Here is a 72,089-nt window from a genome sequence, read left to right as displayed (position 1 = left end):
ACGGAGAGATGGCCACCAGTAGTGCCGAGAGATAAGAGACAGTGTCTTCTTGACTCCTACATGTCCTGCAATTTTGGAGGAGTGACCCCAACGTAAAACTTTCTCCTTGTCTTGATTAGCCACAAGAGTCTTGCCAGGAGGAGTAGGAATCACTCTTAGAGGAGCAAGAGTGACGATCCTCGCAGGATCAATGATGTGAGCCGGAGAATCCTCCATGTCCTGAGGTTGAAAGGATCTCAAAAGAGCATCTGCTTTGACATTCTTATTTCCAGGTCGGAAATGAAGTTCAAACTCAAATCGTCCGAAGAATAAAGACCATCTGGCTTGTCGTGGATTTAGTCTTTGGGCAGACTGAATATAGGCCAGATTCTTGTGGTCAGTGTAAATGATGAATGGATGAAGAGACCATTCTTCCAAGGCTAGCTTGATAGCCAATAGCTCCTTATCCCCTATAGAGTAGTTACGCTCAGGAGCGGAAAAAGTTTTAGAAAAGAAACCACAGGTCACCAAACGTCCGGACGAAGATCTTTGCAAAAGTACTGCTCCAGCTCCAATAGAAGATGCGTCGACCTCAAGGACAAACGGTCTATTAGCATCAGGACGATGAAGCACAGGGGCCGTAGCGAAACTTTGTTTAAGGGACAAAAAAGACTCTTCAGCCTCAGGGGTCCAAAGGCTGGAATTGACTCCCTTGCGAACTAGGGCAGAGATAGGCTTGGTCATGGAAGAAAAATGAGGAATAAATTGTCTATAGTAGTTGGCAAAGCCAAGAAAACGTTGGATTGCTTTTGTTCCAAGAGGACGAGGCCAATTCAGGACAGCAGAAACCTTCTCTGGATCCATCTCTAAGCCAGATCTTGAGACAATATACCCAAGGAAGGGAAGAGAGGACTGTTCAAAGATGCACTTTTCAATCTTAGCGAACAGATGATTCTCTCTTAGACTTTGCAGGACTCGGCGGACATCTCGCCTGTGAGTGGAGAGATCCGGAGAGAAGATGAGTATGTCGTCAAGGTAAACCACGACTGAGGAGTAGAGAAGATCCCGAAATACATCGTTCACAAATTCCTGGAAAACCGCGGGGGCGTTGCAGAGACCAAACGGCATAACCAAGTATTCGTAGTGACCGTCACGAGTATTGAAGGCGGTCTTCCACTCATCGCCTGCACGAATACAAACCAGATTGTATTCGCCACGTAGATCTAATTTGGTAAAGATTTGCGCACCCCAAAGACGGTCGAAGAGTTCCGGAATGAGTGGCAGAGGATATTTGTTCTTCACCGTGATGTTGTTTAGGCCTCGATAATCAATGCAGGGACGGAGGGAACCGTCTTTCTTCTTCACGAAAAAAAACTCTGCTCCGGCCGGAGAAGAAGACTTGCGGATGAAACCTTTAGCAAGATTTTCTTGAATGTACTCAGACATAGCTTGAGTCTCAGCAGGAGAGAGAGGATAGATTCTGCCCCTGGGCGGGTTAGTTCCAGGCACGAGATCTATGGGACAATCATAGAGACGGTTAGGCGGAAGCTCCTCAGCCTCCTTCTTGTTGAAGACATCAGAAAAAGCGCTGTAGACAGAGGGTAAGGCGGGAAAGGAAGAAGGAGAAGAATTAGAGGAATATCCCACAGGACGCACCGGCAGCAGACAACGTTCCCGACAAAGCTCACCCCAGCGCAAGATATTACCATTGCGCCAATCTAAAATGGGCTCGTGGCTCCGTAACCAAGGAAGACCTAAGAGCATAGGATGAGACAGACCCGCTAAAACATAAAATGCAATTCTCTCCTTGTGCAGAGCCCCAACCTGAAGTTCCACCTCAAGTGTCACTTGAGTAATGGTCTCCTGTAAAGGTTTACCATCCACAGATGCTAGAATCACAGGAGCCTCTAAGGTTCTGACTGGAACGGAGAATTTCAAAACCTCTTCCAACCTAATAAAATTCCCTGCAGCGCCCGAATCCACATACGCATCCAGAGAAACGCCCTTGCCCGCAATATGCAAAAGAACGGACAAAGTAAGGGGTTGAGAGGAATCACACACACCTAGGGAGGCCTCTCTTACCTGACCTAGGCGGAGGAGTTTTCCGGACGTTCAGGGCAAGAGCGCAATAAATGAGCAGCACTTCCGCAGTAAAAACATAACCCCTGAGTGCGCCTCTCTTTACGACGTTGTTCGGACATTTTAAGACGGTCCACTTGCATAGGTTCCGGTGCGGACGCCTGAGAGGAGGTTCTAGGCTGTGGACTGAGTGGCTTACGGGTGGCAGAAGAAGGACGAAGAGACCTCCGCTCGCGAGCGCGTTCTTGGAACCGAAGGTCAATACGGGTCGCTAAGGAAATTAATTCCTCCAAAACCGTAGGGGTGTCCCGACCAGCTAACTCATCCTTTATGCGCCCAGAGAGACCCCGCCAGAAAGCACCCACCAACGCCTCATTGTTCCAGCCCAAGTCAGAGGAGAGGGTGCGGAACTGAAAAGCGTACTGGCCTACGGATAACGATCCCTGATGGAGAGAGAATAGGGCTTCAGTTGTAGAGGCCAGTCGTCCAGGTTCGTCAAAGACAAGACGGAAAGTCTCCAAAAATTCAGACAACCGGGAGACTAGGGGATCGTCTCGCTCCCAGAGTGGATTAACCCATGCCAAGGCGTCACCCTCTAGATGGGAAATCAAAAACGCAACTTTGGACCGATCCGTCGGGTAATGCTGGGGCAGAAGCTCAAAGTGAAGACGGCATTGGTTTAGAAATCCTCGGCAGGACTTAGGATCCCCATTGTACCGAGGTGGTTTAGCCAAGCGGGGTGGAGGGTGGGAAGCAGGAGCAGACGTAGAAGCGGCTGTCTGGATGGAAAGCAGCCGATCGTCAATAGGAGACATATAACTAAGTATATGGGCCTGGGTGTCACGCTGCTGAGCTAACTCTTGCTGTAAGCCAATGAGTAGAGCGGCGTTGCCAGGATCGGAGGACTGGAGCGTGGACAAACGAGAATCGGACTGGCAGAATACAGCAGGAACACGGACAGGCAGGATACAGCAGGAACACGGACTGGCAGAATACAGCAGGAACACGGACTGGGAGGATACAGCAGGAACACGGACTGGCAGGATACAGCAGGAACACGGACTGGCAGGATACAACAGGAACACGGACTGGCAGGATACAGAGACAAAGCAAGGACTGGGCTGAGAAAAGACACTGGTACAGGGGAGCCTAGGGCATAGGAACACTGACGGCAGACAGTGCACCTACAAAGCAAAGGCGTCTTACCTAGGAAGACGCCGGGAAGAAATACCCGATGGGCGCCGCCATGTTGGGGCGGAGCCACCGGGTCGCGACCTCCCAGAAGGCTCAGCGACGGGGGAGACGCGACCGCGCATGCGCGAAGAGACCAGACGCCGAGAGCCGGCGAAGGAGGAGGCAGAGCGGCGCGGGACAGGATCGTGAGCGTGCCGAGGGATGGGAGAGGCCGGGTAAGTATGTGCGGGCGTGACACATCTCATTTCTTTGAGCTTCCACTTCCACTTCAGCCTCCCTTTTAGCAAAGGAGCTTTTTACTCTAGCTTCCTCTGCAGCTGCACGGATCTCTAGTAGCTTGTCGGACAATGTTGATTTCCTGGAGTGAGATGATCTGGAAGACCGAGCTGTGATTTTGGTCGATGTTGTGCGATGTGACCTAACCTCTTGGAGGTGAGCGATGCGGAGTTCTGCTTTATCCTGGGCATCTCGTACTAATGAGGTCTTTTCTTGGAGAAGAGTTTCCCTTTCAGTTACTTCTGCATGGGCATCTTCCATGTCACAGTTACTCAGGAATGTGATGTACTTTGCAGACAGTCTCTGGTAGCGATCATAGGCGGCAGATAAACTCTTCAATGTGGCGGTTAAACCTGCAGCGTCACTGTGATAGCGTGGAAGAGCTGCTAAATGGTGATCAACTCTGCCCCATAAATGTTCTAGGTTATCATGGAACTCGTCTCTAGTAGTCTCAAAGTTCTCTCTGGCCTTTTGTGTCGGCTTGGTTACACGTTTGGGTCGTACGTCCTGCTCTGCAGTAAGTGTGGGCTCTGCTCCTGCAGCATCTATGGTGTCGGGAACCTGATGTGCTTCACTTGCAGATGGGTCCACGGTGCCCTTTGTGGACATGTTTTAGCTAAGATGGCGGACGGTTAAGACTTGCTAGCAGACAATGCATATGCACACAGACACTGTAGACTTAGGTCTCTTGTTACTATTCTGCCACTGATATACGTGGATGAGATGTGTCTGAGGGATGTGATCACAAATCGCTATATAAACAATGGCAGGTAGCGTTACTCGCCAACCTGTGCCACCAGTCTCTATCAGCCGCGCGTGGTGATCCGGAAGGATGATGCAGTGATACATTCAACAGGTTTTATTTACAGTACCTTGGTGAGAGTGAGGACTGTAGGTTAGAGCTGTTACAGAATCACCAGACAGAGATAATAGAAGCTTCAGGTTAGAGGTAACAAGAGAATCCTTTCTCCAGCTCTGCAGCACATGTGGGATCCAAGATGGCACGGAGTACAAAACAGGAAGAGAAGGAAAAAGATAGGAGGAGCTAAAGACAGAAAGGTGTTGTGGGAGAATTCCATAACAAATATTACAGTGATATAGCAAACGGCCAGTAGATGGCAGCAAAGTATAACAAATGATAGAACCAGGCTTATTAGCACTACATAATGTCCGTGTATGGCTGAAAGTCTATCATAATAAACTGAGCAGCACAATAGTGAAGGAGTATCTAGACCTCAATATCGATGCAATCAGTGGAATTTGGACCCTTTTCCATTTTTGAATACCAAAATGCAAGAGTGGCCTAAGCTCACCTGTCATGCCATGGAGGTTTGTCTTGCCTGGCAGCCATCATTCTCTCAGAAAGTGTCTTCAGTCCTGCTAGTGGTGCCCTGACGGATAAGCGCATCCGGATGTCCCCTGAAAATGTAGACTGCCTGACTTTGGTCAAAATGAACAAGTCATGGATCTCCAATGACTTTTGCACCCCAGTCGCGGGCTGGGCACACTAGGCGATGGCGTCATTTTTTCATCTAATGCATTAATATCATATTATTGCAGTCTGTGACACCTTTGTTACGGCTTCTGTGCCTGCTGTGGCTACTGCTACTGATGTTACAAACATTTTTTGAAAATGTGGAGACTCAAAGCTGGGTCTCCAATCTCCATCTGATGGGTTGCCTATAGTGGAAGGTGTGTGGGAGGCCTATTATATTGTTTCTACTCTGTGGAAATTGATGCCACTTTAGTGTTGCGCTACAATAATTTTTTGAAATGTGGAGAATATAAGTTGGGTCTCCATCTGGTGGGTTGCCTGTAGAAATAGGGCTCTCAGACAGGCAGGTCTGCACTTGCTTTCACTCAACTACCTGTGTTACTTTCCTTACATTTGTGTACCGATATTACTGTATGAAACTGATGTTTGTGCCATCTGAATGTGGCTGGAATAAAAAAGAAAGAAATTGGAGGTGTTGCATTAGCTATCAGGTCTCCCAGCTAAGAAGGCTTACACCACTTCCTTAACCCCTTCATGACCCAGCCTATTTTGACCTTAATGACCTGGCCGTTTTTTGCAATTCTGACCAGTGTCCCTTTATGAGGTAATAACTCAGGAACGCTTCAACGGATCCTAGCGGTTCTGAGATTGTTTTTTCGTGACATATTGGGCTTCATGTTAGTGGTAAATTTAGGTCAATAAATTCTGCGTTTATTTGTGATAAAAATGGAAATTTGGCGAAAATTTTCCAATTTTCACATTTTGAATTTTTATTCTGTTAAACCAGAGAGTTATGTGACACAAAATAGTTAATAAATAACATTTCCCACATGTATACTTTACAACAGCACAATTTTGGAAACAAATATTTTTTTGCTAGGAAGTTATAAGGGTTAAAATTTGACCAGCGATTTCTCATTTTTACAACGAAATTTACAAAACCATTTTTTTTAGGGACCACCTCACATTTGAAGTCAGTTTGAGGGGTCTATATGGCTGAAAATACCCAAAAGTGACACCATTCTAAAAAAAATGCACCCCTCAAAGTGCACAAAACCACATTCCAGAAGTTTATTAACCCTTCAGGTGCTTCACAGCAGCAGAAGCAACATGGAAGGAAAAAATGAACATTTAACTTTTTAGTCACAAAAATTATCTTTTAGCAACATTTTTTTTATTTTCCCAATGGTAAAAGGAGAAACTGAACCACGAAAGTTGTTGTCCAATTTGTCTTGAGTACGTTGATACCTCATATATGGGGGTAAACCACTGTTTGGGCGCATGGCAGGGCTTGGAAGGGAAGGAGCGCCATTTGACTTTTTGAATGAAAAATTGGCTCCCCTCTTTAGCGGACACCATGTCACGTTTGGAGAGCCCCCGCGTGCCTAAAAATTGGAGCTCCCCCACAAGTGACCCCATTTTGGAAACTAGACGCCCCAAGGAACTTATCTAGATGCATATTGAGCACTTTAAACCCCCAGGTGCTTCACAGAAGTTTATAACGCAGAGCCATGAAAATAAAAAATAATTTTTCATTCCTCAAAAATGATTTTTTAGCCTGGAATTTCCTATTTTGCCAAGGGTAATAGGAGAAATTGGACCCCAAATGTTGTTGTCCAGTTTGTCCTGAGTATGCTGATACCCCATATGTGGGGGTAAACCACTGTTTGGGCGCACGGCAGGGCTCGGAAGGGAAGGAGCGCCATTTGGCTTTTTAAATGGAAAATTAGCTCCAATCATTAGCGGACACCATGTCACGTTTGGAGAGCCCCTGTGTGCCTAAACATTGGAGATCCCCCACAAATGACCCCATTTTGGAAACTAGACCCCCAAAGGAACTAATCTAGATGTGTGGTGAGGACTTTGAACCCCCAAGTGCTTCACAGAAGTTTATAACGCAGAACCATGAAAATAAAAAATAAAAATTATTTTCTCAAAAATGATCTTTTAGCCTGCAATTTTTTATTTTCCCAAGGGTAACAGGAGAAATTTGACCCCAAAAGTTGTTGTCCAGTTTCTCCGGAGTACGCTGATACCCCATATGTGGGGGTAAACTACTGTTTGGGCACATGCCGGGGCTCGGAATTGAAGTAGTGACGTTTTGAAATGCAGACTTTGATGGAATGCTCTGCGGGCGTCACGTTGCATTTGCAGAGCCCCTGGTGTGCCTAAACAGTAGAAACCCCCCACAAGTGACCCCATTTTGGAAACTAGACCCCCCAAGGAACTTGTCTAGATATGTGGTGAGCACTTTGAACCGCCAAGTGCTTCACAGACGTTTACAACGCAGAGCCGTGAAAATAAAAAATCATTTTTCTTTCCTCAAAAATGATGTTTTAGCAAGCATTTTTTTATTTTCACAAGGGTAACAGGAGAATTTGAACCCCAGTAATTGTTGCGCAGTTTGTCCTGAGTATGCTAGTACCCCATATGTGGGGGTAAACCACTGTTTGGGCGCACGTCGGGGCTCGGAAGTGAGGGAGCACCATTTGACTTTTTGAATACAAGATTGGCTGGAATCCATGGTGGCGCCATGTTGCGTTTGGAGACCCCTGATGTGCCTAAACAGTGGTAACCCCTCAATTCTACCTCCAACCCTAACCCCCCCACACCCCTAACCCTAATCCCAACTGTAGCCACAACCCTAATTCCAACCCTAATTCCAACCCTAACCCTAAGGCTATGTGCCCACGTTGCGGATTCGTGTGAGATTTTTCAGCATCATTTTTGAAAAATCCGCGGGTAAAAGGCACTGCGTTTTACCTGCGGATTTTCCGCGGATTTCCAGTATTTTTTGTGCGGATTTCACCTGCGGATTCCTATTGAGGAACAGGTGTAAAACGCTGTGGAATCCGCACAAAGAATTGACATGCTGCGGAAAATACAACGCAGCGTTTCCGCGCGGTATTTTCCGCACCATGGGCACAGCGGATTTGGTTTTCCATAGGTTTACATGGAACTGTAAACCTGATGGAACACTGCTGCGAATCCGCTGCGGATCCGCAGCCAAATCCGCACCGTGTGCACATAGCCTAATTCTAAAGGTATGTGCACACGCTGCGGAAAACGCTGCGGATCCGCAGCAGTTTCCCATGAGTTTACAGTTCAATGTAAACCTATGGGAAACAAAAATCGCTGTACACATGCTGCAGAAAAACTGCACGGAAACGCAGCGGTTTACATTCCGCAGCATGTCACTTCTTTCTGCGGATTCCGCAGCGGTTTTACAACTGCTCCAATAGAAAATCGCAGTTGTAAAACCGCAGTGAAATGCGCAGAAAAAACGCGGTAAATCCGCCATAAATCCGCAGCGGTTTAGCACTGCGGATTTATCAAATCCACAGCGGGAAAAATCCGCAGAGGACCAGAATACGTGTGCACATACCGAAACCCTACTCCTAACCCTAGCCCTAACTCTAGCCCTAACCCTACCCCTAACCCTAACCCTATTCTAACATTAGTGGAAAAAAAAATTCTTTATTTTTTTATTGTCCCTACCTATGGGGGTGACAAAGGGGGGGTCATTTGTTATTTTTTTTATTTTGATCACTGTGATAGATTATATCTCAGTGATCAAAATGCACTTTAGAATGAATCTGCCGGCCGGCAGATTCGGCGGGCGCACTGCGCATGCGCCCGCCATTTTGGAAGATGGCGGCGCCCAGGGAGAAGACGGACGGACCCCGGCAGGATCGGTAAGTATGATGGGGTGGGGATGGAGCATGGGGGGTGGATCGGAGCACGGGGGGTTGAACGGAGCACGGGGGGGTGGAACGGAGCACGGGGTGGTGGATCGGAGTGCAGGGGGGGGTGATTGGAGCACGGGGGGTGATTGGAGCACGGGGGGAGCGGACAAGAGCACGGGGGAGCGGAGCACAGGACGGAGGGGAGCCGGAGCAGTGTACCGGACAGATCGGAGGGCTGGGGGGGCGATCGGTGGGGTGGGGACACATTAGTGTTTCCAGCCATGGCCGATGATATTGCAGCATCGGCCATGGCTGGATTGTAATATTTCACCAGTTTTAATAGGTGAAATATTACAAATCGCTCTGATTGGCAGTTTCACTTTCAACAGCCAATCAGAGCGATCGTAGCCACGGGGGGGGGGGGGGGTGAAGCCACCCCCCTGGGCTAAACTACCACTCCCCCTGTCCCTGCAGATCGGGTGAAATGGGAGTTAACCCTTTCACCCGATCTGCAGGGACACGATCTTTCCATGACGCCACATAGGAGTCATGGGTCGGATTGGCACCGACTTTCATGACGCCTACGTGGCGTCATGGGTCGGGAGGGGGTTAACCATCAGGTCCTCATTGAAACTTCAATTCCAAGTTGTAAATGCAGGGCCAGTCCCTGATACATCGTGCATGGGCCATGGCTGACTGCTTCAGTGCCATTAGAAAAGGTACTACTGTGGGTCAATTGATCAGTCAACAACCTATGTCACTTTCTTTAAAAAGTTTCTGTATGAAATTGATGTTTGTTCTATCTGAGTGTGGCTGGTATATAAAAAAAAATTGGAGGTGTTGCATGAGGTATCAGGTCTCCCAGCTAAGAAGGTTTAGGCTATGTTCGCACGTTGGGGATTTGCTTTCAGAAATTTCTGTAAGGTTTCTCCATCTCTTGGCAGAAAATCGCAATGGAAAATGCGCTCATTTTTTATGTGTTTTTGATGCAATTTTTCATGCAGCTTTTCTTTCGTTTTTTTAGATCCCTTGAGCTAAATAAAGTTATATTAGTAAAAAAAAAGAATTGTGATGTCATTTCCTCAGCCAGATACCCTCATTAATATTAAATAAAGACACACACACACAGTCCCCAGCCTATGTAGGAGCATTAACATAATTAACCTACATATGCTGTAACAAAACAGCAACTGTGCGGCTACGTGCCAACGATCAGTAATTGGCAGCGCTTTGGACGCAACACATGTCTTCAGCGTCCAAAGTGCTGCCGGTTTTCGAACACAGGGGATTCCGCAAGTGTTCATTGAACTGTGAGGAATCACCCCATCCCAATACATTGGACGGTTGATATTTATCTTGTGGAGACTTAGCGTCTCCCTAAGATAAATTGACACGCTGTAGTCTGGAAAGACGTGTCGCGTGTCCGGCTCTGCAGCTAAGCTGCGGGTGCCGGTGCACGCATAGTGGAGATGGGATATCTTGAAATCTCATCCACTATGTTTTAACATCTGGCTGCTATGGGTTTGACTCTGCGGATGTACAGTGTCCAACCCGCAGCGTTTACTCACCGTGGGAACATACCCTCAGAAATCTGCGTGAAATGCAATTTCTGTTAATTTTTGAAAAAAAAATTTAAAAAATTTCGTGGGCTCCCGCATAATTTTCAAGACCAGCAGAGGGAACGCCAATGGCTGAGGGCTGATGTTAATATTCTGCGAGAAGTCAATAGCCAATGGTTCACAGGCTATTAATATCAGCTCACAGCAGTTTGCTTAGCCTTTACTGGCTAGTTTACCCCAGAATAAAATTTACATGGGGTCACCCTATAAAATTGAACCAGCAAAGGCTAGGCAGACAGCTGCAGGCTGATATTGACAGCTTGGGAAGGGGCCATGGATATTGGCACCCCCCAGGCTAAAAACATCAGCTTTCGGCTGCCCCAGAAATGGCGCATCTTATAGATACACCAATTCTGGCACTTAGCCTTGCTCTTCCCACTTGCCTTATAGTGGTGGCAAGTGTGGTTCATTTTTGTGGGGTTGATGTCACAATTGTATTGTCAGGTGACATCAAGCCCACAGGTTAGTAATGGAGAGGTGTCTATAAGACACCTATCCAAAACTAATCTTATAGTTACATGGTAAATAAAGACACAGCACAATAAAGTCCTTCATTTGAAATAATCACACAGACTCCTTTATTGAATCTAAATTTACCGTACTTACGGAACGCCTAATCCCTGATGCCCTCGTCTCCTGCAAACAATCAAAAAATAATAAACCAACATATAATAATATCCTGTCTGGCATAATCCATTTAATACCGAGTGTTCTGCGGCGATGTCACGTGTAGAACCGTCACATCAGGATATGTGACCATTCTACCCGGCCTCCGGCGATACACTGACAGGAGGTGATCGCTCCCGAAGTGTATCATTACTCCGGGGCTCTCACTTATGGCACTACTGCTGTGTGAGAACTTTCCCACACAGCGGTGCTGCATGTGAGAGCACCAGAGCTGATCAGCTGATGAACTCCAGTGAACTCTCACTGCGGCTCAGTGATACACTGCGGGAGCGATCACCTCCTGTCAGTGTATCACCGGCGGCCGGGTGAGATCGACGTGAGACACTCAGTATTAAATGGATTACAGCAGAAAGGTGAGTATATGTTTGTTTATTATTTTAGATTGTTTGCAGGACACGGGCATCGGGGATTAGGTGTTCCGTGAATATGTATGTAATTAAGTAAATGTTTTGACTTACAATTGAACGCAGGCAGCAATGATGAGGCTATTCTCCCATCATGCTGTCTCTGTCATGTGAGACAAAAGACGTAGCTAAATGGGAGTAGTAGTCCCATCAGATGACGCCTGGGTACACACTTTGCATGGGTACACACACGCACATATTATCCGCCCACACACAGAGACGCACGCACATGTTCTCTGGCCACACACACAGACACACGCACATATTCTCCGCTCACACACAGAGACACAAGCACATATTTTTCGCCCACACACAGAGGCACATGCACATATTCTCTGCCCACACACAGAGACAGACGAACATATTCTTCGCCCACACACAGAGACACTCATATTCTCCGCCCACACACTCTTTCTCCTTCTGATGTCATTTCCTTCTGACAATATGCAGCATTTTTGCAAGCAAATCTGCAGCAAATCTGCAAACCTTTTTACACCTGCATTTTTGACTGACTCAATAGAAGTCAATGGGTGCAGAAATGCTATGGAAAATATACATGGGCAGTACGGTGGCTCAGTGGTTAGCACTGCAGCCTTGCAGCGCTGGAGTCCTGGGTTCTAATCCCACCTTGGACAACATCTGCAAAGAGTTTGTATGTTCTCCCCGTGTTTGCGTGGGTTTTCTCCGGGTACTCCGGTTTCCTCCCACATTCCAAAGACATACTGATAGGGAATGTAGATTGTGAGCCCCATCTGGGACAGCAATGATAATGTGTGCAAAATGTAAAGCGCTGCGGAATATGTTAGCGCTATATAAAAAAAAAAAAAAAAAAAATAAAGAAGATAACCTTACACCGCTCCCTTAACCACCAGGTCCTCATTGAAACTTAAATTCCAAGTTGTAAATGCTAGGCCAGACCCTAATACTTCGTGCATGGCCCAATACTGCTGCCATTGCAAATTTCTATGGTGGGTCAATTGATGCCACTTTCATGTTATCAGCCCCTAATTTTATCTGTTTGGGAAGCTTTTTCTGTATACCTTTTGGTTTGGTCATTGAATTTGTTGGGCTTCGGGTACACACGTCGATCCGTTCTGTGAGCATGTTTGGTGAACTTCTAAATATTCGACAAATTGAACCAAACCGAACCTTGGATAGTTTGTTCATCTCTAATGGCAATGAGATGGCTGATGCCAAATAAATATTTTCCAGACTACTAGAAAACACACACACCAGTTTAGAAAAATTATTTTTTTAGCATAGAAATGACAATGAGATGGCTAATACTAATTATTTATTTCCCAGACTATTAGAAAAGACAGCTGTACAGAAAAGTTATTTTTTTGGCCCACAAATAAAACGAGATGGCTGAATTATTTATTTGTAGCAACATACATTATTAGAAAACACATAGCGGTCCTGAAAAATAATTAATTTGGCCTATAAATAGCAAGAAGATGGCTGATGCCAATTATTTATTTCCCAGACTACTAGAAAAAATATTTATTTGGCCTAGAAATGGCATTGAGATGGTTGATGCCAAGTATTGATTTCCCAGACTATTAGAAAACACACACCGGTTTAGAAAAATTTTTTTTTTGGCTTAGAAATAGCAAAGAGATGGGTGATGCCAATTATTTATTTCCTACACTACTAGAAAACACACACCGGTTTATAAAAATTATTTAATTGGCCTATAAATGGCAACAAAAAGTTATTTGTTTGGCCTCCAAATAAAACCAGATGGCTGATGACTATTATTTATTTCCCAAACTACAAGAAAAAGCACACCGGTTTAAAAGAATTATTGCCCAGAAATGGCAATAAGATGGCTGATGCCAATTATTTATTTGAAATACTACTAGAAAACACACAGCGATCCTGAAAAATGATTTTTTTTAGCCTAGAAAAGGCAATGAGATGGCTGATGCCAATTATTTTTTTCTCAAATTATCATCATGTGGTAAGATATACCTGGATAAGAGTGAAGTAATTAACCAGAGTCAGCATGGGTTTGTAACTAATAAGTCATGTCAGACTAATTTAATTTCCTTCTATGACAGAATCACTGGCTGGGTAGATCAGGGAAATGCTGTAGATATAGTATATCTTGACTTTAGCAAAGCATTTGACAAAGTATCTCACACCATCCTTATTGAAAAAATGACTAAGTATGGAATGGACAAGGCAACTATTAGGTGGATTCATAACTGGCTTAGTGATCAGACCCAAAGAGTGGTCGTAAATAGCTTCACATCCAGTTGGAAGAATGTCTCAAGTGGGGTACCACAGGGTTCCGTCATGGGCCCTGTATTGTTCAACATCTTTATCAATGATTTAGATGAAGGAATTGAGGGTACACTGATTAAATTTGCTGACGACATAAAGCTAGGAGGGATAGCTAATACTAGAGAAGAGAGAGAGGATTCAAAAGGATATAAATAAACTGGAGCAGTGGGCAGCAACTAACAGAATGGTTTTTAACAGGGAAAAATGAAAAGTACTACATTTGGGCAATAGAAATGAAAAAACCATATACAGAATGGGAAGAATAGGGCTAAGCAACAGCACATTTGAAAAAGACTTGGGTATACTAATAGATCATAAACTGAACATGAGTCAACAGTGTGATGCAGCAGCAAAAAAGGCAAATGCAATTCTGGGTTGTATTAACAGAAGCATACAGTCTAGATCACGTGAAGTCATTGTTGCCCTCTACTCTTCCTTGGTCAGACCTCATCTGGAATACTGTATCCAGTTTTGGGCACCACATTTTAAAAAAGACATCAACAAACTCAAGCAAGTTCAGAGAAGAACGACTAGAATGGTGAGCGGTCTGCAAACCATGTCCTATGAGGAATGGCTACAGGATTTGGGAATGTTTAGCTTGCAAAAAAGAAGACTGAGATGAGACTTAATAGCTGTCTACAAATATCTCAAGGGCTGTCACATTGTAGAAGGATCATCTTTATTCTCGTTTGCACAAGGAAAGACTAGAAGCAATGGGATGAAACTGAATGGGAAGAGACACAGATTAGATATTAGAAAACACTGTTTGACAGATAGGGTGATCAATGAGTGGAACAGGCTGCCACGAGAGCTGGTGAGTTCTCCTTCCATGGAAGTCTTCAGAGACTGGACAGACATCTGTCTAGGATGATTTGCTTTGAGCAGGGGGTTGGACCAGATGACCCAGGAGGTCCCTTCCAACTCTACCATTCTATGATTCTAAGAACCATGCAAGTCACGTGTGTGGGGTTGCCCAAACGTAGGGGCCACCACCACCAGATACCAGGTTCACACTATTATCACACATGGCCTTCCTTGGCTCCAGGTGTAGTGGAAACAACCATTGCTCAAACTCTGCCTGGATAGCTGTCCACAACTCTTGAGATAAGTGACTGTTATCTCCAAGGCATATTAATTTAAATAGTGCCTGATTGTGGTTAGCCCTGGCTGCGCAGTACGGAGGTGGGGGGATTCTCTCTGCACTCTTGGAAAGCATGTCTTGTTAAGGGAGCGGCTGAGGGTGCAGGTGCAGGAAGCAGATGCTGTGGAGGCTTTTCCTGAAAGCATTGGGGACTCCAAGATTTGTGGAGCAGCCCCTTGACCGCCTTCCCCCAAAGCCACCAGAGTCACCCAGTGCCCAGTAAGTAAGACGTAATGTCCCTGCCTAGTTTAGTTCGTCCAGGTCTCAGTGATGAAATGCACCCTGGCACACATATATTTTTGCAGGGTGAAGGTGATGTTGTCTACGACATACCTTTCTGCACACTGAGAAAATGGCGCCAGCAAAACAAAATGTCCACTTTTTATGTGGACAGGGACATGTGACTTTGGCAGCCAATCACAGAAGACCTTGTGTTGTGACATTGTGGTTAGTTTCTGCGCCCTGATTGGCTGCTAGAATGTACACACATTAAGTTATTAGAGAAAAAAAAATTACACTCCGCAGCTCCTCTGACCCAGACAGATCCTCTTCCCTCAATAAATATGGCCCCCTATCCCACCCTGCTAATCATACAGCACCACTATCCTAGCCAAAGTCATAACAAAAGCATTAGTGGAAACGCTATGATTTACCAAAATGTAAATGAAATTTGTTGACTTTGAGTAAAAATATTTTGGAGACTGAACACTAATCTGAATGTGCTACACTTATGCCGAATTTGAGATTGGCGAACGTTCTGTAATCTCTAGATCTGTTTCATGAAAACTGTGCCACTATTAGAATTCAGCAAACAATATTTCACACTATTTAAAAATTAGTATTTCTCTATATGTTGTCTCTCCACCTGTTTACAGGTGTTCATCCTTTCCCTTTTCTTTCCTTGCTTTTCCCATTCCTTTTCTCCCTCTCCTACCTCTTAAATGTTTTATATATAAGGTATTTTATATGTGTATGGTAACCCCTTGCCTTGCTTGTCCTGTACATAAGTCTTTTTAATTTTTTTCTATCCATTTAATTTTTTCTTTTTCCCCTTTTCACATTTTCCTTAATAAATCATATACCCCTTATTTTGCCTATATATTTCATCCATTTAAATTTAGCTTTTTTGCTTTTAAAAGGTTATTATTTGCATCTATATTACTATATTTATAATATGGCTTCCCCCTATTTCTTTACTCCATTTATGTAAAAAAAAATCCTTAATAAATGCTTCTTTAACAAAAAAAGGCGCCCACTGTGCACCCAAGGATGCCGATGAACTGTACGGATTTGGTGATTTTTTTTTTCTCCATTGTTTTCTCTCTTTATTAAGTGCAGAATCAAAGCTATTCTGTACTAGAAAAATCACATTAAAAACGCGGCTTCACATCTGCGCCAAAAAGCATCAAATAAGGGGGAGATGATTGTTATCGTGTAGTTTGGTGCGGATCCTCCTGAAAACAAAATGGATGCGGTGAAGAGGTCATGTGATTGCAGGAGAGTGGCAGTTATTGGTCACTTCCTGTTATCATTTGAATCTCAGGTGACAGTCGGGAGAGAGCGACGGTAGCGACTTGTCTACAAGGAGCATCGGGAGAGTTTATAGCCTCAAAGGCCCCGTGTTTTGCATTTTTTACCTTTCCTTCCCATTTGTAACCTCCCCCCTATTTTCCCTTTTCTCATTTTTTTCTGGGTTTACTGAATTACATTGTCCTTTACTGGTCATCCTGTGGCAAGTATCATTCTTTGTACACTTTGGACGAGCGGCTGCAGGTAGAGTGTAACCTTATTTTCTCCCTGCAGCCACTCTTCCAATTAGATTGCTGCACATGTTTGCAGAGGCGTAGCTAGAGCTTTTGCCGCCCGGGGCTGTTCCCGAGTTTGGCGCCCCCCCCCCCCCCGGCTCAATACACACAAAGGTTACCAAAAACGGTTTTCCTGTTTTGTAGAACTTAAACTGGGCCTAACGGTGTCACCCCCACATGCCACACCTGTGACTTAATACCACCACACCATGACCAGGCCACATAGTGACCGAATAATACTACATACAAGGGACAAATACCACAACACCATTTCCAGACCACATATTACCACCACATAGTGACTGAATACTACAATACTGATCAGTAATAAAAAAAAAACCCACAATACTATCACCATAAGTGCCAGTATTCACAGGAGATCTGTACTTAGTATGCAGTGTATGTGTAGAGGTAATACAGAGATCACTGGTGACATTATACACAGGACCTCTATATAGTATACAGTGTATAGTGTCAGTGTATAGGTAACACTGACTCACCAGTGACGTCTCTAGGTGAAGTCCTTCATCTTTCATCCAGCACAGACCGCCATCATTCCTTCCAGCCAGGACTCGTTTCTGCAGGAAATAACACAGTTATCTCGAGCTCCGCTTGCAGAACACATTACTTAATTTTTCACAACTTCTACATTACATCACATGAAGAAAAAAAGGTGATATAGTGTCACTCTGCACAGTAACAGGACCGCCCCCCCATTTAAAACAGTATACTCAAAAAATAAAATAAATACATCACTGCAGTAATAATATCCCTTAATTAGCCCCTATGGTAATAATATTCCCCACCCTGGCCCCGTTTCTCATTCCTGGCTCCAGCCATATGTTCTCGCATCCTGCCCTCATGAGTATCCATTCTACCCCATATGATCTCCACATCCTGCCCCACCAGCCTCCATCGTATCCGTCCTGCCCCATGATCCAATCCTGCCCCGTGTCTCCAATCATGCCCCGTATCTACATTCTGCCCATGCCTCAAGTCCTGCCCCCAGTGTGTCCAGCATATTACCCCCATGTTGTCCAGCAATCTGCCCCAGTGTGTCCAGCATATTACCCCCATGTTGTCCAGCAATCTGCCCCAGTGTGTCCAGCATATTACCCCCAGTGTGTCCAGCAATCTGCCCCAGTATGTCCAGCACTGCCCCCAGTGTGTCCAGCAATCTGCCCCAGTGTCCAGCCTTTCCCCAGTGTGTCCAGCAGTCTGCCCCAGTGTGTCCAGCATATTACCCCCAGTGTCCAGCATTGCCCCAGTGTGTCCAGCATATTACCCCCAGTGTGTCCAGCAATCTGCCCCAGTGTCCAGCATTGCCCCAGTGTGTCCAGAAGTCTGCCCCAGGGTCTCCAGCATTGCCTCAATGTGTCCAGAAATCTGCCCCAGGGTCTCCAGTATTGCCCCAGTGTGTCCAGAAATCTGCCCCATGGTCTCCTGTATTGCCCCAGTGTGTCCAGCATTCTGCCACATGGTCTCCTGTATTGCCCCAGTGTGTCCAGCAATCTGCCCCATGGTCTCCTGTATTGCCCCAGTGTGTCCAGCATTCTGCCACATGGTCTCCTGTATTGCCCCAGTGTGTCCAGCATTCTGCCACATGGTCTCCTGTATTGCCCCAGTGTGTCCAGCATTCTGCCCCATGGTCTCCAGTATTGCCCCAGTGTGTCCAGCAATCTGCCCCATGGTCTCCTGTATTGCCCCAGTGTGTCCAGCAATCTGCCCCATGGTCTCCTGTATTGCCCCAGTGTGTCCAGCATTCTGCCACATGGTCTCCTGTATTGCCCCAGTGTGTCCAGCAATCTGCCCCATGGTCTCCAGTATTGCCCCAGTGTGTCCAGCAATCTGCCACATGGTCTCCTGTATTGCCCCAGTGTGTCCAGCAATCTGCCCCATGGTCTCCTGTATTGCCCCAGTGTGTCCAGCAATCTGCCCCATGGTCTCCTGTATTGCCCCAGTGTGTCCAGCAATCTGCCCCATGGTCTCATGTATTGCCCCAGTGTGTCCAGCAATCTGCCCCATGGTCTCCTGTATTGCCCCAGTGTGTCCAGCATTCTGCCACATGGTCTCCTGTATTGCCCCAGTGTGTCCAGCAATCTGCCCCATGGTCTCCAGTATTGCCCCAGTGTGTCCAGCAATCTGCCCCATAGTCTCCTGTATTGCCCCAGTGTGTCCAGCAATCTGCCCCATGGTCTCATGTATTGCCCCAGTGTGTCCAGCAATCTGCCCCATGGTCTCATGTATTGCCCCAGTGTGTCCAGCAATCTGCCCCATGGTCTCCAGTATTGCCCCAGTGTGTCCAGCATTGCCCCAGCCCCAGACAGTCAGACATAAAGAAAAAAAAAAAAAAGTAAAATCCTCACCTCTCCCGTTCCTAGCGCAGGTCCGGTGCAGTCATTGTCTCTCCGGCTCTGCGACGCTCAGGATAGAGAGGCAGAGCGGCGCGCACAGTAGTGACGTCATCGCGCCCTCTGCTCTGAGATGTCGCAGAGTCAGAGGACGCTGCAGCTGCCGGCGCCGCAGGAACCAGGAGAGGCGAGTATAGAGCGGGGGGCGGGGTCCGGTGGTGGGGGGAGCTGGCCCTGGTCGTGGCGGCGGACGGCGCCGCCCGAAGATTTAAAGGGGCGTCTTTTTTTTTTTTTTTTTTCTTCTCCTGCAGCGCCGGCCGCCCCCTGCATTGTGCCGCCCGGGGCGGACCGCCCCCCCCGCACTCCCCTTCCTACGCCACTGCATGTTTGTAATAGTATTTATCTACAAATGACTCCTCTGCTGTCTGACCCATTACTTTTACAGCAGGTATACCCCTCATTTTTTACATTTCTTTGGGACCAGTAAGACAATATTCACATCACATATAGACATTTGTTAAGGTATACATTATTTGTTTTTATACTAAAAGAATGCGTCTGACTGGTGTATAATATTTCTATTAAAGTCATCTAATTTGCCTCCATTCCTAATTTTTTTTTAATGCATTCATTTTCTTTTGATATCTTTCTCCATCTTTTCCTATTTATTGGGGGTGTGAAAAATTATACATAAGTTTTGTAAAGTGCACATGTTTCTACAAATGTCATTTATAACCAATAAAATTACTATTAATAAACTTAAAAAAATGAAATATCTTAATTGTATACTATTTTTTGCAATGGATTCCCATGGTGACAGATGCCAGCGTTCATCATCCATCAGAGGAATCTGTGTAGCTTATATGTCCCAGCGTATACATTAACCCCTTAACCCCGGAGGTTTTTTTCGGTTTTGCATTTTCGTTTTTCTCTCCCTTCCTTCCCAGAGACATAACTTTTTTATTTTTCCATGAATATGGCCATGTGATAAAATACAATAAAAATAAATCCTTAATAGTCTATATTTAAAGATAGAAATATTTGTATTAGAGGGTATAAAATAATCCATGTAAAGGTGTGACAGGGCCTATCCGGACCTGACACTGCAGTGAACCAGGGATTAGCCGATCGCCAGTACTTGGGGTCTGGAAGGAATTTTTCCCCACACATAGGGTTGTTTTGCCTTCCTCTGGTTCACATCTTTTTATGCAGTATATCCTACAAATGGCACTGGATGATTACATTAAACTAAATTTTATAGTAGGTAAGAATAAAATGATTACACTCTATTCATTGTGTCTGTGTCTTCTATATTTGCTGTTCATTTTGCTGAAACTATTATTTTAAGATTGGACTGCTGCAGTGAATGTTACAAATAACAAGGAACTAAAGAGAATCTGTCATCCTTTTAAGCTTTTTGAGCTATGACTATAGGTATACAGGTTGTATACAGGTGAAATTAGTCATACTCTATGCCTCTTTGATGATGCCTTGTTAAGTAAAAATAATACCTTTGATCTTCCAGGCTATGGGATGTACTGTAGGCTGCCTGGAGGATAATAATGCTTCTGGTCAGACAGGATACAGTTCACACTAGACACGTGATGGCGAACCTATGACATGCGTGTCAGCACTGATACGAGTAGCCATTTTTGATGACCCGCGAGATATGGAGCTGCATGCTCAGAAGGATGTTTCATCCTTGGCTCTTGCAGGGTCAGGTGCAGTAGCCAAGGATAGAGATGGGTGAACTCGAACAGTAAAGTTCGGCATCCGTACCGAACACTGGGTGTTAGTCGCTCTGTCACGTGCTTGGCAGCGGGGCAAACACAGCTTCTGATAAGTGATGAAATCATCCCCACTGGTCAGAGAGCCATGGTTCCCACGCTGTCAATAGATAGCGTGAGCGCTCAGCTGTGATCGGAGGTGTAAAGTTTACCTCCGGTCACAGTTGACATTTGATGGAACTACTGATCCCATCATCCGACACCTGCAGCTGCTAATAACAGTGAGAGCAGGAGCTGTGGATGGGCGTATTCATCAGCTGCTCCTGAGCTGTAAATAAATAATAATTAAGAAACCTGCGTGGACTCCCCCAATTTTTTGATAACCAGCCAGGCAAAACTCACAGCTGGGAACCAGATTCACACCAGGTACTTACAATGAAGTAGCAAGTGTACAGAAAGATCACTGATGTTGTACAGAGACAACAAAATAGAGATAGGTGCTGATTCAGATACTGCAGGATTAAGGAGTAGGAATAGGGACAGACAGGGTAGGGAGAGATCCAGGCATGGATACAAATAGGTATGGGTCCTAATTCAGACATGGAGAGAATCAGGATTCAGGCTTGGGTATACGACCCCTAGGGTGGCAGAAACAGGGGGGAAAAATCAGAGACAGGACCTGGCAACTCAATAATTGCACACAGACTGAAAGCGAATCTTGCTCAGGCATCTTCCCATTGGTGGAGATTCCTTAAGTACCAGGTGCCTCTGAGCAATTGGCTGGGGACACATTAGGAATGCGCACACTGTTGGCTGGGGACACATTAGGAATGCGCACACTGTCTCTTTAAGAATCAGGAAGGGCAGGTGCAGCTTGTTGTGAATTCCGCTCTTGGGCTCCCTCCGGTGGTTGTAAGTGGCACTTTAGTGAGTTCTGCTCTTGGGCTCCCTCTTGTGGTTTCTAGTGGTATGGCTGCTCCTTGGAGTTAGCTGTCATCAGCTGCCTCCACTTATCGTCTCTTCTGCTCGGCTATTTACGTCTGGCTCTATCTTCAGCCAGTGCCACTTGTAAATGGTTCCTGTTGTGAATTCTGTGACTGAATTCACTCCTGTGGTCACAAGTGGTACTGCAGCTTCTGAGCTTCCTCCCTCAGGTGTTCTGGTGAGCTCGTTAACTGCTTCATTACTTAACTCCGCCTGATGCTGTTATCCTTGCTGCTTGTCAATGTTTCAGTGTTGGATCTGAGCTTCTCCTGATTGTTCCTGTGACCTGCTGCTCTGTATAGCTAAGTGCTTTTTGCTTTTTTGTTGCTTTTTTTTCTGTCCAGCTTGTCTTTTGTTTTGCTGGAAGCTCTGAGACGCAAAGGGTGTACCGCCGTGCCGTTAGTTCGGCACGGTGGGTTTTTTTTGCCCCCTTTGCGTGGTTTTGCTTTAGGGTTTTTTGTAGACTGCAAAGTTCGCTTTACTGTCCTCGCTCTGTCCTAGAATATCGGGCCCCACTTTGCTGAATCTATTTCATCCCTATGTTTTGTCTTTTCATCTTACTCACAGTCATTATATGTGGGGGGCTCCCTTTTCCTTTGGGGAATTTCTCTGGGGCAAGTCAGGCCTATTTTTCTATCTTCAGGCTAGCTAGTTTCTTAGGCTGTGCCGAGTTGCCTAGGTAGTTGTTAGGCGCAATCCACAGCCGCTTTTAGTTGTGTTTAGGATAGGATCAGGTGTGCAGTCTACAGAGTTTCCACGTCTCAGAGCTCGTTCTTGTATTTTTGGGTATTTGTCAGATCACTGTGTGCGCTCTGATCGCTAAGCACACTGTGTTTCTGGATTGCCTTCATAACACCTGTCATTAGCAAACATAACAGTACAAGGAGCCATAACTAATGATTCTCAATAGAGGGAAAGAAAAAGTTCTGACATCATTTTTTTTTTTTTTTCCCCTAGACATTTGGGTGATTCTGGACACAGGTGTGGACATGGATATTCAGGGTCTGTGCTCTTCAATGGATAATCTCGTTATAAATGTACAAAAAATTCAAGATACTATTGATCAGAAATCTATGTTAGAACCAAGAATTCCTATTCCTGATTTGTTTTTTGGAGATAGAACTAAGTTTCTAAGTTTCAAAAATAATTGTAAGCTATTTCTGGCCTTGAAACCTCATTCTTCTGGTAATCCTATTCAACAGGTTTTGATTATTATTTCTTTTTTGCGCGGCGACCCTCAAGACTGGGCATTTTCTCTTGCGCCAGGAGACCCTGCATTGAGTAGTGTCGATGCGTTTTTCCTGGCGCTCGGATTGCTGTACGATGAGCCTAATTCAGTGGATCAGGCTGAGAAAAATTTGCTGGCTTTGTGCCAGGGTCAGGATGATATAGAAGTATATTGTCAGAAATTTAGGAAATGGTCAGTACTCACTCAGTGGAATGAATCTGCGCTGGCAGCTTTGTTCAGAAAGGGTCTCTCTGAGGCTCTTAAGGATGTCATGGTGGGATTTCCTATGCCTGCTGGTTTGAATGAGTCTTTGTCTTTGGCCATTCAGATCGGTCGACGCTTGCGCGAGCGTAAATCTGTGCACCATTTGGCGGTACTGCCTGAGGTTAAACCTGAGCCTATGCAGTGCGATAGGACTATGACTAGAGTTGAACGGCAGGAATACAGACGTCTGAATGGTCTGTGTTTCTACTGTGGTGATTCCACTCATGCTATTTCTGATTGTCCTAAGCGCACTAAGCGGTCCGCTAGGTCTGCCGTCATTGGTACTGTACAGTCCAAATTCCTTCTGTCCATTACCTTGATATGCTCTTTGTCGTCGTTTTCTGTCATGGCGTTTGTGGATTCGGGCGCTGCCCTGAATCTGATGGATTTGGATTATGCTAAACGTTGTGGGTTTTTCTTGGAGCCTTTGCGGTGTCCTATTCCATTAAGAGGAATTGATGCTACACCTTTGGCCAAGAATAAACCTCAATACTGGGCCCAGCTGACCATGTGCATGGCTCCTGCACATCAGGAAGTTATTCGCTTTCTGGTGTTGCATAATCTGCATGATGTGGTCGTGTTGGGGTTGCCATGGCTACAAACCCATAATCCAGTATTGGATTGGAATTCCATGTCAGTATCCAGCTGGGGTTGTCAGGGGGTACATGGTGATGTTCCATTTTTGTCGATTTCGTCATCCACCCCTTCTGAGGTCCCAGAGTTCTTGTCTGATTATCAGGATGTATTTGAAGAGCCCAAGTCCGATGCTCTACCTCCGCATAGGGATTGTGATTGTGCTATCAATTTGATTCCTGGTAGTAAATTCCCTAAAGGTCGATTATTTAATTTATCCGTGCCCGAACACGCCGCTATGCGCAGTTATGTGAAGGAATCCCTGGAGAAGGGACATATTCGCCCATCGTCATCACCACTGGGAGCAGGGTTCTTCTTTGTAGCCAAGAAGGATGGTTCGCTGAGACCGTGTATTGATTACCGCCTTCTTAATAAGATCACTGTTAAATTTCAGTATCCCTTGCCATTGTTATCTGACTTGTTTGCTCGGATTAAGGGGGCTAGTTGGTTCACTAAGATAGATCTTCGTGGTGCGTATAATCTGGTGAGAATCAGGCAAGGAGATGAATGGAAAACTGCATTCAATACGCCCGAGGGTCATTTTGAGTATCTAGTGATGCCGTTCGGACTTGCCAATGCTCCATCTGTGTTTCAGTCTTTTATGCATGACATCTTCCGTGAGTATCTGGATAAATTCCTGATTGTTTACTTGGATGACATTTTGATCTTCTCAGATGATTGGGAGTCTCATGTGAAGCAGGTCAGAATGGTTTTTCAGGTCCTGCGTGCTAACTCTTTGTTTGTGAAGGGATCAAAGTGTCTCTACGGTGTGCAGAAAGTTTCATTTTTGGGGTTCATCTTTACCCCTTCTACTATCGAGATGGATCCAGTTAAGGTCCAAGCCATCCAGGATTGGATTCAGCCGACATCTCTGAAAAGTCTGCAAAAGTTCCTGGGCTTTGCTAATTTTTATCGTCGCTTCATCTGTAATTTTTCTAGCATTGCCAAACCATTGACCGATTTGACCAAGAAGGGTGCTGATTTGGTTAATTGGTCTTCTGCTGCTGTGGAAGCTTTTCAGGAGTTGAAGCGTCGTTTTTGTTCTGCCCCTGTGTTGTGTCAGCCAGATGTTTCTCTTCCGTTCCAGGTCGAGGTTGATGCTTCTGAGATTGGAGCAGGGGCGGTTTTGTCACAGAGAGGTTCTGATTGCTCAGTGATGAAACCATGTGCTTTCTTTTCCAGGAAGTTTTCGCCCGCTGAGCGTAATTATGATGTGGGCAATCGAGAGTTGCTGGCCATGAAGTGGGCATTCGAGGAGTGGCGTCATTGGCTTGAAGGAGCTAAGCATCGCGTGGTGGTATTGACTGATCATAAGAACTTGACTTATCTCGAGTCTGCCAAGCGCTTGAATCCTAGACAGGCCCGTTGGTCGTTATTTTTTGCCCGCTTCGACTTTGTGATTTCGTACCTTCCGGGCTCTAAAAATGTGAAGGCGGATGCTCTGTCTAGGAGTTTTGTGGCCGACTCTCCGGGTTTATCTGAGCCAGCGGGTATCCTCAAGGAAGGAGTCATTGTGTCTGCCATCTCCCCTGATTTGCGGCGGGTGCTGCAAAAATTTCAGGCGAATAAACCTGATCGTTGTCCAGCAGAGAAACTGTTCGTCCCTGATAGGTGGACTAATAAACTTATCTCTGAACTTCATTGTTCGGTGTTGGCTGGTCATCCTGGAATCTTTGGTACCAGAGAGTTAGTGGCTAGATCCTTCTGGTGGCCATCTCTGTCACGGGATGTACGTACTTTTGTGCAGTCCTGTGGGATTTGTGCTAGGGCTAAGCCCTGCTGTTCTCGTGCCAGTGGGTTGCTTTTGCCCTTGCCGGTCCCAAAGAGGCCTTGGACACATATTTCGATGGATTTCATTTCTGACCTTCCCGTTTCTCAAAAGATGTCAGTCATTTGGGTGGTCTGTGATCGCTTTTCTAAAATGATCCATCTGGTGCCCTTGGCTAAATTGCCTTCCTCCTCTGATTTGGTACCTTTGTTCTTTCAGCATGTGGTTCGGTTGCATGGCATTCCTGAGAATATTGTTTCTGACAGAGGTTCCCAGTTTGTTTCAAGGTTTTGGCGAGCCTTTTGTGGTAGGATGGGCATTGACCTATCCTTTTCCTCGGCTTTCCATCCTCAGACTAATGGCCAGACCGAACGAACCAATCAGACCTTGGAAACATATCTGAGATGTTTTGTTTCTGCAGACCAGGATGATTGGGTGTCCTTTTTGCCGTTGGCTGAGTTCGCCCTTAATAATCGGGCCAGCTCGGCTACCTTGGTTTCTCCTTTTTTTTGCAATTCTGGGTTCCATCCTCGTTTCTCTTCAGGACAGGTTGAGTCTTCGGACTGTCCTGGTGTGGATTCTGTGGTGGATAGGTTGCAGCAGATCTGGACTCAGGTAGTGGACAATTTGATCTTGTCCCAGGAAAAAGCTCAACTTTTCGCTAATCGCAGACGCCGTGTGGGTCCCCGACTTCGTGTTGGGGATCTGGTTTGGTTATCTTCTCGTCATATTCCTATGAAGGTTTCCTCTCCTAAATTTAAACCTCGTTTTATTGGTCCGTATAGGATTTCTGAGGTTCTCAATCCTGTGTCTTTTCGTTTGACCCTCCCAGACTCCTTTTCCATACATAATGTATTCCATAGGTCGTTGTTGCGGAGATACGTGGCACCTATGGTTCCATCTGTTGAGCCTCCTGCCCCGGTTTTGGTGGAGGGGGAATTGGAGTATATTGTGGAGAAGATTTTGGATTCTCGTGTTTCTAGACGGAAACTCCAGTATCTGGTTAAATGGAAGGGTTATGCTCAGGAAGATAATTCCTGGGTTTTTGCCTCTGATGTTCATGCTTCCGATCTTGTTCGTGCCTTTCATGCGGCTCATCCTGGTCGGCCTGGGGGCTCTGGTGAGGGTTCGGTGACCCCTCCTCAAGGGGGGGGTACTGTTGTGAATTCTGTGGCTGAATTCACTCCTGTGGTCACAAGTGGTACTGCAGCTTCTGAGCTTCCTCCCTCAGGTGTTCTGGTGAGCTCGTTAACTGCTTCATTACTTAACTCCGCCTGATGCTGCTATCCTTGCTCCTTGTCAATGTTTCAGTGTTGGGTCTGAGCTTCTCCTGATTGTTCCTGTGACCTGCTGCTCTGTATAGCTAAGTGCTTTTTGCTTTTTTGTTGCTTTTTTTCTGTCCAGCTTGTCTTTTGTTTTGCTGGAAGCTCTGAGACGCAAAGGGTGTACCGCCGTGCCGTTAGTTCGGCACGGTGGGTTTTTTTTGCCCCCTTTGCGTAGTTTTGCTTTAGGGTTTTTTGTAGACTGCAAAGTTCGCTTTACTATCCTCGCTCTGTCCTAGAATATCGGGCCCCACTTTGCTGAATCTATTTCATCCCTACGTTTTGTCTTTTCATCTTACTCACAGTCATTATATGTGGGGGGCTGCCTTTTCCTTTGGGGAATTTCTCTGGGGCAAGTCAGGCCTATTTTTCTATCTTCAGGCTAGCTAGTTTCTTAGGCTGTGCCGAGTTGCCTAGGTAGTTGTTAGGCGCAATCCACAGCCGCTTTTAGTTGTGTTTAGGATAGGATCAGGTGTGCAGTCTACAGAGTTTCCACGTCTCAGAGCTCGTTCTTGTATTTTTGGGTATTTGTCAGATCACTGTGTGCGCTCTGATCGCTAAGCACACTGTGTTTCTGGATTGCCTTCATAACACCTGTCATTAGCAAACATAACAGATACAATGACAGAAAGGTATTCTTCTGCACTGTATCCCTCCGCCGCTGTGAGTATAGTTCATACTCTCACTTGCGGCACTGTTGCATGAGAAAATTCCCACGCATCGTTGCCATAAAGTGAGAGCAATGAACTCAGGTAACCTCTTCAGTGATGCACTGCAGAAGCCATTGTCTCCTGTCAGTGTGTCACTGAAGGTATATAGAGCTGTCACATTTCCTGATGTGACAGCTCTATAGGGGAGATCGTTGTGGGACACTCGGTATTAATTGGACTGCGTCAGACAGGGAGTATACAGTTGGTTTATTATTTTTATTTTCTGCAGGTGATCGAGGGCGTCGCAGGAATTAGGCGTTGTATGTATGGTGAAATTAAGAATATTAAAATACTTTTTTCTGGCTGTGTCTTTTTTAACTCTTTCACTACAATAGGATTAACTGGGCTTAATGTCACCTTACAATACAAAGGTGACATTAACCCCTTATTACTCCATATCCCATCCCTACACGGGAGTGGGAAGAGAAGGGCTAAGTGACAGAATTGGCGCACCGATGCCTCTACCTTGTGCCAGTCATTACACTGGCTACCCATCCACTCCAGAATCCAGTACAAAACTACTACCCTCATCCACAAAGCACTCCATGGCTCAGCACCACCCTACATCTCCTCCCTGGTATCAGTCTACCACCCTACCCGTGCCCTCCGCTCCGCTAATGACCTCAGGTTAGCATCCTCAATAATCAGAACCTCCCACTCCCGTCTCCAAGACTTTACACGTGCTGTGCCGATTCTTTGGAATGCACTACCTAGGTTAATACGATTAATCCCCAATCCCCACAGTTTTAAGCGTACCCTAAAAACTCATTTGTTCAGACTGGCCTACCGCCTCAATGCATTAAACTAACGATCCCTGTGTGGCCTATTTATAAAAAAAAAAAACAATCAGGTTCCTCGCATCATGTTCTCATTCACTTTATGCAGTTAATAGCCCTCTGTGTCTGTACTGCTACATACTTAGGCAGTTAACTGGTTCATGCAGCTTTACATGAACACCCGAGCCTTACACTATGGCCGGTCCGAATAACTAAAGCAATTGTTATCATCCACCTCTCGTGTCTCCCCTTTTCCTCATAGTTTGTAAGCTTGTGAGCAGGGCTCTCATTCCTCCTGGTATCTGTTTTGAACTGTATTTCTGTTATGCTGTAATGTCTATTGTCTGTACAAGTCCCCTCTATAATTTGTAAAGCGCTGCGGAATATGTTGGCGCTATATAAATAAAAATTATTATTATTATCTTAAAGATGCGCCATTTCTGGGGCAGCTGTGGGCTGGTATTTGTAGCCAAGGGGGCCAATATTCATGGCCCCTTCCTAGGCTATGAATATCAGCCAGCAGCTGTCTGCGTAGCCTTTCTGGCTATAAAATATAGGGGGACCCTACGTCATTTTTTGGGGGGTCCTCCTATTTTAATAGCCAGTAAAGGCTACGCAGACAGCTGCGGGCTTATATTCATAGCCTGGGAAGGGGCCATGGGTATTACCCCATTCCCAGGCTACAGATATTGGCCCCCGGCCATCGGCTTTCCCCCTCTGGCACAGAAAATTGTGCGGGATCCCACGCCATTTTTTTCCCGTTTTTTTTTCAATAATTAAACATATTGTTCATTAATAATCATTGGCCTTGCTATTATATATCTATGGATATATCTATAGATATATCTATGGATATTTCTATAACTATATCTATCTATCTATAGATATATCTATGTATCTTTAGATATATCTCTATCTATACTGTAGATAGATAGATATATAGATAGATATGTCTATCTATCTATAGATACATCTATGTATCTATCTATAGATATAGCTATCTATAGATAGCTATATCTATAGATACGTGGATATATTTATCCATATATCTATCTAACTATCCATATATCTACATCTATCCATAGATATATCTATCTCATTCTTTCTATCTGTCTATATTTATTTATCTATCTATCTACTATCTCATTCCTTCTATCTATCTATCTATCTATCTCATTCCTTCTATCTATCTCAGCCAAAGAGCGTTGCCGCGCCGCTTTGAGAGGCGCGGGATTCAAATCACCCGCCAAAGCCGCGCGGCACCGCTCATTGGCTGAGTGCTCCTGTGAAAGAAGTCAAATGATGCAACAAATACAATACACAAATGCGGAAGGATGATATTGAACAGGTATGTTGGAAAGCGCAAATGGTGTGACACATGTCCACTGCTCCTGTTAGCACCACTAAGGATACCCAGATGTTCATTTCACCGCACTCCCGATGCAATAGCATCGGGCCTATTTCTAGTTATCTCATATTGATTTAAGCATTGCACATTTTATACCTACCTTTCATAAACATACAGATCTGGCTTCCAAAATGTCCCCTTAGATGTAAACAGTTTCTCAAGGGAACAAAATTGTTTTGGATCCCATCCTATGAATTCATCTTTCCATGTCTACAAAGCAAAATTAGTTGTAGATTACACTACACATTTCCTCTTTTTAGATTCATAGGGTCCATGTTTTACTTTGATTAATATGAAGGGACATAACATAAATAATACAAATGTGGCTTTCTTAGGACAATATGTGACTATCCTTGTGACAATCCACGAGGGGTTTTCTTTCTTCTTTGACAGCACTCCTTGGCTTTTTTGTAGTATTATTCACTTTGTTAATATTAGGATTATTTATATATTTATTCATTTATTGTTATGTGTATTGGTATACTCTGGTTCATATATTATCTTGGACATTTAAATATTGCACAGATTTTCTTTGTATTTGGCACATTTACACAGTATGTGATATGCTGTATCTTTTGTACTAGAAAATTTGCCTTCTTATATGATAAGATAAGGGGTAATTTTGAGCCCAACACATGATGCTTTTGGCAGGTCTTAAATTTACTTTTATGCTGTTTGCACTTTTAAATGCATTTTTTGCCATATAACATATGTGAACTGATACATCAAATAAACTATATTAAAAACCCTGCTGTTCTGTTCGGTCTGGGGAGACCTATTTTGAACTTTGGTATTTTTTGGGGTGTTCAAGATGCGGTTCTGAAACTTGTGGTTGATTGACTTAAATGAGGATGGGTCGGTCGGCCACGGCTTTCAGAGCCGCATCTTGAATATTTTAAAGAATATTGAAGTTCAAAGTCGGTCATTTTTGACCAACAGAACAGCAGGGTTAAATGTTATTTAATATTTATGACCCACTTTCTTTTTATTGATACTTTTGTGTGTGTGTGTGTGTTGCTATGTTTGTTTTGTTTGTTATTGGGTTTTTTTCTCATACATCATAGGCAGTGCATAGTCACAAAAGATATATAAAAAATATATATGTAAAAATGGGGAGAAAGTTTCAAGCTAGGATGGTGAATTATGATGGAGCATTTTGGTTGCTATTGCAATCGGTATTTAAAGGGGTTGTCTGGTCAAACAAGTTGTAACTAGAGTTGAGCGAATATGTTCAGAATTGGTTGCCAAATCTGAATTTGCCATATTCGCTCCTTATTGGTACCCTATTTATGACAAATTTATGTTTGATAATTAGTTCCGAACATATTCGGTAATTTCTACTCCCATTCTGTTCGGTGAATATTGCAAAAACAATATTCGCCGCCAATCGTATTCCGAACCAAATTTTGAAAAATTCGCTCAACTCTAGTTATAACATATGGGTTTGTGAGCCCTTCTAAAAATTCCATATTTCTCCATAAATTTGACCTAAAACTACATCAGATACCCACACAAATTCTAGAAAAAAAGAATAATTTACTGATAAAATGTGCAATTTATTGTTCCATCAATGGGAGCCATCCAGGCCCAGGTGCAGAAGATAGGCTCAAACCTGTTTCACAAATGATATGAGGTTTTTATGCTGTAATGCAGTTTTACTTTTTTGAAATATATATCATTATCATTGAAACCAAAAAGTTCTATTTTCATCTCATCAGTCCAGAAAAAGCCTTCTGGCTTATTCTGATGACCGTTAGCAAACGTCATACAGGTAGCAATGTTCTTTTAGGCAGAAGTGGCTTTATCAGCTCTGTCCTGCCATGCATATCATTGTGGTTCTGTGTCTTCCATTAAGATTAGCGAGAGATAAAGAGAGACCTTTAGTTGCTTTGAGGTTACCATGGTGATAGAGAGACCTTTAGTTGCTTTGAAGTTACCTTGGTTTCCTTTGTGAACTTGCAAACATTTATACATCTTGAACTTGGAATGATCATTGTTGGATGGCAGATCCTAGAGATAATTATAATGGTCTTGAATTTCCTCCAGTAGTACACAACCTGTATGACTGTGGATTGTGGAGTCCAATGTCTTTAGGGATGATTTCATAACTTTTTTTTAGCCTGTTCATCATCAATAACTCTCCTTCTGAGACCCTTAGAAATATCCTTTGTTAGTGCCATGATACACTTCCACAAACATATACCGTGAAGCATAACACTATTGCCGGTGCCCCTGTATGGTTCCTTTTCACCCTCCATGCAGGGACACTGTGATACTCACTGCCCTGGCCACAAGACGTGGTCCCCTGCCTCCTGGCTCTCGACGGCGAACTGCCCCGTTTGTAAAGGGCCAATGCGCATGGCTACCAGACAATCGCTGGAAGGCATCTGTTTTAAAAGGCATCCTCCCCAATAGGGAGATGCCAAGCAACCCATGAATCATTAGGTAGTGTCTAATCTACTAATGAGTTATGAGGTCCCTTACTCCAGGTGTGGCTAGCGTCCTTAACTTGTAGGCCCTAGTCCTTGTGCAGCCAGTCCTAAACCCGATGTCCCTGGTCCTTGTGCGCCAGTCTTGAACCTGAAGTCCTTGGTCCTAGTGCAGTTCCTAAACCTCATCCTCTGGTCCATGTGCGGCCAGACCCTGAATCATTATCCGAGACCCGTGTGTCTGAACATGTGCCCATCCGAGTATTCCGTGTATCCAGACTGTCCTAACAGTCTCCGAATTAGTCCTGTCTAAGATTCCATGTCAGTAATCATTCTGTAGTGGATCCTGAACTTAGTAGTCTGAACGGAGCCATAGTTCGTGTTCATGGCAGTAACCGTTTTGCAGAGGATCCAGAACCTATTAGTCAAAATGGAGCCCTAGTCCCATATGAGTCTGCATACCGGACCACTGGGGATGGCAGTAACGGGGACTGCCTAGGAGTGTTACCTGGCGGCTACCTGCTGCTCAAGTCAGACTCCACCATCAGGAGCTCCAGTGAACACCTGGATGCCACTTAGCTATGCCTCTTCCTAGGTAAGCCCGCACCTGCGGCACAGTGGGTCCACGAACCACATGCGCCACTTGCATATGTAACAATCAGACTTTGATAGAAACCCTGTTCTTTAAATAAAACAGGTCGCCCACTCACACCTGTTTGCCATCCCATTGATTGAAAGAACCAAACTCTAATTTAATCTTAAATTATCTGCTAAACTTATCAGTTCATACAGTTTTGCCAAACACAGACATTTGATATTGGATCATTTTCCTGAATAAAAATGTGACAAAGTGTAATACTTTTTAATAATTTTATTTGGTTCTTTGCCTACTTTTAGGACTTGTGTGACAATCTAATGTAGTTTTATTTCAAATTTATGGAGAAATAGGGAAAATTCTGAAGAATTAACATACTTTCAAGCACCAATTTATTTTTTTTCCAACAAACTTATGGTATCATCCTGCTTTGTTGATTGATGGGGGTGCTGTGGAACTGATCTAACAATTATCGCCTTTCCAACGGATAAGTGAGTAATTTTGCAACATTAGGATATTCCTTTAATGTCACATATAAATGTATATATCTTATATTTAAAAATCTTACATCTTACCATGCTGAACCAAACCAACGTAGATAAAGTTTGTGTATTTGTTTCCTGAAAGCAAAAACAATATTTATTATGCTTGTTCATATTCTAAATATAACAAATGAAGAAAGAACCGAGAACAAAAGTCCAGCAATTAAAGTGAATAATAAACTTTATTATAGGATTAATTAGTGTGGTAAAAGTGGGGCACACCAGAAGAAAATGGGATACGTCACAAGGGGCAAAGTGAATATGCACAATAAATAAAACATGGTAAATAAATTGAATGTTAAAAAAATATCGATTGATGGATCAAAGAATAAATAGCAGGCAACAGCAAGATGAGGAAGAAACTGAACCTTGCAAAAAAATGTTTTATATATGCAATGAAGTGAAATAGTGCCTCTGTGCAAAAAAAAGCAAATATAAGATGTAAGAACTGCAAAAAAAAATGGTAAAAAATTGATAATGCTGCTGAAATGGAGTGATATAAGGGGATGGCATTAAATAATAAGGTATATAAAAATAGAGTGAGAAATCAGGATATAGACATATAAATATATAAATTGCTGGTGCAATGAATTAATAGTCCTGTAATCACTGTATACTCAGGTCATGATGATATATTACTGATCGCCATATTGATTAATGCTCCATAAATATCTGAAAACGTGCAGCGTGGCCCTTGGATGCGCCCACCCCGACACTCGTTTCGGCGTCAGCCTTCGTCAAGGGCGAAATTTGTGAATCTTCCCCAAATGTTTGAATGGTCTTTCCTTAACAATCCTTTCAAGGCTCCGGTTATCCCGGTTGATGGCGCATATTTTTCTACCACACCTTTTCCTTCCACTCAACTTTCCATTTATATGCTTGGATACAGCACTCTGTGAACAGCCGGCTTCTTTAGCAATGTCCTTTTGTGTCTTACCCTCCTTGTGGAGTGAGTCAATGACTGCCTTGTGGACATTTATTCAGTCAGTAGTTTTCCCCATGATTGTGGAGCTACTGAAACAGACTAAGGGACCTTTTTAAACGCTTAGGAAGCCTTTGCAGGTGTTTTTTGTCAGTTATCCTAATTTATTGAGATAATGACTTTTGGATTTTCAATGGCTGTAAGCCATAATCATCAATATTAACAGAACTAAACACTTGACATAGATCACTCTGTTTGTAATGATTCTATATAATACATGAGTTTCACTTTTTGCATTGAAGAACTGAAATAAATTAACTTTTTGATGATATTCTAATTTTGTGAGAAGCACCTGTATATACAGGGGAATTCTGGAGGAAAACCTGTTGGAGGCTGCAGAAGACTTGAGACTAGGATGTAGGTTCACCTTCCAGCAAGACAACGTCTCTAAACATTCTGCCAGAGCTACAATGGAATGGTTTAGATCAAAGCATATTCATGTGTGTGTGAATGGACCAGTCAAAGCTAAAACCTAAATCCCATTGAAAATCTGTGGCTAGACTTGAAAATTGCTGTTCACAGATGCCTCCGTCCAATTTCACTGAGCTTGAGCGAGTTTGCAAGCAAGAATGGGTAGAAATTTCAGCATCTAGATGTGCAACGTTGGTAGAGACAGACCCCAAAAGCATCAGTAATTGCAGCTAAAGATGGTCCTACAAAGGGATGTCTTTAGTGGCAGTTTCACCGATAGCCTGTTTTTTTAAAATTACATATATAACATAGTGGTTGCTTCTGAGCAGAAGCCACCACCATAAGAATGGACCGATCAAATCTTAACAGATTTTGAAGCCTGAAATGTTTAAGAAAAATTACAAAAGATAGAACATGTTGAGCATATGTTGAGTCTTTTTGGCATTTGTACTGCTTTCTCTGGCGAGTACCAGGCAAAATGTGCATCAAAAAGTTATTCTGGGCAGATACCAATAGGGAATTCTTTTTGCTGAGTTTTTGGGGCGGAAATTTGGTATGGAGTTTTTGGAGGAGTTCTTGGAGCACAAACTCTCCAAATCTTCTTCTAAAACTCAAAAGTCTTTAAAAACTTGAAAGTTCTGCTCGGTTTCTGCTCTGACAAAACTTCAAAAAATGTTTCATGTTTCTGAGTGGAAACTCCAAGTTTTCTGGAAGTTTTGAGTTTTTGATGAGGATTTGGAGAGTTTCTGCTCCGAAACGCACACAGAATGTGTCTAATTTACACCTAAGTATATTAATAAAGTTTTTTCAAAACAAAGAAACAGGAAGTATCAAAAACAAAGCAGCTTTATTTAAAGCACGATGCCCCAAAAAGAGACCAAACCGCGATAAAAACGCATGTTAAAAAATCCACATAAAACACAACGAAAAACAACAAGTAGTCTATTTTACCTAATGGATGCTGAAATGGAGCTGAAAATCTGCAACATCAAATACTTACCAAAAGCTCATCGTGGGAATGTAGGGTAAGAGGTTAACAAGCAAAAATGAAAAACACTTTTCTCCTGCAAAATGGTTACCTATTTCAGAACGAAATTTGCAAACATGAATTTACCAGTTGAACGACAGAGTACAGGGACATTCCAATAGATACTTCTGTTACAGTTGTCCAGTTTTTCACTGGCCGGACGTTTGGATTTGGGAAGGACAGATTCTTAATCAGATTGTCAAAACTGCAAGGCTTCTGGCAGTAATTTACTCCTAGGAAACAGAGAAAGCAAATTTTAATATAACAATAGAAAATGCATAAAGGGTGAATTCGATGTGCCAGGCAGCCAGTTTTATGCTATATGACAAAACGGTGCAAATTTTATTCTGAATTTTCACTGCTTTTTTTCCCCATGAATCATGAAAAAATCTGTGTGTACAAGGAACAATTTTTCCATGTAGTATGTGCTATTAGGTAGATGGCACATCAGAAAGCACCATGATTATTCACATTTGGACTACCAGTGATCGCTTCTTATCTGTACGGAACATGGTAATGTTGTAAGTGTTTAATTTATCTGCAGCACTCCCGCAGGAAAAAATAAGCATTACATTCCATTTAATGGAGGACAGGACTCAACATTTAGAATAAGGGCTCATTCAGATGTTAGTATTTTACACTTACGAGAAAAACACACAGCCTATTTTACCACTTCCTCCTTGCTGACAGTACATTAAAATCGGAACGCACTTGGATGTAATTCGATGATTTTTTTACACACCCATCGACTTCCATGATTTATTCATATAAAATTGGGAACAAATGATGTTTTCAATGTTTTTATTGCATATTTGAATGGACGTACGGTGATGGTGACCAAATAACAACAATTCTCAAATTTTTTTTCTTTATGTTATTTTATGTTATTTACCCTGCACATTAAAATGTTTTATATGTTGATTGATCAAACTTTTGTGGTTATACCAAGTTTGTTTAGTTTTATTTTTATTTTTATTGTGAAATAAGTAAATAAATAAAGGATGCAGCCAAAGCTCCTACATATGAGAAACCACAGCCCCAGCTTCAGATAACTGTGTAACTAAGCAGAAGTTGGAGTTCAGGAAAACACTGAACCCTTTATACAGTGGGGCAAAAAAGTATTTAGTCAGTCAGCAATAGTGCAAGTTCCACCACTTAAAAAGATGAGAGGCGTCTGTAATTTACATCATAGGTAGACCTCAACTATGGGAGACAAACTGAGAAAAAAAAAATCCAGAAAATCACATTGTCTGTTTTTTTATCATTTTATTTGCATATTATGGTGGAAAATAAGTATTTGGTCAGAAACAAAATTTCATCTCAATACTTTGTAATATATCATTTGTTGGCAATGACAGAGGTCAAACGTTTTTTGTAAGTCTTCACAAGGTTGCCACACACTGTTGTTGGTATGTTGGCCCATTCCTCCATGCAGATCTCCTCTAGAGGAGTGATGTTTTTGGCTTTTCGCTTGGCAACACGGACTTTCAACTCCCTCCAAAGGTTTTCTATAGGGTTGAGATCTGGAGACTGGCTAGGCCACTCCAGGACCTTGAAATGATTCTTACGAAGCCACTCCTTCGTTGCCCTGGCGGTGTGCTTTGGATCATTGTCATGTTGAAAGACCCAGCCACGTTTCATCTTCAATGCCCTTGCTGATGGAAGGAGGTTTGCACTCAAAATCTCACGATACATGGCCCCATTCATTCTTTCATGTACCCGGATCAGTCGTCCTGGCCCCTTTGCAGAGAAACAGCCCCAAAGCATGATGTTTCCACCACCATGCTTTACAGTAGGTATGGTGTTTGATGGATGCAACTCAGTATTCTTTTTCCTTCAAACACGACAAGTTGTGTTTCTACCAAACAGTTCCAGTTTGGTTTCATCAGACCATAGGACATTCTCCCAAAACTCCTCTGGATCATCCAAATGCTCTCTAGCAAACTTCAGACGGGCCCGGACATGTACTGGCTTAAGCAGTGGGACACGTCTGGCACTGCAGGATCTGAGTCCATGGTGGCGTAGTGTGTTACTTATGGTAGGCCTTGTTACATTGGTCCCATCTCTCTGCAGTTCATTCACTAGGTCCCTCCGCGTGGTTCTGGGATTTTTGCTCACCGTTCTTGTGATCATTCTGACCCCACGGGGTGGGATTTTGCGTGGAGCCCCAGATCGAGGGAGATTATTAGTGGTCTTGTATGTCTTCCATTTTCTAATTATTGCTCCCACTGTTGATTTCTTCACTCCAAGCTGGTTGGCTATTGCAGATTCAGTCTTCCCAGCCTGGTGCAGGGCTACAATTTTGTTTCTGGTGTCCTTTAACAGCTCTTTGGTCTTCACCATAGTGGAGTTTGGAGTCAGACTGTTTGAGGGTGTGCACAGGTGTCTTTTTATACTCATAACAAGTTTAAACAGGTGCCATTACTACAGGTAATGAGTGGAGGAAAGAGGAGACTCTTAAAGAAGAAGTTACAGGTCTGTGAGAGCCAGAAATCTTGATTGTTTGTTTCTGACCAAATACTTATTTTCCACCATAATATGCAAATAAAATGATAAAAAAACAGACAATGTGATTTTCTGGATTTTTTTCTCTCAGTTTGTCTCCCATAGTTGAGGTCTACCTATGATGTAAATTACAGACGCCTCTCATCTTTTTAAGTGGTGGAACTTGCACTATTGCTGACTGACTAAATACTTTTTTGCCCCACTGTATATCTGCATTTCTATACTGGAAAGTAACTGTGATTGCCGTATTGGAATTGAATCTCTGTTAAATCATCGTTTATATGGATATATCTGTGTATTCATGCAACAAGTAAAAATTTTCACAAGCCTCTCTGGCCTCCCTGTTTTCTGGACTATTTGGAGAGCACCACATAACACCACACTACTAGCAAGCAGAGGTTAATTAAGTGCACCTTGTCATCACAAACTTTATTTTCTTTTATTTTTTGTCCCTGCCATAGCGAAGTGGTAACATCCGCACATCACATGGTGTGTGACCTATGGCTTAGTAGTGCGTGCATTACACCAAGATGGCAGTTATAAGACCTTGCAAAAGGATGAGCGATGGCAACCGTAAGGGATGCTCCATCAGAATTGTGCTAATTAAATGCCATTGTTACAGATTGACAGCAGCATTTAAGTGGTTCAGCTAAGTCTGATTGATTTAGTTAAAGGCAGGGGCTCGCTGTATAACACCACTAATGCTGTACAACTGCGCCTGACATACTACATACTAATAGTTCTCTGGTCAGGAAAGGGTTAAAGGCCAAAGGCTATTAAATTTAAACTGATGTAAACTGGAGAGTGAACATATCCTTACATTTATTAACAATAATAAAATACTCACTATAGTGGAGATTTACTAAGAAAATTGCACCCAGAAAATGTTCAGTTAGCAAAGCAGTGGAGGTGGAAGCCTATCTGCTCTTAATAAGGCTCCCAAAGACAGACTTTTAACAAACCACTCTGTTTGGCAGATCCGTGGGGAACCCTGGCCTTCACAATTTAACCTCAGGTGTGGGGAACCTTAGGCCCACGGCCCATTGATGGCTCTTGATTATCTTTTCTCCAGCCCCTTTTCTCAGTCCCCCTGGGCAGATAACCAGGGAGTGCAGATAATCAGGGAGTGCAGTGCTTGTTGCATTTTGATGCCTACCGGCTCTTTAATTTCTTCTTACAACTGAACACTGCTGCACGTGCAATTAAAGATTGTGTCATGACGCTTTCCAGTGCCAGCCCCAGGAAGTACTTTGTGTGCGAAGTTAGTGTGTAATGTGCATCCATTTCACAGAAGAAGACATCAGCATCTCTTGTGATGTACATACAGCAGGCAAATGTTTCTTGTGATGTATATACCGGAGCCCCATATATCTGGTGATGTCTATACCGCAGCACTGTCTCAAGAGATGTACAGTTGTGTGAAAAAGTGTTTGCCCCTTCCCGATTTCCTATTTTTTTGCATGTTTGGCTCACTTAAATGTTTTAGATCACCAAACAAATTTAAATATTAGACAAAGATAACACAAGTAATCACAAAATGCAGTTGTTAAATGAAGGTCTTTATTATTAAGGGAAAAAAAATCAAAACCTACAGGGCCCTGTTTTAAAAAGTGATTGCCCCCTAAACCAGAGGTGTCAAACTGCATTCCTCAAGGGCCGCAAACAGGTCATGTTTTCAGGATTTCCTTGTATTGCACAAGGTGCTGGAATCATTCTGTGCAGGTGATTAAATTATCACCTGTGCAATACAAGGAAATCCTGAAAACATGAACTGTTTGCGGCCCTTGAGGAATGCAGTTTGACACCTCTGCCTGAAACCTAATAACTAATTGGGCCATACTTAGCAGCAACTGCAATCAAGCATTGGCAATAACTGGCAATGAGTCTATTATAACGCTCTGGAGGAATTGTGACCCACACATCTTTGCAGAATTGTCGGAATTCAACCACATTGGAGGGTTTCCGTGCATGAATCGCCTTTCTAAGGTAATGCCACTGCATCATAATCAGTTTAAGGTTAGGAATTTGATTAGAGGTGGACATTCAGAGGTGGACTTGCTGTTCTGTTTTGGATCATTGTCCTTCTGCATAACCCAAGTGTTTTTCAGCTGGAGGTCATGAACAGATGGCCGGATATTCTCCTTCAGGATTTTTTGTTAGCACAATTTAGGTTCCATTTACCACAGCAAGTCTTCCAGGTCCTGAAGCAGCAAAACATCCTTGGACAATCACACTACCTCCACACCATATTTTACTGTTGGTATGATGTTCCTTTTCTGAAATGCTGTGTTACTTCTACTCCAGATGTAATGAGACATACACCTTCCAAAAAGTTCAACTTTTGTCTCGTCAGTTCATAGAGTGTTCCCCCAAAAGTCTTGGGGATCATCAAGATATTTTCTGGCAGAACTAAGATGAACCTTTATGTTCTTATTGCTCAGCAGTGGTTTTTGTCTTGAAACTCAGCCATGCAGTCTCTTTCTTATGGTGGAGTTATAAACACTGACATTAATAGAGGCAAGTGAGGTCTGCAGTTCTTTGGATGTTATTGTGAAGTCTGTTGTCACCTCTTGGATAAGGCGTTGCCGTGCTCTTGGGGTAATTTTGTTCAGCCGTCCACTCCTGGTAAGATTCACCACTGCTTCATGTTTTCGCCATTTGTGGATAATAACTCTCACTGTGTCCCAGAGCTTTAGAAATGGCTTTATAACCTTTTCCAGACTGATAGATTTCAATTACTTTGCTTATCATTTGTTCCAGAATTTCTTTGAATCGCAGCATGATGTCTAGCTTTTGAGGATCTTTTTGGTCTACTTCACTTTTTCAGGCAGGTCCTATTTAATTTATTTCATGATTGAGAACAGGTGTGGCAGTTATCAGGCCTGCATATGACTAGGTAATTTGAATTAATCTTTCCAAAGATCTGTTAAAACACAGTTAATTTATGTTTGGGGGGGTGGGCAATCACTTTTTCACACACAGCCTTGTAGGTTTTAATTTCTTTTTCCCTTAATAAAAAATACTTTCATTTAAAATTTGCATGTTGTGCTTACTTGTGTTATCTTTGTCCAATAAGTCTAATATTTAAATTTGTATAGTGATCTGAAACAGTTGTGACAAAAATGCAAAAGAGTAGGAAATCAGGAAGATGGCAAACACTTTTCATACAACTGTATTTAAAACAGCCTCAGTGTCTACTATGTGATGTATGCCGCAGTTTCAGTGTTTATTATGTAATGTATTTGGCAGTCTCAATATCTCCTATGTGATGTACTTGGCAGTCTCGTTGTCTCCTATGTGATCTCTAAACCACCGCTCCATGTTTCCTGTGATTTATATATTGCAGCCTCATACCTCCTGTGATGTATATACCGCAGATCCATGTCTCCTGTGATATATATACCACTTCGCCATGTCTCCTGCAATGTATATACTGCAGCCACATGTCTCCTGGCCGCTGCCCCAAAAAATGCTCAGGGATCCGAACACGAATCCGAATGTGCTATGTTCTTGCCGTACTGAAGATTGGCAATTGTTTTCCGAACAAGTTTGCTCATCTCTGGGCCTATATTGGGAAAGTTTTGTTCACTATCATTTTTTAAAAGTCAGCTATAAGGTGGTAAGAGATTTTCTGGGTGTGAACATGAAGTATGTGAATAGATCTCTATGTTTTGCAACATTTTAGTGCAACGTGACTTTTCATTCTAAAAAAGGTACAAAAAAATAATAATTTTCTATTTTGGCCAAAATTCATGAAACGACATGGGAATTTTTTAAGACTTTGGTGCAAAAACATCAGAACATATGGTAAAAAAATAAGTGTTATGTTTATTTTAAATGTTTACTACACTTCAAAACTCTCAAACCAAAAAAATTAATGAGATAATTAATCACAGAGCTACCGTATTTGTAATGCACTTTCATGATATTGGACAGAAAAGTTAGATCTTCTAAAAGTAGAAGTAATCAAGTGATTCTTTATGATTAGATTTGAGCCAATATGTTCGGAATCTGTCGCAGAATCTAAGTTTGCAATATTTGTGTCATATTGGTACCCTATTCGTGCCAAATTTATGTTTGACGATCGATTTCGAACATATTCGGTTATTTCTACTCCCATTGACTCCAATGACATTCGGCGAATATTGTAAATACTATATTCGCCGCCGATCGTAATCGGAACTGAATTTTGAAAAATGTGCTCAACTCTACTTATGATGTGATATTAAAAGTTTTAATACTCTTGTTTTTTCTTCTATCTCCTCTTCAAATGTTGGCGTAGTAAAGGAAAAGAGACCAAAAAATATAGCGATCCACAACATAATCAATGATATAAAAAAATACATACATTCTATGCACTATTGATAAATCTTCTCAAAGTTTACTTTATACAGTAGTTGCCTATACAAAGGTACAGACAATTTCTTCCAGTAAAATCTTATTACACAAGTTTTTTAAAGATCTTTTTTAAACAGGACATATGATCTTCACATGCTCTTTAATTGTGGTGTTTTCATGCTAAACCATAGAGCCCATTTTTTATACCTTCACAGCCAATAATACAAAAATGCACAAAAAAAAAGAAGAAAAAGAAAGCAACTGTCCAGAGTAGAAAGTCAACAGCTACAATCAAGACACTACTGACCCTGTTCTAACATCAGGGATCTTAATAAAATTATATAAAGCATTTGTATTTGTGCAAACTTTACCCAACTTAAATAACTGTATGTGATAAACGAAGAGAAACCTACCAAACAAGGTGAAAGTCAGCAGGAGGGTCAGGCTGTGAGCAGACATATTGAGAAAAAAGGAAATACATTTTCGGCTCTCACTAAGACACTTCATTCTACAGGGAGGAGTTAATATTCTTGTTATTCTTCTCCAGGTTGTAAAAAGTTGATAAACTTGTTCGAAATAGAGTTGAAGTAATCATCATCAGAAAGTCACTAATTTTTCAAATTGGGTTTTCACTAAATATGTTTTTATTTATTTATTTTTCTTATCGTCAAACTTTATTTTTTCTATAACACAATCTATAATAAAAATGAAAAAATAGAAATCGTGCAGTTCTCACAACGGCCACTGAGCCATTTTTGACTCAACTTGCTGGTATTTCAGGAAGCAACACATGTACATTAGCCACAATGAACAGACTCTGCCCCTATATTTTTGTATTGAAGCATCTAATAAGCGTGTGCAAAGGCCATTGTGAAGGGAAGGGCTGGGTCAGCTGTGACATTGCCTATTGTGATTGGTGGATCTTTTGTTATCGAATATATAGATGTGTTACCTGTCATTGTAATCCTGCCTCTGCTGATAATGAGCTTGCTGAAAGCTCTTACAGGGTCTGAGTCTTCAAAAAGCCCCCAGTGGACAGTGTGTGAATTGCAAGGTTACATATTTTACTCTTTAATAAAGTTTGTGTTACGGATCCACCCCTCAGCGTGTCTGGCAAGCAGTTACTGGCAGCTCGGCTGTCCAATCTGGTACAGGGGCGTGCTGAGCTGTCAGTGTTTTGAGTGACAGCTCGACTATCCAATCTGAGACTGTGAGGCGTCGGCTGTCTCATGTGTTCACTATTCCAGTTAATTGCCATGCTTCTTAAATGAGCTGAGTTCCCGAGAACACTGCCAGACGTACATTCAACTTGTGAGGTTTGTGCTTAGTGCTCTTCTGAGCCTTGCGTTCTGTTTGCTTGATCTGTTGCCTGACATTTTACTTCGATCTGACCATCCGCCTGTTTAACCCTTTCACCTCTGATCCATTATCCTTCTGGTTCTCTGACCTTGGACCATTACCTGAATAAGCCTTTGTCTCTTCCTTCTGTTTATGACGTGCCCTCCTGGCTTCTGACCTTGGACTTCTTGACCACTCTGACGCACGGCTTGGCCGTGAGAAGTGTTGTGAATTCCGCTCTTGGGCTCCCTCCGGTGGTTTTAAGTGGAGTGGCTGCTCCTTGGATTTAGCTGTCAGCAGCTGCTTCCACTGATTGTCTATTCTGCTCGGCTATTTAGCCTGGCTCTTTCCTTTAGCTTGTGCCACTTGTCAATGGTTCCTGGTTGGATTCACATCTCTTTGGATTTCCCTGTTATCCTGACCAGTTCAGCAAAGCTAAGTCCTTGCTTGCTCTTTTCTGTCCACAGGTTGTGGACTTATCCGTTCTGTGCTTTCTATGTTTATTCAGCTTGTCAGTATGAATTAATTCAGTGTTGCTGGAAGCTCTGGGAAGCAGATTTACCCTCCACACCTTTAGTCAGCTGTGGAGATTTTTGTAAACTCTGTGTGGATTTTTTGTAGTGTTTTATACTGACCGCACAGTATTCCATCCTGTCCTATCTATCTAACTAGACTGGCCTCCTGTGCTCATCCTGGTTTCATTCTGTGTATGTCTTTTCCCTCTCCACTCACAGTCATTACTTGTGGGGGGCTATCTATCCTTTGGGGATTTTCTCTGAGGCAAGATAGTTTTCCTGTTTCTATCTTTAGGGGTAGTTAGTTCTCAGGCTGTGACGAGGTGCCTAGGGAGTGTTAGGAGCATCCCACGGCTACTTCTAGTGTTGTGTTGAGCTTAGGGACTGCGGTCAGTACAGATACCACTTCCTTCAGAGCTCGTCCCATGTTGCTCCTAAACCACCAGATCATAACAGAGAAGTGACTAGCTTCACAGTTTGTGATATGAAGAAAAAATAAAACATTATTTTTTATTCTGCCTATTGTAAGACTCCGACTATCAAGCTTGTCACCACATCCCTAGCTAATGCTAAGCAGGAGATGAGCCCTATGAGTTTCATTAACCCCATAACGACTAGAGGTATTTTTGGTTTTGCATTTTCATTTTTTGCTCCCCTTCTTCCCAGAGCCATAACTTTTTTTATTTTTTGGTCAAAATGGCCATATGGGGCTTGTTTTTTGCGGGACGAGTTGTACTTTTGAATGACACAATTGGTTTTAACATATCGTGTAATGGAAAACAGGAATAAAATTCAAAGTGCGATGAAATTTCAAAAAAAGTGCAATTTCACAGTTGTTTTTGTTTGGCTTTTTTACTATATTTATGAAATGCTAAAACTGACCTGCCATTATGATTCTCCAGGCCATTGTGAGTTCATAGACACCAAACATATCAAGGTTCTTTTTTATCTAAGTGGCGAAAAAAAAATTCAAAGGGCTTATTTTTTATGTGCCGAGCTGACGTTTTTAACGATACAATTTTGGTGCAGATACGATCTTTTTATTGCATTTTAATGTAATGTTGCGGTGACAAAAAAAAAATGTAATTCTGGCGTTTTGATTTTTTTTTTCGCTACACCGTTTAGCAATCAGATTAATCCCTTTTTTGATAGATCGGACGATTCAGAACATGGCAATTCTGAATATGTGTATGTTTGATTTTTATGTATTATTTTATTTTGAATGGGGCGAAAGAGGGTAATTTAAACTTTTTTTTTAAACATTTTCAAAACTTTTTTTTTACTTTTGGCATGCTTCAATGGTCTCTATGGGAGACTAAAAACTGCCATAAACCGATCGGCTCTGCTATATACAGGCGATGATCAGATCGCCTGTATGTAGCAGAATTACTCACTTGCTATGAACACCGACCACCGGGTGGCACTCATAGCAATTGGGCAGTAACAACCCTAGAGGTCTGCAGGAGACCTCAGGTTGTCATGCCAACCCATCGGTGACCCGAGATCACGTGACAAGGGTCACCGATGGGCGGATTTCCGGCACGCTTTCCAGAAGCGCGTGTTAAATGCTGCTGTCAGAGTTTGACAGCGTCATTTAAAGGGTTAACAGCTGCAAGAGGATCGCCTCTGAAGCTGGGAAGCGTACGCCCGGCTTCAGAGACGCAGTGATGCTGCTGGAATGAGCGGATTTGCATGAGTGGCGATGACGCGGCTCTTACAACTTATGTTGTAATCTCAATTGCCATCCCTAGAAGGAACGTGTACAACCTAAACTGCTTGGAATTAGTGATCCGCGAACCTGTGAATGTTTGGCTTGTCTGGGTTCGTCCAGACTTAAAAAGTCTGGTTCGGGAGCCAAACTTGATCAGAACCCTATATAAGTCAATGGGAAACTGAACCTCAGTGCTGTAAAATGGCTGTAAAATGGTTGAAGTAAGGGCTAGAGGACTGCAAAAGGAAGAAAAATGGGGGTAAGAGAAGGACAACTGCCCTGCAAACAAACGTGGGTAGGGAAATTACTTCTGTCAACATAGCCGTCATAGTAAAATAGGTTGTAAATGAATAATGGACCCCGTATATTGCTCCATACAGAATAATGGACCTCATTTATTACTCCTTACAGAATAATGGACCCCATATAATGCTTTATACAGAATAATGGACACCATATAATGCTCCATACAGAATAATGGACCCCATATAATGGTTCATACAAAATAATGGACCTCATATAATGCTGCATACAGAATAATGGACCCCATGTAATTCTCTATACAGAATAATAGACCCCATGTAATGCTCTATACAGAATAATAGACCCCATGTAATGCTCTATACAGAATAATGGACACCATATATTACTCCGTACAGAATAATGGACCCCATATAATGCTCCTTACAGAATATCGTACCCCATATATTGTGTCATAGAGGGGCATAGGACTGAAGTGTTGTGTTTAGCCTCAAAATGCGTTGACATTGTAAACCTGTACATGAAACTTTCTCGAGTTTTAATCTGCATCGAGTCTTCATCAGCAGCGCATTGAATGACACCTCCATCCCGTTCCATATCACTCATCATATTTAGCATTGTTCATTCTAGGGCTTCTGGATATCAGCTGTTTCTTCTTGCAACTTTTGAGAATGCCTGCATGTGTAGCGGCTGTCGAACATCCAAGTGACATAGAGCCACAGCGACTTGCTAGGATAACATCTTACCCAAACACGCTGGCTCATCATTATTAATAATACATTATTAACAATATTCTTCATGTGATAGAACATTTTTATGTCATATGTGTAATTACTTTTTTAACCCATAGGTGTCAACGTGTGTTTTGATGTAACAAGTCTTTCCTTCTTTATTATTTAAATTTTATTAATTGAATATATTTATTAAACCTATAATACCAGAGAATGTATAACCATGAACCAAAATAAATGATTAGATGAATGAATTAATTAATTGTTGAATTTACGCAGAGAATTGAAACATTTTTCACTTTTAGTGGAACCATATCATCATTATATCTAATAAAGCAATATTCTTGTATTAGACATTTCTTTATTAAGTATCAACATAATTTCTTAAGTTAGAAAAATAAAATAAAAAATTAAATATCAAGATTGAAAGATAAAAATAAGATAAAGTTTGAATGAAATCATGAATAAGAATAAAAAGGAAAATAAAACTAAGAATAAGGTTTATAGATGATATATACAGAGTAGTTACAGTGGGTACAGAAAGCATTCAGACCTCTTAAAATTTTTCACTCTTTGTTTCATTGCAGCCATTTGGTAAATTCCCAAAAGTTAATTTCTTCTCATCAATGTACACTCTGCACCTCATTTTGACCGAAAAAAAAAAAGAAAATTTAGATTGTGAATCCTATAAGCCGACCCGAGTATAAGCCGACCCCCTAATTTTGCCACAAAAAAACTGGGAAAGCTTAATGACTCGAGTATAAACCTAGGGTGGAAAATGCAGCAGCTACTGGTAAATGTCAAAAATAAAAATAGATACCAATAACAGTAAAATTAATTGAGACATCAGTAGTTTAAGTGTTTTTGAATATCCATATTGAATCAGGAGCCCCATATAATGCTCCATACAGTTTATGGTAGGCTCCATAAGATGCTCCATATTAAAATATGCCCCATATAATGCTCCACAAATGTTGATTATGACCCCATAAGATGCTCCATACAATGCTGCACAAATGCTGATTATGGCTCTATAAGATGCTCCATAGACACATTTGCCCCGTATAATGCTCCACAAATGTGGATTATGGCCCCATAAGATGCTCCATAGAGATATTTGCCCCATATAATGCTGCACATGGCCCCATACAGATATTTGCCCCATATAATGCTACACATGGCCCCATAAGATGCTCCATACAGATATTTGCCCCATATAATGCTGCACATGGCCCCATAAGATGCTCCATACAGTTATTTGGCCCATATGCTGTTGCTGTGATTAAAAAGATAACAAATTACATACTCACCTCTCAGGCCCCTGGCATTTGCTATATTCACCTGCTCCGCATTCCACCGACGACCGTCGGTGTGTCTTCTCCATCCTGTGCACTGACGTTCAGGCAGAGGGTGGCGTGCACTAATGACCTGAGCGTCACTGCAGAGGACGGGGAAGACACAGCGGTGCTGACGGTGGAACGGGGAGCAGGTGGATTTCGCGCACTGCGTTATACTCACCTGCTCTCGGCGCAGTCCCTGCACATCTGTTCCCCGGCAGCTTCTTCCTGTAGTGAGTGGTCACATGGTACCGCTCATTATAGTAATGAATATGCGGCTCCATTCCTATGGGAGTGGGGTCCATATTCATTACTGTAATGAGCGGTACCATGTGACTGCTCACTACAGGAAGAAGCTGCCGGCGCCGGGGAACAGATGTGCAGGTACCATGCCAGGAGCAGGTGAGTATTATCACAAAGCTGCCGCTCCCCCTCCCCTGCCCACCCCTGGGTATGACTCAAGTATAAGCAGAGAGGGTTACTTTCAGCCCAAAAAAGTGGGCTGAAAATCTTGGCTTATACTCGAGTATATACGGTAATTAAAAAGGAGGGTGTATCATAAAAGGAGGTTATATTACCTGTTCCCAACATCTAAGTGAATTTGGGTGACTGCAAAGTAAGTATGCTCAGTAGCTATGCTCGCAACATAAATGTAGGTGCCAGTTGCATTACACAGCTGACACATGCCATTAACAGCAGTGATAAGCTCTAGCTTGCATTGCTTAAATGCTGCCATCAATCTTTCTCTTGTGATCGGTGACAGAAGTTAGCTTCAATTTCCTCTCCCCGTGAATTGATTGAGGGTTGCTGATGGGTTGCCAACTGGGGGCCATCAATCATTGTACTACTATGAAATCCAGCCTCATTGTTTTTATTGCAATACACTGTACACACAATAAAAAAAGGAATAATAAAAGTTTGAATTAAAAAAATTGTTTGGAAAATATTAAATTAATTAATCCAAAAAAAATAATCAAAACACCAGAATTACAGTGTTTCACTGCTCCCCCCAAAAAATATTATACAAAGCAATCATGATGTCATATGCACCCAAAAAATTCTACCTGCATAAACTACAACTCACCTAGCAAAAAACAAACCCTCATTCTTTGATAAAGCAAGTGGTTGCCATTTTGATGAATCCTGCTGAAGAGAATTACAAAAATTTTGAATTTCGGCAAACGTGGATTTTGTCAAATTCGAGAGGAATTCTACTCCACTTAAGTGTATTCTCTCATCTCTCATATTGATTTATTGCATAGATGGTCCATTTTCACAGCATTATATGTACATATTATTTATTCTGTAAATAAGACAGTTCCCACATAGAGCGCAAAGGGGGTAATTTTAGCTCTGTTTTTAGATTAAAAATGTTTTGTTAAAACTACGCAATTTCAACAAAAAATGATATTTTGATCAAGTTACCCAAGTCTATTTACAACTGCTGTTAATAATAAGCATATTTGTCAAGAAGAGGTCAGATCTGTCACTCCAAAGATTTCTGTGCTTACAGGTTAATTGTATTTTTTATCATCTAGTATTTTGTTCTTGAACCTTTACCCGCGGCAGTGGTTTGGGGTATGCCCTGGTTGTACAAACATAAGACTTTAATTGACTTGTAATTGACAGGAGAACACTGAATTTCATCATACCTGTCTATTATTGGATTTTAAAGAGAAGCTTTCTCCAAATGTTTTGTGGTTCTCACCACACCTCTAGATAATATCCTTGAAGGGGGGGTAGTTTCCAAAATTAGTTCAGTTGTAGGTTTCCAATCTTTAGGCACATCATGGGCTCTGCAAACGCTGTATGGTGTCCGTTATCTATTCCAGCCAATTTTACACTTCAAAAGTCCGATGGCGCTCCTTCTCTTCTGAGTCCTGCCATGCGTCCAAACAGTAGTTTTCCACCACATATTAGGTACCGGAGAAATTGCAAAACAAATTGTGTCTTCCATCTTCTCCTTTTACCCTTGTGAAAATTAAAAATTTGGGGCTAAAGGAACATTTTTATGGGAAAAATTTAAATGTTATTTTTTTCCTTCCACAATGCTTTAATTCTTGTAAAGCATCTAAAGGGTTAATAAACTTATTAAGTTTTGTTTAGAGCATTTTTAGTAGTGCAGTTTTTCAATGGTGTCACTTTGGGTATTTTCTGTCACATTGGCCCCTCAAAGGTACTTTAAAACATGATGTGGTCCCTAAAAAAAATGGTTTTGTAAATTTTAATGGAAAAATTAGAAAGTTTTAACCCCTCTAACTTTGTAACAAAGAAAAGTACGTTGCAAAAATGATGCTGATGTAAAGTAGACATGGTAAATGTTATTTATTAACTATGTTTTGCGCTATAATTATCTGGTTCAAGGCCATAAAATTTGAAAGTTTGAAAATTGCAAAATAATTTAAATTTTCTCAAAAATTCCGAAATTTCAGAAATAAATGTAACAAATTTTAGCCTAAATTTAACTCAAACAGAACAATGGGTCACAAAAAAACAAGCTCAGAATTACTGGGATTTGTTGAAGAGTTCCAAAATTATTAACTCCTAAAATGCCAATGGTCAGAATTGAAAAAATTGGAATGGTCAGGAAGGTGAAAACAGGCTGCTGGAGGAAGGGGTTAAAGACATTTTCTGGACTTCTGTTAAATGTCTGCAGTCTCACTATGCGACAGCATATTGCTGAAATTAATTACCACAATGTCCAAACAATAAGGTTAATGGCACTTCACACAATATATCCAATACATGCTCGGGCTAAAGGTTGCCAGCCAAAGTAAAGAAGAGAACCATTATACTAACATCAATTTTTATTAGAAATAACATTTAAAAAATATCGTGCAAAAAATAAAGAATGCCTGGTAGATGAACTGCTACAATGATCGGGATGTGATAACCAAGGTATAAGGTACTATTTAGATAAAGTCAAATAATTACCCACATATCAAATCACAAAAAAGCCCTAATCCATAGAATCCCTCTAATTTTAAATATAATACTAACTGGTGTAGTCACCCAAAAATACTGAAAAAAATATAATTCAAGCAGTATAAACCGACACCTGAATCCTATCTAAGGTATAACTGGGCAAACAGAAATGAGGCAACCAGCAAATGATTACACCTTAGTGATATTTCCAACAACAACCTAGGTAGAAAGTGAAGTGGAATTGCATATAGGCACAATTGTGACATTATATAGAAAATCCTGGTATACTACATTTAGCCTGGTAAGAACTTCACTCATCAATGTATCCAAGAAAATACAAAAGTAACCCATGTGTAGTGGAAAAGATACGGACTGGGGCTGAAAATTCAGTCTTGGCATTTGAAATCACACAGGCCCATTTTGTCCCCGACCCCATGAACCAGATGGAATATATTACTAATACAACCCCTGACAAAAATTATGGAATCACCGGCCTTGGAGGATGTTCATTCAGTTGTTTAATTTTGTAGAAAAAAAGAAGATCACATCATAAACATGGCACAAAACTGAAGTCATTTCAAATGGCAACTTTCTGCCTTTAAGAAACACTAAAAGAAATCAAGAACAAAAAAACGTGGTAATCAGTAATGGTTACTTTTTTTTAACCAAGCATAGGGAAAAAATTATGGAATCACTCATTTCTGAGGAAAAAATTATGGAATCACCCTGTAAATTTTCATACCCAAAAATAACATCTGCATCAAATTAGATCTGCACGTTCGTCTGCATCTAAGGGCTTGTTTTCTCTTGCGTGGAACACATCCTTGTCTCGCATGTGGAAACGAAGCTCTGGTGCCGGCACTCCGGAGCAGAGCGTGCGGCCGCACAGCAACACATGTAGCCGCATGCTCCGCTCCGGAGTGCTGGCACAGAGCTTCATTTCCACATGTGAGACACGGACGTGTTCCTCGCAAGTGAAAACAAGCCCTAAAAAGGAGTGATCACACCTTGGAGAGCTGTTGCACCAAGTAGACTGACATGAATCATGGCTCCAACATGAAAGATGTCAATTGAAACAAAGGAAAGGATTATCAAACTCTTAAAAGAAGGTAAATCATCACGCAATGTTGCAACAGATGTTGGTCGTTCACAATAAGCTGTGTCTTATATCTAGACCAAATACAAACAACATGGGAAGGTTGTTAAAGGCAAACATACTGGTAGACCAAAAAAGACATCAAAGCGTCAAGACCAGAAACTTAAAGCAATATGTCTCCAAAACAGGAAAAGCACAACAAAACAAATGAGGAACGAATGGGTGGAAACTGCAGTCAACGTCTGTGACCGAACTGTAAGAAACCACCTAAAGGAAATGGGATTTATATACAGAAAAGCTAAATGAAAGCCATCATTAACACCTAAACAGAAAAAAACAAGGTTACAATGGGCTAAGGAAAAGCAATCGTGGCCTGTGGATGACTGGATTTAAGTCATATTCAGTGATGAATCGCGAATCTGCATTGGGCAAGGTGATGATGCTGGAACTTTTGTTTGGTGCCATTTCAATGAGATTTATAAAGATGACTGCCTGAAGAGAACATGCAAATTTCCACAGTCATTGATGATAATGGGGCTGCATGTCAGGTAAAGGCACTGGGGAGATGGCTGTCATTACATCTTCAATAAATGCACAACTTTATGTTGATAACTTAGACACTTTTCTTATCCCATCAATTGAAAGGATGTTTGGGGATGATGAAATCATTTTTCAAGATGACAATACATCCTGCCATAGAGCAAAAACTGTGCAAACATTCCTTGAAAAAAAAAGACACATAAGGTCAATGTCATGGCCTGCAAATAGTCCAGATCTCAATTCATGTGAAAATCGCTGGTGGAAGTTGAAGAAAATGGTCCATGACAAGGCTCCAGCCTGCAAAGCTGATCTGGCAACAGCAATCAGAGAAAGTTGGAGGCAAATTGATGAAGAATACTGTTTGACACTCATTAAGTCCATGCCTCAGAGACTGCAAGCTGTAATAAAAGCCAGAGGTGGTGCAACAAAATACTAGTGATGTGTTGGAGTATTTTTTTGTTTGTTTGTTTTTCATGATTCCATAATTTTTTCCTCAGAATTGAGTGATTCCATAATTTTTCCCTATGCTTGGTTAAAAAAGTAACCATTACTGACCTTCACATTTTTTGTTCTTGATTTCTTTTAGTGTTTCTTAAAGCCATAAAGTTGCCATTTGAAATTACTTTAGTTCTGTGCCCTGTCTGTGATCTGCTTTCTTTCTACAAAATTAAACTACTGAATGAACATCCTGCAAGGCCAGTGATTCCATAATTTTTGCTTGGGGTTGTATTACCCTAGATGGAGAAAAGGAAGCTTTTACTACAAGACCAATATTTCTATTGATACCCGTGGCCTGCTGGGGTAAGTGATGGAGTCAGCAACTTTGTGCTCTGTCCCAACTCTTAACAGTATGGAGGTCTTGAGAACACAGATTCTGTTAATAATGTAGCTGACAAGGTGGCCCACGACCAGACAGGCCCTTCTGGCATGAGTCCGATGGCCAGTACGGCCCTGTTTTCCATCTCACTTTAAAAATGGAAATCAATGAACAGATTGGTAAGATGTGTTGGGCAGCTATGTCTATTTTTCCTGACCTTCCCATAGGTTCCAGGAGTCATATTGATAACTTACTCAGAGTTTAGTTCTCAAGCAGTGTGATGGCCAAGTGGTTAGCACTGATGCTGGTTCCCTAGGTTCAACTCTGACTGAGGACAATGAGATTCCTCCACTCAGGTGTATTTTAGAAATTGTAATCAGTGACTTCAAATTGGACCTGTTCTAGTTTTTCATGATCTTCCCATAGGTGCTGTGAGTCATATAGATGACTTACCCAAAAGTTAGCACTCAGGCAGCATGATGACGCTAGTAATAGTACCTTCTCTAGTTTTTCTGACCTTCCCATAAATGCTGAGAGTAAAATTGATGATAATATGAAAATATGGAGAGTAAAATTGATGATCTGGCCAGAAGCAACCTCTCAGGGAGTGTGGTTAGCTCAATTATCTTTCAATGCTTGGTTCCTCAGTTCAATTCTGACTGAGGACTGAGTAATTCTCCCTCTCAGTTGTACTTTAGAAATTCTAAATAGACCTGCTCTAGCTTTCCATGACCTGTCGGTGGGCACTGATAGACATATTGATGATCTACCCATCAAGCAGAATGGTGGCTTATTGGCTAGCCCAATTACCTTTCAACGCTAGTGCAGCGCCCCAGAGATCTGGTCGTTGCAGTAATGTCGCTCTGCCACTAAGGGGAGTGATGGTACGTCTGATGGCACTAAAGGAGTTCTCCTGACCAGGTATCACCAGCACACATTACACTTCACACTCCGGCCACTAGGGGGAGAAAAAGGCTTTATTTATTGGGCCACTCCTCACACTGGTAAAACTAGGGGTTGGATAGGAAGTTAGATCAGAAGCTGACTGGGTTGGATTCAGGCAACATCCCGTGGCAGGGGGTGTTGCAGGGAGAAGATTCAGGGGGGTCCCTGTCAGGCGTGGGATCCTGGCAGGTACCTAGCGAACAGAACAGAACATTACGGAACCGCGCCTGCACTACCTTGCAGCGGTATCCTAAGAAAGAGACACGAAGCGAAGGATATTGTGGAACAGTGAGAAACGAGATCAAGCACAAAGGAGAGCCAGTAGGAGTCATGCCCCGAGAACGGCAACATCCTACTGAGGCTTATAGCCAGTGGCCGGAACACCGAGGAAGTAACTGGCTCTATGCCTTACTTCAAACTCCGCAGGACAGTTAATTATAGGTTGGCTGTCTACCTTACATCACTTAAGCAGACATAGGGGGCAACGCGTGGAGAGGGGCATCTCTAGGGTCCCAGAAGAGCTCCGAGCCTACCCGTCAAACGGGTGCGTCCTAGCCATAACATACCTGGGGGATGGAGAACTAGAAAGATCTGGAACGAATTAGAAAGAACGAGAATAGAAGTTGTGAGGACTATTCCGAATGCTCAGCAGGGTAGCACTACAACACACAGGCGCTATTGGTAGGCAACGATTTCCACCTGCAAAGGGAACTCTGGATGTGCCTTCGGACCGGCCGGTCTCAGACAGCCCTGTTAACTGTGCTCTGGATTGAGGATCCCGAAGCCTTCAGTAAAGAGGTAAAGAGACTGCAACCCTGTGTCCTTGTTATTGTCTGCACCTCACACCATCACCACCTACATTACTGGGAAGCCCTGGGAACATACTTCACCTGTAGGAAGTTATACCATCTAGCTGCCATCACATCACCCCAGTGGACGCCAAGCAGCGTCGGTCACCCTGACCGAATACCACAGGTGGCGTCACGAAACCTTGACAGACTCGCATCACCTTTCATTGGACGCCCCTTAGCAGGGTCACGCACCGGGTCCAGCCACCGAGACATCCCCAGAACTGAGCCAGCAGAGGACCGGTACCGAGTAACCCGTGGCCCTGCATTTGGGAGCGCTCTACTTGGGTCCTTAATTCAATTCTGATTGAGGTCTGAGTAATTCTACCTCTGAGTTGTACTTCAGGAATTGCAAATGGACCTGCTATAATTTTTCATGACCTTTCGGTGGGCACTTATAGACATATTGATAACCTAGCCATCAAATAATTCTCAAGCAGAATGGTGGCTCATTGGTTAGCTCACTTACCTTTCAATGCTTGGGTCCTTAGGAACAATTCAGACTGTGGTCTGAGTAATTCTATCTCTTAGTTGTACTTTAGAAATTGCAAATGTGAACGTGCTCTAGTTTTTCATGACCTGTTGGTGGGCACTAATAGACATATTGATGTCATAACCATCATATAATTCTCATGCAGCTCAGTGGTTAGCTCGCTTACCTTTCAATGCTTGTGTCCTTAGTTCGATTATGAATGAGGTCTGAGTAATCCTACCTCACAGTTGTACTTTTGAAATTGCAAATGGACCTTCTCTAGTATTTCCTGATCTTTCCATTGGTGCTGGTAGTAATATCAAAGACTTTTACATCGGTTATCTTCTGAGCAGCACAGAAGTGCAGTGGAAAGCACTGGGGATTTGCATCGATAGAGTGCAGGGTTCAGATCCCACCACGGGAAATTGCAAAAGGATGTGCTCTAGTTTTTCCTGATATTCCCATTGGCGCTGGTAGCATTATCAATGACTTTACCAAAAGTAACTTCCCAAGCAGCACGTTGGCTAAGCGGAAAGAACTGGTGCTGTGCAGCATGGGTGTCCACGGTTCAAATCCCACCATTGGAAATTGCAAACGGACATGTTCTAGGTTTTCCTGATCTTCCCATTGGTGCTGGTAGTAATATCAATGCCTTTGCCAAAAATAACCTCCAGAGCAGTGAGGTGGCTAAGTGGAAAGCATTGGTGCTTTACAACATGGGAGTCCACAGTTCAAATCCCACCATGGGAAGTTGCAAATGGACATGCTGTAATTTTTACTGATTTCCCATTGGTGCTGACAGTAATAACAATTAATTTGCCAAAGTTTATTTTCTGAGCAGCAAAGTAGCTCAGTGGAAAGCATTGATACTTTGCAGTATGTGAGTCTAGGGTTCTAATCCCACCTTGAGAAATTGTAAATGGATCTACTATAGATTTTCTTGATTTTCTCATTGGTGCTGGTAGTAATATCAATGACTTTACCAAATATTGTCTTGCAAGCAGCTCTGTGGAAAGCACTGGTGCTTTGCAGCATGGTAGTTGATGGTTCTAATCCCACCATGGGAAGTTGTAAATGGACCTGCTCTAGTTTTTACTGATCTACTCATTAGTGCAGCTAGTAATATCAATGACTTTGCCAAAGGCTACCTTCTGAGCAGCATGGTAGCTCAGTGGAAAGCACTGGTGCTTTTCAGCTCTGGAGTCCAGGGTTCAAATCCCACCATGGGAAAATAAAGATAGACCTGCTCTACTTTTTCTTGATCTTCCTATTGGTGCTTGTAGTAATATCTATAACTTTGCAAAGCATTATCTGAGCAGCACTGTGGCTCAGTGGAAAGCACTGGTGCTTTGCAGCATGGGAGTCCATGGCTCAGATCCCCCATGTGAAATTGCAAATGGATCTGCTCTAGTTTTTCCTGATCTTCCCATTTGTCCTGGTAGTAATATCAATGCCTTTGCCAAAGACTACCTGCAGAGCAGCAAGGTGGCTAAGTGATAAGCACTGGTGCTTTACAGCATGGGAGTCCACAGTTCAAATCCCACCATGGGAAATTGCAAATGGCCATGCTCTAGTTTTCACTGATCTTCCCATTTGTTCTGGTAGTAATATCAATGACTTTGTCAAAGGTTATCTTTTGAGCAGCACGGTAGCCCAGTGGTAAGCACTGGTGCTTTGCAGTATGGGATTACAGGTTCAAGTCCCACAATGAGAACTTGCAAATGCACCTGTTCTAGCTTTTTCTTATCTTTCCATTGATGCTGGAAGTAATATCAATGACTTCCGAAAAAGTTATTTACTGAGCAGCATGGTAGCCAAGTGGTAAGCGCTGGTGCATTGCAGACTGGGATTCCAGGGTTCTAATCCCACCATGAAAACTTGCAAATGGACCTGCTCTAGTTTTTCCTGTTCTACTCATTGGTGCTGGTAGTAACAACAATGACTTCCGAAAAGGTTATCCTCTGAGCAGCACGGTAGCCCAGTGGTAAGCACTGGTGCTTTGCAGCATGGAAATCCAGGGTTCTAATCCCACCCTGAGAACTTGCAAATGGAACTGCTTGCTCTAGTTTTTCCTGTTCTTCTCATTGGTGCTGGTAGTAATATCAATGACTTCCGAAAAGGTTACCTTCTGAGCAGCATGGTAGCCCAGTGGTAAGCACTGGTGCTTTGCAGTCTGGGATTCCAGGGTTCTAATCCCGGATGACACTGCAAGGAGTTTGTATGTTCTCCCCGTGCTCAGGTGGTCTGCCACCCATGCTCTAAAGACATACAGGTAGGGTCCAGTGATGATGGTGTCACCTGTGCAGCATTCAGGGCTGCTTGCCCCCTTTCCTTGGGCAAGTATCCTGATTGGATGAATGTTCTGGTACAAATAACAAGATATTCACTTGTTAAATTGAGCAGCTCAGTCCTGGCCCGGCTGAGCTGCGCACTCTTTAATAGAAAAAATATTATTGTTTTAAAGAGTGCAGCTCAGCCGGGCCAGGACTGAGCTGCTCAATTTAACAAGTGAATATCTTGTTATTTGTACCAGAACATTCATCCAATCAGGATACTTGCCCAAGGAAAGGGGGCAAGCAGCCCTGAATGCTGCACAGGTGACACCATCATCACTGGACCCTACCTGTATGTCTTTAGAGCATGGGTGGCAGACCACCTGAGCACGGGGAGAACATACAAACTCCTTGCAGTGTCATCCGGGATTAGAACCCTGGAATCCCAGACTGCAAAGCACCAGTGCTTACCACTGGGCTACCATGCTGCTCAGAAGGTAACCTTTTCGGAAGTCATTGATATTACTACCAGCACCAATGAGAAGAACAGGAAAAACTAGAGCAAGCAGTTCCATTTGCAAGTTCTCAAGGTGGGATTAGAACCCTGGATTTCCATGCTGCAAAGCACCAGTGCTTACCACTGGGCTACCGTGCTGCTCAGAAAACAACCTTTGGCAAGGTCATTGATATTACTACCAGCACCAATGGCAAGATCAAGAAAACCAGACAAAGTCCATCTGCAACTTCCCATAGTGAGACTTGAACCTTGGACTACCGTACTGCAAAGCATCAGTGTTTTCCACTGAGCCACCATGCTGCTCAGAAGTTCATTGTTTGCAAAGCCATTGATATTACTACCAACACCAATTGGAAAATAAGCAAAAGCTAAAAGAGGTCCATTTGCAAGTTCCCATGGTGGGATTAGAGCCCTGGACTCCCACACTGCAAAGCACCAGTGCTTTCCACTGGGCTACTGTGCTGCTCAGAAGATAGCCTTTTCAGAAGTCATTGATATTACTACCAGCAACAATGAGAAGAACAGGAAAAACTAGAGCAAGCAGGTCCATTTGCAAGTTCTCAGGATGGGATTAGAACCCTGGATTCCCATGCTGAAAAGCACCAGTGCTTACCACTGGGCTACCGTGCTGCTCAGACGATAACCTTTGACAAAGTCATTGATATTACTACCAGCACAAATGGGAAGATCAGGAAAAACTAGAGCAGATTTATTTGCAATTTCCCATGGTGTTATTAGAACCCTAGACTCACATGCTGTAAAGCATCAACGCTTTCCACTGAGCTGCTCGGAAGATAAACTTTGGCAAAGTTATTGATATTACTGCCAGCACCAATGGGAAGATCAATAAAAACTAGAGAATGGCCATTTGCAATTTCCCATGGTGGGATTTGAACTGTGGACTCCCATGCTGTAAAGCACCAGTGCTTTCCACTTAGCCACCTTGCTGCTCTGCAGGTAGTCTTTGGCAAAGGCATTGATATTACTACCAGCACCAATGGGAAGATCAGGAAAAACAAGAGCAGGTCCGTATGCAATTTCCCATGGTGGCATTTGAACAGTGGACTACCATGCTGCAAATCACCAGTGCTTTCCAGTGAGCCATGGTGCTGCTCAGAAGATGATCCTTGGCAAAGTCATTGATATTACTACAAGCACCAATGGGAAGATCAAGAAAAACTAGAGCAGGTCTCTATTCATATTCCCATGGTGGGATTTCAACCTTGGACTCTGAGGCTGCAAAGCACCAGTGCTTTCCACTGAACTACTGTGCTGCTTGTCAGCCATCCTTTGGCAAAGTTATTGTTATTAATACCAGCACCAATGGGAATATCAGGAAAAACTAGAGCAGGTCCATTTGCAATTTCTAAAGTACAATCAAGCGGTAGAATTACTCAGAATTGAACTAAGAACCCAAGCATTGAAAGGTAAACAAGCAAAACACAGAGCCACTATGCTGCCTCAGAATTGCCTGATGGCTAGGTCATCAATATGCCTATCAGTGCCCACCAACAGGTCATGAAAAACAAGAGCAGGTCCATTTGCAATTTCTAAAGTACAACTGAGAGGTAGAATTACTCAGAATCGAACTAAGGACCCAAGCTCTGAAAGATAATTGAGCTAAACAATGACCTACCATTCTGCTTGAGGGTTACCTGATGGCTATGTCATCAATATGTCTATCAGTACCCACCGACAGGTCATGAAAAATTAGAGAAGATCAATTTGCAATTTCTGAAGTACAACAGAGAGGTAGAATTACTCAGACCTCAATCAGAATTAAACTAAGGACCAAAGCATTGAAAGATAGTTGAGCTAACCAATGAACCACCATCCGGCTAGAGAATTACCTGATGGCTAGGTCATCAATATGTCTACAGTATCAATGCCCACCGACAGGGCATGAAAAACTAGAGCGGGTCCATTTGCAATTTCTAAAACACAACTGAGAGGTAGAATTACTCAGACCTTAGGAAGAACTGAACTAAGGACCCAAGCATTGAAAGGTAATTGAGCCACCATAGAATTATCTGATGGCTAGGTCATCAATATGCCTATCAGTACCCACAGACAGGTCATGAAAAGGAAGAGCAGGTTCCCGTGTGGTCACTGATTTCATTTTTTGAGATGTGTCTGAGAGGAGGAATCTCATTGTTCTTGGTCAGAGCTGAACCAATGAAAACAGCAACAAGAAAAAGAAATCAGCAGTGTTACCATGCTGCCCCATGGGTGCTTAACCACCAGCAACAGCAGGCTGTGCACCCATCTTTGAGATGGGAACAAAAGGATTTTAGTCTCTGTGTTCTCAGACAAGAGACCGGTGAGGGCGGCCGTTCACTGTGGAACATTTCTGACACAGTAACTTACTAGAAAACATCCCAATCTCCATGACACGGTCTCCAGAGCTCGGTGCACAAGTGTCCTAGATTCATCCCATTCTTGAATGGAGCAGAGGTGCGCGGGCTTATTGTCTATAGGACTGTCTGGAAATAATGGAGCTCTGCTTATTTAGATGGTCCCATAAACATTGAATGGAGCAGAGGTGCACAGGCTTATCCTCCATTGTATTCATTGTCTATGGGACTGTCTGAAAATAATGAAGCTCTGCATTCTCAGATGGCTCCATAAACGATGAATGAAGCAGAGTATGAGCAGCTCCACTTCCAAAGACATGTGAGTCCTGACGGGTTAATAATGTCTGCAAAGTGAGACCGTTCTTATGAAGCATAATAAATAAGCATATTGATTGTACAGCACTTTACAGACATCACTGCACCCATCAGGGGTCATATCTCCTACAGGTCAGACTTCAGAACATAGGAGGAAACACCCACAGTCACACAAAATCAGGGCTGTGCAGTCGGTGAGCCAAACCTCCGACTCACGCTCCTCAATTTCCATGACACTGACTCCGACTCCACGACTCCGACTCCCTCATACATGGCTCATGTTTAAGTTTAAGTGATAAATTTACAGTAGTAAAATGGTCACATCAGGCTTTTATTCATTATTATGATACAATAATCAAGCCATTTATATAGAACATAAAATATATTTATTGGAATACAACTTTAGAACAAAAAACTTTTGCATATTTACAATTTATTATACACTATGGAGTAAGTGGAAAAAATAGTTTTCAACAAAAACGTACTGAATAACATTTGAGCAGTCTATGAATTTGTTCTGAGAAATAATATCGCCTCCATCAGATCCTCCTTCATAGATGACCTCAAATCTGACCGTATTATTTTAAGGCTACAGAACAACCTCTCTACACTAACTTGGGTTGGTGGCAAAGCAGTAATCACATGGGTGACATCTCTAACGTTTCCCGGATATAAAAGAATTGCCTCGTGCACAGTCAGTTTTGATAAACGATTGAACTCTTCTACTTCTTTGAGAGCAAGTGAAAAATTTTGCTGAAATATGGTCAATCTGTTTTCTATGGGAGTGGAATCGTTTTTCCTGCAGCAACGCTTTGCCTGCTCCATGTCATCCAAATACTTTTAGAAATCAAACTCCTCATCTGATGAGGATGAAGAAACGGCAGCAGCAGCATCGGGAGAACCCGAGTCCCCTTGCTCTTGGCCGTCCTGTAGCCCACTCATCCTAAGGCTATGTGCCCACGTTGCAGATTTGTGTGCGGATTTTTCGGCACTGTTTTTGAAAAATCCGCAGGTAAAACACACTGCGTTTACCTGCGGATTAACCGCGGATTTACCACGAATTTCCTGCGTTCTTTGTGCAGATTTCACCTGCGGTTTTACACCTGCGGATTCCTATTGAGGAGCAAGTGTAAAACGCTGCAGAATCCGCACAAAGAATTGACATGCTGCAAAAAATAAACCGCAGCGCTTCCGCGCGGTATTTACCGCAGCATGGGCACTGCGGATTTGGTTCTCCATAGGTTTACATGGTACTGTAAACAGCATGGAAAACTACTGCGAATCCGCAGCAATGCCATCTATGATTAAACCTCCTCTTTGGGACAGGCAAAACAAGTTCTTCCCGTCCTTTATAAAAATGCCAGCAGTTAAATCCTCAGCTTGTAACTTTTTAGTCACTGTAAATGGGTGATGAAGCAATTCCTTCAATTCAACCACCTGTGTCCATTGACCTTCATGTACAGTAGTGTTACCTGAGGGTTGCCCAGAGGTGCCAAGAGAAGCAAAGAGAAAAAGCTATAAATGTATGTGGGAGAAAGAGGGATGAACTGGGCCCAGAGAGACAACAGTCAGGTCCTCTACAGCCGCACTGTGCTCCGTAAGATGAATGTATAAGAAGAAGGACCGGGCCGGGGGTACCTCTCTTGCGCCAAGTCTGGAGCTGTCGGGGCTGTCTCCTCTGTTGTCCAGGGGAAAGCTTAGAAACCAGGACAGACCTTTGCACTTGGCAGCAGGGTGTGTGGCTAAGCTAAAAAGGCCAGGGAACAGTTGGTGCTCCCGTCCTCTGACAGCGCAGGCCCATGACATAGATTCCCTGTGGCCATATACAGAGACTGTGACCAGAGATGTGCCGTGTGCCCGTTGGCTCCACCAGCTGAAGGTGGAAAACGCTCCGGGCCAGTAAGTTCTGCGAGCGTGCTGCTCAAGAAGGACCTGGTGACTCACCGTGAACTGTGCCCCATCTCACCCGCTTACATCTGTAGAGCCACGTTAAGCTCCGACAGAGTCAGAGATTGCACTTCATACCGCACAATGAACCCCAAATCCAGGACCCCATCCAAGACGGCAAGGACCCATCGTCACCACTGAAAACTGGATCATCAATGCCTTCAGGATGACATCGAACTCACCACGTGCTAACTGCGTTGGCGCCACCGTTTACACAAAGGACTCTACAGTCAGAAAGCCGCCGTACCGATAAGCTAACCTTTAACCCCTTTACCCCCAAGGGTGGTTTGCACGTTATGGACCGGGCCAATTTTTACAATTCTGACCACTGTCCCTTTATGAGGTTATAACTCTGGAACCCTTCAACGGATCCTGGTGATTCTGACATTGTTTTCTCATGACATATTGTACTTCATGATAGTGGTAAAATTTCTTTGATATTACCTGCGTTTATTTGTGAAAAAAACGGAAACATGGCGAAAATTTTGAAAATTTCGCAATTTTCCAACTTTGAATTTTTATGCAATTAAATCACAGAGATATGTCACACAAAATACTTAATAAGTAACATTTCACACATGTCTACTTTACATCAGCACAATTTTGGAACCAAAATTTTTTTTTGTTAGGGAGTTATAAGGGTTAAAAGTTGACCAGCAATTTCTCATTTTTACAACACCATTTTATTTTAGGGACCACATCTCATTTGAAGTCATTTTGAGGGGTCTATATGATAGAAAATACCCAAGTGTGACAACATTCTAAAAGCTGCACCCCTCAAGGTTCTCAAAACCACATTCAAGAAGTTTATTAACCCTTCAGGTGTTTCACAGGAATTTTTGGAATGTTTAAATAAAAATGAACATTTAACTTTTTTTCACAAAAAATTTACTTCAGCTCCAATTTGTTTTATTTTGCCAATAGTTACAGGAGAAAATGGACCCCAAACCTTGTTGTACAATTTGTCCTGAGTACGCCGATACCCCATAAGTGGAGGTAAACCACTGTTTGGGCGCATGACAGAGCTTGGAAGCGAAGGAGCGCCATTTGACTTTTTAATGCAAAATTGACTGGAATTGAGATGGGACGCCATGTTGCGTTTGGAGAGCCACTGATGTGCCTAAACATTGAAACCCCCCACAAGTGACACCATTTTGAAAGTAGACCCCCTAAGGAACTTATCTAGAGGTGTGGTGAGCACTTTGACCCACCAAGTGCTTCACAGAAGTTTATAATGCAGAACCGTAAAAATAAAAAATAATTTTTGTGAAAAAAAAATGATCTTTTTGCCCCCAATTTTTTATTTTCCCAATGGTAAGAGAAGAAATTGGAACCAAAAAGTTGTTGTACAACTTGTCCTAAGTACGCTGATACCCCATATGTGGGGGTAAACCACTGTTTAAGCGCATGGGAGAGCTCGGAAGGGAAGGAGCGCCGTTTGACTTTTCAATGCAAAATTCACAGGAATTGAGATGAAACGCCATGTTGCGTTTGGAGAGTCACTGATGTGCCTAAATATTGAAACCCCCACAAGTGACACCATTTTGGAAAGTAGACCCCCTAAGGAACTTATCTAGATGTGTGGTGAGCACTTTGACCCACCAAGAGCTTCACAGAAGTTTATAATGCAGAGCCGTAAAAATAAAACAAATTTTTTCCCACAAATATTATTTTTTAGCCCCCAGTTTTGTATTTTCCCAAGGGTAACAGGAGAAATTGGACCCCAAAATTTGTTGTGCAATTTGTCCTGAGTGCGCTGATACCCCAGATGTGTGGGGGAACCACCGTTTGGGCGCATGGGAAGGCTCGGAAGGGAAAGAGCGCCATTTGAAATACAGACTTAGATGGAATGGTCTGCAGGCATCACATTGCGTTTGCAGAGCCCCTAATGTACCTAAACAGTAGAAACCCCCCACAAGTGACCCCATATTGGAAACTAGACCCCCAAAGGAACTTATCTAGATGTGTTGTGAGAACTTTGAGCCCCCAAGTGTTTCACTACAGTTTCTAACGCAGAGCCGTGAAAAAAAAAAATTCCCCCCAAAATTATTTTTTAGCCCCCAGTTTTGTATTTTCTCGAGGGTAACAGGAGAAATTGGACCCCAAAATTTGTTGTCCAATTTGTCCTGAGTGCGCTGATTCCCCATATGTGGGGAGGAACCACCGTTTGGGCGCATGGGAGGGCTCGGAAGGGAAGGAGCGCCATTTGGAATGCAGACTTAGATGGAATGGTCTCCAGGCGTCACATTGCGTTTGCAGAGCCCCTAATGTACCTAAACAGTAGAAACCCCCCACAAGTGACCCCATATTGTAAACTAGACCCCCCCACGAACTTATCTAGATGTGTTGTGAGAACTTTGAGCCCCCAAGTGTTTCACTACAGTTTATAACGCAGAGCCGTGAAAATTAAGAAATCTTTTTTTTCCCACAAAACTTATTTTTTAGCCCCCAGTTTTGTATTTTCCCAAGGGTAACAGGAGAAATTGGACCCCAAAAGTTCTTGTCCAATTTGTCCTGAGTACGCTGATACCCCATATGTTGGGGTAAACTCCTGTTTGGGCACACGGGAGAGCTCGGAAGGGAAGGAGCACTGTTTTACTTTTTCAACGCAGAATTGGCTGGAATTGAGATCGGACGCCATGTCGCGTTTGGAGAGCCCCTGATGTGTCTAAACAGTGGAAACCCCCCAATTATAACTGAAACCCTAATCCAAACACACCCCTAACCCTAATTCCAACGGTAACCCTAACCACACCTCTAACCCAGACACACCCCTAACCCTAATCGCAACCCTATTCCCAACCGCAAATGTAATCCAAACCCTAACCCTAACTTTAGCCCCATCCCTAACTGTAGCCTTAACCCTAACTGTAGCCTTAACCTTAACTGTAGCCTTTACCCTAACTGTAGCCTTAACCCTAGCCCTAACCCTAGCCCTAACCATAACCCTAGCCCTAACCCTAGCCCTAACCCTAGCCCTAACCCTAGCCCTAGTGCTAACCCTAACCCTAGCCCTAACCCTAACCCTAGCCCTAACCCTAGCCCTAACCCTAACCCTAGCCCTAACCCTAGCCCTAACCCTAACCCTAGCCTACCCTAATGGGAAAATGGAAATAAATACATTTTTTAAATTTTTTTTATTTTTCCCTAACTAAGGGGGTAATGAAGGGGGGTTTGATTTACTTTTATAGCGGGTTTTTTACCGGATTTTTATGATTGGCAGCCGTCACTCACTGAAAGATGCTTTTTATTGCAAAAAAATATTTTTTGCGTTACCACATTTTGAGAGCTATAATTTTTCCATATTTGAGTCCACAGAGTCATGTGAGGTCTTGTTTTTTGCGGGACGAGTTGACGTTTTTATAGGTAACACTTTCGGGCACGTGACATTTTTTGATCGCTTTTTATTCCGATATTTGTGAGGCAGAATTAGCAAAAACCAGCTATTCATGAATTTCTTTTGGGGGAGGCGTTTATACCGTTCCGCGTTTGGTAAAATTGATAAAGCAGTTTTATTCTTCGGGTCAGTACGATTACAGAGATACCTCATTTATATCATTTTTTTATGTTTTGGCGCTTTTATACGATAAAAACTATTTTATAGAAAAAATAATTATTTTGCATCGCTTTATTCTGAGGACTATAACTTTTTTATTTTTTTGGTGATGTTGCTGTATGGTGGCTCGTTTTTTGCGGGACAAGATGACGCTTTCAGCGGTACAATGGTTATTTATATCTGTCTTTTTGATCGCGTGTTATTCCACTTTTTGTTCGGCGGTATGATAATAAAGCGTTGTTTTTTGCCTCGTTGTTTTTTTTCTTCTTACGGTGTTTACTGAAGGGGTTAACTAGTGGGCCAGTTTTATAGGTCGGGTCGTTACGGACGCGGCGATACTAAATATGTGTACTTTTATTGTTTTGTTTTTTTTATTTAGATAAAGAAATGTATTTATGGGAATAATATATATTTTTTTACACACTTGTAAAAAATTTTTTTTTACTTTTTTACTTTGTCCCAGGGGGGGACAATACAGATCGGTGATCTGCCAGTATGCACAGCACTCTGACAGATCACCGATCTGTCAAACAGCGCTGCAGCGTTACCAAGTGCCTGCTCTGAGCAGGCACTTGGTAAGCCACCTCCCTCCCTGCAGGACCCGGATCCGCGGCCATCTTGGATCCGGGACTTGCTGCAGGGAGGAGGTAAGAGACCCCCGAAGCAACGCGATCACATCGCATTGCTGCGGGGGTCTCAGGGAAGCCCGCAGGGAGCCCCCTCCCTGCGCGATGCTTCCCTGCACCGCCGGCACATCGCGATCATGTTTGATCGCGGTGTGCCGGGGGTTAATGTGCCGGGGGCGGTCCTTGACCGCTCCTGGCACATAGTGCCGGATGTCAGCTGCGATAAGCAGCTGACACCCGGCCGCGATCGGCCGCGCTCCCCCCATGAGCGCGGCCGATCGCCTATGACGTACTATTCCGTCCTTGGGAAGTAAAGCCCACCCCACATGGACGGAATAGTACGTCTAATGGCAGAAAGGGGTTAAAGAACTGTTGCCTTACTTATTGTTGTTGTTGTTAATCTCATCCTGCACACCAATTGTATTTATGTCACCTGCTATACTCCAGTTTTCCCCTTTCCTCTCCCTGTGTGGAGTAACCCCCTGTTCAAGTAAAGTAACGTTAACTCTTGCTCTGTATCCCGCAACCTTCTCACAGATGGCTGATAGATGATGTAGATGGGTGATGGAAGCATTATGGATACATAGGATTGAAGCAGAGATCATATAAGCAAGCCAGAGAACTTTGATATCACAATAATTACATGATTAAATGTGTATTCCTTCCCAGTTTACCATTTTTGTCATATTTATGTCAAGCAATCCAGTCCTGCAAATGCTTATTATGATGCCATATACAAAGTGCTGTGCCCTGTGGTCGCCTGTCACGATATGTAGTGAACCCAACGGGAGTAGCTCAGTGGATGGCATGACACACACCCAACGGGATGGAAATGGGGAGAGGAAGGCCCTACTGACCTGGAAATTAGGGATGAACACCTGCTCAAACCTGAGACTGATTCTGCACTCGCCTAACGCCCTAAGTAGGTCTTTTCCTCCACCGCCGTCAGAATCCAAATGGCTGTCACCTAGCACTGCCCTGACTAGTGCAGTGGTCCGCAAGGGTTCTAGCCTCATCACTGCAGATGGAACGACACAGGGGACAGTGACAAACGAGGACAAAAGACAAGACAGACGAGGAAACACCAAACTCAGCTGAATAGCCTTCTCTGCTGCAAAGCATTACACAGCAGAAGAAAGGAACCCAGACCATGAAACCAGCTGAAACACCACAGCTTCCAGAGAGCTCCTTCCCCCAGGCTTGGTCAATATAGAATGCTCTATCACAGAAAGTCAGCTGATGCATCAGGTGACTATTTAAAGGATGGTGGGAGTGGTCACCACCCACATCAGCTGACCTAGTCACTCTGCAGTTGCAGCAGGGTTCCAGCAAGGGAAACTGATATTAACCCCCGCTGGTCCTGAAAGGAAAAAAGCTCCCATTTAAATCAAAGTGGAACCAGAGCTGCCACAAATCCAAAAATGGATCATGATACCACCTTATCCTCGCACTGGGTCAGTTGATGGTTCTCCACAGTGTCCGGATGGTCCCATGTCTTTATTCTCCAGTTCAGGTTTTGCATGTGAGCTGCGGTTATATACTACATATTGTTATAGTAGATCATTTTCTGGACTGCAGGACAGTATAGATCTTGACCTCGTATAAATATCTCACCTCAAAAAAAAATTATCTACATTTAGATTGCAATAATTGTTATCATTGTGCAAAGAGGAGAAGATCACATCATCTGCATTACCGGCTCCAGGATGAGCATAAATTACAGAGAAGAAAAATCAGAAGATTCACCATGCTTAAACCAGTATGGGGAAGTACAAGCAGCGAGATACAATGTAGCTTCATTCTTCACACAGGGTTATTGTCACCAAAGGATCATGAGCAGTTATGAGGGAGCATGCTCGCCACTACTCGGTACTAGCCCGAGCATCTCACTGCTCGAGATTCTCGGAGCTCGCTGAGTATTTCCGGGGTTGCTCGACGAGAGCTCGTGTCCCCTGCTTGTTTGGCGCTCTTTATAGAGGCACTGAACATGCAGGAATTGTCTGTCACACACTATAATGTCGCAGCCATGTTGGTTGTGGCATTACAGTGATTCGATGGCCACACAGCATCATCAGGTCTACATCAGATCTGGCACTGCCGTGCTCATCACAGTCTACTCTGCGATCAGGCAGTGTAGGGAGAGGTGCTGCCGAGCTAGGGACAGATTTGCTTGTTTCTTAGTTAGCGTAAGTATACCACAATATATTATACACATATTCATCTCAACTAACAGTCCTTCTGAGAACTAATACAACTGCATAGATATCAGTGCTAGGCAGGCAGACAGTGTATGTGGCAGACGTCAGTGCATATAGCAAGAGGTTCCATTTCAGTTCTGTCTGCTGCTGCTGCTGCTTTTACTGGTATTTCTACCCATAGCCCCAGGTATCAGGGGCCAGGAATAATTTTTTTTATCTTAATCCTGATTATTTGCTTAAAAAGCAATCCAAAGAGCACTGTTGTGTTTTTCTGCTCCATTTGCTAGTTGGCACTGCAGAATACAGACAGATCCTTTCCATATTACAGCGCTAAAAATCCATCTATTTAAAACTGTGGTCTGTCCGTCACACGGATCACATTCTGCCATTTCTGGCCTCCATTTAAATTTTGTTACAGTGTGTTAGCAAAGTTATTGACACCAGTTTGCCCTTAAAAATAGTTACCTACAGGTCAGTTATTTAAAACTGTGGTTTTCCGTCACACAGATCACATATAAGTTCCCTCCAAATTCAGCCATTTGTAGTGAATGTGGAAAATATTGTCCTCCATTTAAAACGGGCAAGGTGCTTGGCAAGGGACGGGGAACTGGACGTGATGGTGATGGTGCATGCAGAGGCCGAGGCCATGGGCAAACTGAAATTGTGCCACAACAAACACCCACATCTTCTCGCACCGATCTTCCTGTCCCAATTACTAGGGGACCGCAGCATACCAAAAAAGTTGTTGGCTGGATAGCAGATAATGCTTCCAGTCACTTTGCCACCACCACCACCCTGTCATCCACAAGGTCAAGTTAGGGAGTAGTGAGTTTGGACTGCATATTCCTCACCCTGATCCTCCTTCCTCCCACCATTCTGAGTGCCCAGAGACAGCTGATCATAGTAATATAGTAACATAGTAACATAGTTAGTAAGGCCGAAGAAAGACATTTGTCCATCCAGTTCAGCCTATATTCCATCATAATAAATCCCCAGATCTACGTCCTTCTACAGAACCTAATAATTGTATGATACAATATTGTTCTGCTCCAGGAAGACATCCAGGCCTCTCTTAAACCCCTCGACTGAGTTCGCCATCACCACCTCCTCAAGCAAGGTGATCCCTCACTTGGACACTCCGAAGAGCTGTTCACTTTTCCATTTATAGATTCGGGCCTCTCACCCGGTCCACTTGAAGTGAGGCAAGAGGAGATCACATGTAGCAATGCCCAAATATTTGAGCAGCCATGGTCATATGAAGGTGACGGTGGGAAAGTGTTATAAGAGGTGGACAATGATGAGACACAATTGCCAGAAAGTCAGGAGGAGGACCAGGGTGCGGAAGTGGAAGATGAGGTGGTGGATAATATTGTAACGGACCCAACCTGGCAGGAGGACATGCAGAGCGAGGACAGCAGCACCCAGGGGGAGGGAGGTGTAGCACCCTAACAGGCAGGAAGAAGTAGTGTGGTGGCCACAGAGAAAAGGCAGGCAACTGTTCCTTGTCATCAGCAGGGGTAGCAAAACTACCAACCTGACCACCACCAGCATGATCAGGCACATAGCAACAAAGTACCCAACTTTGTGGGCCAAACCACAGGGTCCAGGAACAGTGTCTGCAGATGACACCACTGCTTCTTCTGCGGTTGTGCATGCAAGCCAATCCCCTGTCCATGGTGCATGCAAAGATGCCTCCAGCCTTGCACCCGTCATTGCACACACTCAACCAGCACCATTAGCAGTGTTCAGTTGTCCAAACTCCAGTCCTTGGAACGCAAGCGCATATACACAGCGAAACCCCCACAGGCAACACTACTAAATTCCCACATTTTGAAACTGCTTGCACTCAAAATGTTGCCTTTTAGGCTTGTAGAGATGGAAGCTTTCTGCAACCTGATGGTTGCAATCGTCCCTCGGTATTTGGTCCACAGCCACCACTATTTCTCCCTGTGTGCCGTCCCGGCATTACACAAGCACATGTCCCACAACATTAGCTGTGCCCTCAACAATGCAGTAACTGGGAAAGCCACCTAACCACGGACACATGGACAAGTGCTTGTGGGCAGGGATTTTACATCTTGCTGACAGCACAGTGGGTTAACATAGTGGAAGC

General features: G+C 43.0%; 1 protein-coding gene across 1 annotated transcript; it reads right to left on the bottom strand.

Moving 5' to 3' along the window:
- Positions 1–12,382: 12,382 nt before the first annotated feature.
- On the bottom strand, positions 12,383–43,144 carry LOC138648630 (acetylcholine receptor subunit alpha-type acr-5-like). The gene is made up of 5 exons (XM_069738417.1): positions 43,068–43,144; positions 35,899–36,044; positions 33,425–33,469; positions 29,926–30,035; positions 12,383–12,635 (listed from the first exon to the last, which is right to left on the bottom strand). The coding sequence occupies exons 1-5, from the start codon at positions 43,111–43,113 to the stop codon at positions 12,383–12,385; spliced, it is 600 nt and encodes a 199-aa protein (XP_069594518.1). The 5' UTR covers positions 43,114–43,144.
- Between the last annotated feature and the right edge of the window lie 28,945 nt (positions 43,145–72,089).

The sequence above is a fragment of the Ranitomeya imitator genome, chromosome 9 (assembly GCF_032444005.1).
Source record: "Ranitomeya imitator isolate aRanImi1 chromosome 9, aRanImi1.pri, whole genome shotgun sequence".
NCBI lineage: Eukaryota > Metazoa > Chordata > Amphibia > Anura > Dendrobatidae > Ranitomeya > Ranitomeya imitator.
The sequence above is the reverse complement of the archived record's forward strand: the minus strand, read 5'-3'. Positions and strand labels throughout refer to the sequence as shown.

Excerpts from the sequence above, each read along its gene's own strand:
- LOC138648630 (XM_069738417.1), bottom strand. The coding sequence starts at position 43,113 with ATGTCTGCTCACAGCCTGACCCTCCTGCTGACTTTCACCTTGTTTG. Across the intron at positions 33,470-35,898 it reads TGTACTCTGTCGTTCAACTG|GAAACAAATACACAAACTTT; the intron begins GTAAATTCATGT and ends TTTTGCTTTCAG. Across the intron at positions 12,636-29,925 it reads GATCTGTATGTTTATGAAAG|TAGTCTGGAAAATATTTATT; the intron begins GTAGGTATAAAA and ends TGTGTTTTCTAG.